The sequence below is a fragment of the Ipomoea nil genome, unplaced genomic scaffold (genome assembly GCF_001879475.1).
Source record: "Ipomoea nil cultivar Tokyo-kokei standard unplaced genomic scaffold, Asagao_1.1 scaffold0415, whole genome shotgun sequence".
Classification (NCBI taxonomy): domain Eukaryota; kingdom Viridiplantae; phylum Streptophyta; class Magnoliopsida; order Solanales; family Convolvulaceae; genus Ipomoea; species Ipomoea nil.
Genome location: NW_017616843.1, coordinates 3,324,625 through 3,396,713, shown reverse-complemented (window position 1 = coordinate 3,396,713; position 72,089 = coordinate 3,324,625). Strand labels below are relative to the sequence as shown.

The 72,089-nt window shown below is 37.3% G+C and overlaps 3 protein-coding genes and 1 long non-coding RNA gene across 10 annotated transcripts in view; all 4 read left to right on the top strand.

The window, feature by feature from the left end:
- The first annotated feature begins 25,382 nt into the window (after positions 1-25,382).
- On the top strand, positions 25,383-27,507 carry LOC109172223 (protein IWS1 homolog). The gene is made up of 2 exons (XM_019321371.1): positions 25,383-26,898; positions 26,951-27,507. The coding sequence occupies exons 1-2, from the start codon at positions 25,383-25,385 to the stop codon at positions 27,505-27,507; spliced, it is 2,073 nt and encodes a 690-aa protein (XP_019176916.1).
- A 1,497-nt stretch (positions 27,508-29,004) lies between these two features.
- LOC109172368 lies at positions 29,005-32,458 on the top strand. Its single transcript, XR_002052746.1, has 3 exons — positions 29,005-29,032; positions 29,464-29,497; positions 32,429-32,458. It is a non-coding gene; the product is annotated as an uncharacterized LOC109172368 (long non-coding RNA).
- A 1,579-nt stretch (positions 32,459-34,037) lies between these two features.
- On the top strand, positions 34,038-35,267 carry LOC109172222 (probable disease resistance protein At1g61180). Its single transcript, XM_019321370.1, has 2 exons — positions 34,038-34,232; positions 34,274-35,267. Exons 1-2 carry the CDS (start codon positions 34,038-34,040, stop codon positions 35,156-35,158), a joined length of 1,080 nt encoding a protein of 359 aa, XP_019176915.1. The 3' UTR covers positions 35,159-35,267.
- A 26,545-nt stretch (positions 35,268-61,812) lies between these two features.
- Positions 61,813-72,089, top strand: part of LOC109172312 (probable disease resistance protein At4g27220) — a 96,170-nt gene continuing 85,893 nt past the window's right edge. Inside the window, exons 1-8 of one of the 7 annotated variants that reach the window (XR_002052731.1) lie at positions 61,813-61,921; positions 63,865-63,898; positions 64,634-64,750; positions 65,207-65,282; positions 65,313-65,827; positions 65,927-66,043; positions 66,582-69,483; positions 70,721-70,794. Coding sequence is in view for 6 of the 7 variants with exons in the window: in XM_019321493.1 (XP_019177038.1) it covers positions 65,995-66,043; positions 66,582-69,483; positions 70,721-70,733 (2,964 nt within the window). In the remaining variant the exon portion in view is untranslated. The other 6 variants (XM_019321493.1, XM_019321488.1, XM_019321489.1 and 3 more) reach the window with 6 other exon arrangements.

Here is a 72,089-nt window from a genome sequence, read left to right as displayed (position 1 = left end):
CGTCGTTCTTGATTTCATACAACTTGTAAGGAGCCCTCTGATTTGCTTGAACGATATCCATGGTTTGAAGGGGTCTCGGTCCATCCTTAGCATTTTGCCTTTTAAGGCCTTTGTGAGTCCCTAGCACGAGTTCCCAACTCGCCTCCTTGGTTTGCACAATCCTTCACGCCAACCATCCCTAGTCGGTTGCATCGTAGAGTCCAACTTCAACTCCACGTGTAATGCAATTGGTTGTGCTTTTCCGATGGTGTCGCGCGTGTCAAGGTCTTTTACCGAGGACACCATATTTGGGCAACCCATGGTTCTTTACCCAAGTCTCACGTTCATCAATCGAGGCACACAAGTGCGCCATGAATCAATAAAACGAGGAGTTAAGAAATTAGTACATTGTACAAGTGGGCGCGAGGTGGGCGGTCGTCCGCCTGCTAAGCTCCTGTCAGGGACCCGTCAAGGTCCCGTCAAGGACCCGTTAGGGTCCCATCAAGGTCCCGTTGGGGACCCGCGGGAAGTTGGCTAGGAAAGGTGAATTCCTTCGGGAAAGATCCCAAGAATGCACAGATTCATGTCCCGACAAGTCCCATGCCTTTGTGCACAATAAAAGGGACTTGAATACATAGGATGACCCATCGCACAATGTTTATTGATCCTTAAGCACGAGTTCTAGCCGAGTCAAGACTCTCGTATGTTCTTTCCGCCCAGTAGGTCGGATCCGGTTTCCAATTAGCAACCTCGTCATCTTCACCGGGTAGTTGGTTATAAGCCAACTTCGTCTTTTCCTTGCTTGATTAATGATAAGCCTTCTTGGTTTTTCTTGGAGTTCGGCTTGTCGCTCGCTCTTTGTTCAATCCTTTGGTGACCAAGTGCTTGGCGATGCATTTCCCATCCTTGGAATGCATTTGATTGACTGCCGTCGACGTCGCGTGGTGTTTTGGTGATTTTGTGTGTCTCATGTACTTCTTACGGTGTCTTAAAACCATCGAGGTCTTTGTTCCAAGGCACGACCTTGATTGCTGGGGAGCTTTAGTTGTGTGGTACATTCCACGCGTCTGTCGCCTCTTCTTGCCATGTCGAGTCCTTTTCGACAATTCGCTTTAAAGGCTGAGGAAGGATGTTGTTTATGTGTTACTTTACATGTGACACCCCGTGTTACGGCCTTTAATCCTGGATTAATTATTTAATTAATTCCGCTAAAAATAATTAAATATGATTAATTATGCTAAGTTTCCCTTTAATTGATTAATAGGGTCCACCATGAACCGTGGACCCTTGCCTAAATTAGAGGCTTAAGCCTATTAGGAATAAAGATAGTAAACCTTTTACTATTCAGATTGTGATTAGGATCCGCTTTAATTAACATGGACCCTTATCCCTAAACCCAATCCTTAGTCCCAAAAGGAATAGAATTAGCAAGCCTATAATATTAGTTCCTAACCAGGACTCCTAAATATATAAATAGGGGACTTAAGAGGCACCTAGAACCCGACACGCCTAGACGCCCCACCACCCCAGGAGAGCTCCAAGAATTCCCTTAGAAGAAATCAAGAAAGCAAGAAAGCTTAAAGAAAGATCCTTCATAGCCAAGGAATTAATTAAGGCTAAGAGGTAACCCATGTCTCAACAAAACCTATTTTCATAGTTATGATTCCCCCTTAGGGTTTCCCCATATTATTGTGTATTAATGATTGGTGATGATTATTATTAATGATTGATATAATGATTCCATGAGGAATCTTGATAATCTTGATATTGAGAGATTCTTGATAATTATGATGTTCTTGATGATTAATTGGGATTTTGATGATTATGTGTTGTTCTTGATGATTATGATGTTCTTGATGATTAATTGACATCCTTGATGTTTGTGTGTTACTCTTACTGAATCTTGCAATTAGAAGATGAATCGTATTCTTGTTGATATAAAAGTGATTAGAACCCTAGGTTGTATCGTATGATCTTATTCTTGGATTATCGGGTGGGAATTCGCATGTTTGGGTGTTGATTATGTTTAGAAAAGCATGATAGGTTATGTGCCGTTCGTTTCTCGTATTTGATCCGTTAATTGTCTATGTGTTGTCGTAATTGCGTTGTAAAGTATCTAAGCATGGTTTCGGGTTCCACAAAGGTTCCCGGGACGTTATTGTGTGAAAAGAGTCAGTGGGGGGTAGGTGGGGGGGTAGGGGACCCGCCACCTACCCATAGCCGTAAACCACCGCCTGGCAGCGGGTGGCCGGCGGGCGGGCAGCTGCCCGCCGGCGACCCGTTGCCCGGAACAGTAGAAACTGGCGGGTGGCCGGCGGGTGGCCCACCACCCACCGGCTACCCGCTGGAATTTGTCCCCCCTCGGGACCCCGGCTTCCCGGTTTGATGTTTCCCCGATCCCCGAGGTGTCCCAACGGACCCCGTTTGTCGTGCCTATGTCTAGTTTGATATTTCGGGTACCGTTCGTAGGTTTATGAGTCTATTATATTGCATGCTAGTTGAATTGGTATCCCGTTGACCTAGGAGGAAGAAGTATGATCCCCTTAGGACTATTCTTAGTACGTGATGAATCACGCATAAGGTTGTTATACGCTTTATCCCCCTTCCCAATGTGTAATGTGGGTTGCATGTGCTTGCTATGTGTTATGTGTGCGTGTTGCCCCAATTCGGTTGCGATCGGATTGGTTATCCTGAGCTGCGGTTCAGAAGCCGGCTACAGTCAGATGGGAATTCCTGGCTGCAGTCGGATGACGGTATCCTGGGCTGCGGTCCAGAAGCTGGTTGTAGTCAGATGGGAATTCCTGGCTGCAATCAGATGACATTTTCCTGAGCTGCGGTTCAGAGGCTGGCTGTAGTCAGATGGGAATTCCTGGCTACAGTCAGATGACACACTCTCTTGGGCTGCGGTCCACTGTTTGGTTGCGATCAAACATTATGATGAGCTGCGGTTCATCGGTCGGTTGCGATCGACCTCCCCGTGTTGCGATACGGGGCATGGTGCTGCGGGGCAGTGTCAGAGCTATATGCGCTGACCCTCATGTATGGGCATGCGATCGGTCCTGTGGCGCCAACAATGTGCGTTATGTGTGTGATATGGGCGAGATTGTGATTATGTGTGTCTTGGGATGTGACTATGGGATTTATATTGGGGATTGTTTATGATGGGTGGTGATTATTGTTTATGCCTTGCCTTATCTGCCTTATCTATTGTGAACTGCATATGACTGTTATAACCATTGCTTGCATCTGACCTTATCTGTCGAGTCATTCCCGGTTTTAAAAGCTAGAGTTCGTAGGATATATCTTCATGCTCACAATGGTTTTCGTATATCTATATATATATCTCTATATGTATTGTATTTCAACGCGTTGGAGTGGGTTACCAGCATCTCTCGCTGAACAGATATATTTGGCTTTCAGGCACAGAGGATTAGAGCACTGGAGCGCGCTAGAACTGGAGCGTAGAAGTAATATAGTTTCCCTTTCGGCCTGCGTGCCATGTTATGCCTTTACATTTCAGAGGATAGTAGTTAGACAGCCTATGCACCTGGGTTCTCTAGCCCAGGTGTGGCATAGCACCCCGTACTCTTATGTTACGCTTTGGGATTTAATGAGATGTTACCTTTATTATTAAGTTTTAAATATCTTGAAAATCAGGGGTGTTACAGTTGGTATCAGAGCCTAAGTTTGACCATAGGAAAAGACTCTTAAGACCGGACTTTAGGACGTTAGGCTTGAACTCTAAGTACCTAGGAACATAGGACTCAGGAATCTTAGGACGCGCGGTGAGATTGTGAAACCTATACATAACTTCCCTACACGTTGCCCTTCCCCATTCTAAAACCCTCCCCCACTCATCACTTCACCAGAAGTGCGTCGAACTCTAACTTAACATTCTTATAAACACTGACCAGAAAGACGATAGCATGGCGCCGAACAGAAGACAATCAAGGACTCCGGAACCCGCCACCAGCGACCCTTTGACCCAAACCCTACAGCAACTAACACAAGTCGCGCAAGCGTTAAGCGACACGACCCTTCGCAACACCAGGCCCCCACCACCTTCGGTGAATACTAACTCTGACGTCGCTTGACAAGTCTCGAATCACCGACCACCCACGTTCTTCGGAGAAGAGGACCCCGCAGTCCTGGAGGAATGGATTCGGACCCTTGACAAGATTCTAGGGGTAGTGGAATGCCCAGAAGAGCGTCGTGTAGATATAGCCTCGTTCTACTTCGGACACGAAGCCGACCTCTGGTGGATCCACGAAGGACCCACTCACCGACAAGAACCAGGGTTCAACTGGGAAAGCCTCAAGGCACGATTACGTGAACGGTTCTACCCAACCCACATAAAAGCATCCATGTATGAAGAATTCCTCCATCTAAAGCAAGGAACGGCCACCGTCGTGGAGTACCATAAAAGATTCCTCGAACTGGCGCGCTTCGCACCCGAACTTGTCCCCACCGAGGTGACCAAGGTAGAAAGATTCGTATCGGGCCTCAACTTCGAAGCCCGGAAGGCGCTAGTAGTAAGTAGGCCCCGGACCCTCAACGAGGCTTACGTCAGTGCCGCGAACCTCTATCGGATCCAACTATTTTAACGCGGAGCTCAAGAACAAATGCGAAGAAGGAACACCGGAAGTGGGGCACCACCGGTGAAAAGAACAAGGAACGACATCGGCACGAGGTCAAACAACCCGACTAACCCAAGACCGCCCCCGGGAAGCAACGAAGCGAACCCAAGAAACTTCCCTTGCCCGAGATGCAACAAAAGTCACAGAGGCAAGGACTGCGCAGGCAACCCCTGGCGATGCTTCAACTGCGGGGAGGAAGGACACAAGGCCTTCCAATGCACTCGGCCCCAAAGACCGCGTCCCACCACCACGGGCCAACACGGGGGTACCGGTCACCAAGGGGGCTACGGCGCTCCCGGAAAAATATTCGTCATGAGCCGAACGCAAGCCGTCCTCGGAAACGAAGAAGACCTAGAAGGGGAAAACCCAATCCCTGAAGACGAGGACCATACGGACCCCGCCGAAGAAAATCCCGAAAGCGAATTCTGTCTAGGATAAACCATCACCCCCTTGTAACCGCCCCCTGTATCGTATAAACCACTTATTCAGTTTAATTACTTCGGGAGCAATATGTCTACTTAGCTTAGCTACTTAGAAAGTATTATGAATAAAGATTCCTTTTCGTTCAAATTCCGATTCCGCTACGAGAGTAAAACACATGTCATGTCATCAACCCAACCCTTTCCCCACAAAAAGACGAAATAAGGAAAAAGACAAAGGAAGACCACACCACCAAACAATGCCTAGTGTCACCACTAGGAATTGAACTCTAGACCTCCCATTTACAAGTCCAAACCCTTAACCACTAGCCCATGTGTGCTTCTTGAAACCACAAGGGAACACCCTCTTAATAAACCCTTCTAAATCCCTAAAACCCATAAAATCCCCAAATCATAAACCCTCCTCCTTCTTCCCCAAATCACCCAACCCCTCTCTTTCTCTCTCACGACCCCCCCCCCCCCTAAAAAAAAAAAAAAAACCTTGCCGGCCGACCACCTTAGACACACCACAACCCGCGACGCCGCCCCAGCCGCACGCCGCCGCCGGCCGACGCACGACCGCCAGTCCACGACGCCGCTACGCCGCCCAGAGCCGGTCGCCTCCCTCCGCCCGGTGGGTGCCCAGCTCCAACCCGCTGCCACCACCACTCGACGCCACCTTGGAGACTGCTACCGCCACCGGTACGTCGTCACCCCCTCCTCGCCGAATCTACGTCGGAACCACCACCCGCCGGCGCTCTCCGTGAAAACGAGCGAAAAACCACCGCCAGAGACTCGCCGGAAAAGCTCACCGGAAAACCGCCGTCGCCGCCGTACCGGAAAAACGCCACCAACACACGATCGTCATCATGCCAAAGAAGCCTCTCGGAATCCGCACCCCGGAGTGGAACAATGCCGATTACACCGTAATCGGAGGTAAAGCACTCGAACCCGACCAATTCTCTCCGGAATTGGTTGACATGCTTAAACATCAAGGGCTTTTAGATACGTACCTCACCATCAAAGGGGATACGTACCCCGAATTGGTGAAGGAGTTCTATCAACACCTTGTAGCCACCAAACGGGGTGACAAGGTAGAAATCACCACCAAAGTCCGCGGCAAGGAAATTGTGCTTTCCGACGGCCGCTTGGCCAAGCTTTTAAAATTGACCACCACAGGTGTGTCCGACTATGACCGAAAGGGGTGGATTAGCACCCAAACTACGGGGTACAAGGACTATCTCGGGTATTTACTCGGGAAAGAGGATGGGTTCACCTCGGCCACCCGACCAAACCGAAAATGGCTATCGGCGGAGCAAAAGATATTGGTTATGATTATAACCGATAGCCTCTTGCCCACCAATAACAAGAGCAAGGATGTGGGAAGCTTGGAGTGCACCTTTGCGTATCTCCTAAAACATAAAATCAAGTTCAACCTGCCGGCACTCATGCTAAAGCACATAGAGTTCTGCAAAACAAACAACCGGCTTAGCCTACCCTACGGGATGATCCTAAGTTGGATCATGGAGAAAAAGGGGGTGGACCTAAGCCACACCGAGGTCAAAACCGCCAACGGCATGGTTTTCAATGCCCAAAACCTCCGCCGCAACGACATCTACTACACCGAGGGAGGACACTATCTCACCCTCGAAGAAATTTGCCAAAAACCCGAGGAGGAACGTAGGGAGTTGGTTGATCGGTTGGACATCTCCAACAAAAAGCTCAAGCGGGCCATGCAAGATTGCGGAGGCACGGAAGAAAATGAGGAACAGGAGGAGGATGACGGGCCCGACCCGACAGTGCAACCACGATCCGGAAGGGACCCGAGGGATCAAAACGAGAACTCGGTCAATGAGCGCATTCTCGCACAGCTCAACCGGCAAAACCAAATCATGGAAGAAGGGTTCTCATCCTTGATTCGCACCACACGCGCACTCGATCAGAGGGTGGCAGCAATCGAGGCCGCCTTGGGCACTCGTGGGGCGCCCAGTTCCAGCGCAGGAAACCGAGGTACACTCATAACTTCTCTATCACAACGCCACCAAAAGTACAGCCTACCCCAAACTAAGACAAACGTAGGGCCACACTCCTACCCAGGAGGCCGAACTACGAGATGTCTAGGGGTGAAAGGGTGGACTATAACACCGGGCTTCGGGGACGAAGCCCCTGTAAGGGGGGGAGAGTGTGACACCCCGTGTTACGGCCTTTAATCCTGGATTAATTATTTAATTAATTCCGCTAAAAATAATTAAATATGATTAATTATGCTAAGTTTCCCTTTAATTGATTAATAGGGTCCACCATGAACCGTGGACCCTTGCCTAAATTAGAGGCTTAAGCCTATTAGGAATAAAGATAGTAAACCTTTTACTATTCAGATTGTGATTAGGATCCGCTTTAATTAACATGGACCCTTATCCCTAAACCCAATCCTTAGTCCCAAAAGGAATAGAATTAGCAAGCCTATAATATTAGTTCCTAACCAGGACTCCTAAATATATAAATAGGGGACTTAAGAGGCACCTAGAACCCGACACGCCTAGACGCCCCACCACCCCAGGAGAGCTCCAAGAATTCCCTTAGAAGAAATCAAGAAAGCAAGAAAGCTTAAAGAAAGATCCTTCATAGCCAAGGAATTAATTAAGGCTAAGAGGTAACCCATGTCTCAACAAAACCTATTTTCATAGTTATGATTCCCCCTTAGGGTTTCCCCATATTATTGTGTATTAATGATTGGTGATGATTATTATTAATGATTGGTATAATGATTCCATGAGGAATCGTGATAATCTTGATATTGAGAGATTCTTGATAATTATGATGTTCTTGATGATTAATTGGGATTTTGATGATTATGTGTTGTTCTTGATGATTATGATGTTCTTGATGATTAATTGACATCCTTGATGTTTGTGTGTTACTCTTACTGAATCTTGCAATTAGAAGATGAATCGTATTCTTGTTGATATAAAAGTGATTAGAACCCTAGGTTGTATCGTATGATCTTATTCTTGGATTATCGGGTGGGAATTCGCATGTTTGGGTGTTGATTATGTTTAGAAAAGCATGATAGGTTATGTGCCGTTCGTTTCTCGTATTTGATCCGTTAATTGTCTATGTGTTGTCGTAATTGCGTTGTAAAGTATCTAAGCATGGTTTCGGGGTTCCACAAAGGTTCCCGGGACGTTATTGTGTGAAAAGAGTCAGTGGGGGGTAGGTGGGGGGGTTGGGGACCCGCCACCTACCCATAGCCGTAAACCACCGCCTGGCAGCGGGTGGCCGGCGGGCGGGCAGCTGCCCGCCGGCGACCCGCTGCCCGGAACAGTAGAAACTGGCGGGTGGCCGGCGGGTGGCCCACCACCCACCGGCTACCCGCTGGAATTTGTCCCCCCTCGGGACCCCGGCTTCCCGGTTTGATGTTTCCCCGATCCCCGAGGTATCCCAACGGACCCCGTTTGTCGTGCCTATGTCTAGTTTGATATTTCGGGTACCGTTCGTAGGTTTATGAGTCTATTATATTGCATGCTAGCTGAATTGGTATCCCGTTGACCTAGGAGGAAGAAGTATGATCCCCTTAGGACTATTCTTAGTACGTGATGAATCACGCATAAGGTTGTTATACGCTTTATCCCCCTTCCCAATGTGTAATGTGGGTTGCATGTGCTTGCTATGTGTTATGTGTGCGTGTTGCCCCAATTCGGTTGCGATCGGATTGGTTATCCTGAGCTGCGGTTCAGAAGCCGGCTACAGTCAGATGGGAATTCCTGGCTGCAGTCGGATGACGGTATCCTGGGCTGCGGTCCAGAAGCTGGTTGTAGTCAGATGGGAATTCCTGGCTGCAATCAGATGACATTTTCCTGAGCTGCGGTTCAGAGGCTGGCTGTAGTCAGATGGGAATTCCTGGCTACAGTCAGATGACACACTCTCTTGGGCTGCGGTCCACTGTTTGGTTGCGATCAAACATTATGATGAGCTGCGGTTCATCGGTCGGTTGCGATCGACCTCCCCGTGTTGCGATACGGGGCATGGTGCTGCGGGGCAGTGTCAGAGCTATATGCGCTGACCCTCATGTATGGGCATGCGATCGGTCCTGTGGCGCCAACAATGTGCGTTATGTGTGTGATATGGGCGAGATTGTGATTATGTGTGTCTTGGGATGTGACTATGGGATTTATATTGGGGATTGTTTATGATGGGTGGTGATTATTGTTTATGCCTTGCCTTATCTGCCTTATCTATTGTGAACTGCATATGACTGTTATAACCATTGCTTGCATCTGACCTTATCTGTCGAGTCATTCCCGGTTTTAAAAGCTAGAGTTCGTAGGATATATCTTCATGCTCACAATGGTTTTCGTATATCTATATATATATCTCTATATGTATTGTATTTCAACGCGTTGGAGTGGGTTACCAGCATCTCTCGCTGAACAGATATATTTGGCTTTCAGGCACAGAGGATTAGAGCACTGGAGCGCGCTAGAACTGGAGCGTAGAAGTAGTATAGTTTCCCTTTCGGCCTGCGTGCCATGTTATGCCTTTACATTTCAGAGGATAGTAGTTAGACAGCCTATGCACCTGGGTTCTCTAGCCCAGGTGTGGCATAGTACCCCGTACTCTTATGTTACGCTTTGGGATTTAATGAGATGTTACCTTTATTATTAAGTTTTAAATATCTTGAAAATCAGGGGTGTTACATTACATCCTTGTATTTGATTGGCGTTTCCAGTCCCTTTTACAGGTGGTCCCCCACTTCTGTTACTCCTTCCCTTGGGTTTGTTCCTGAATTTCCCGTTGTAGAGGTTGAATTTGATAGAGGTCGGCAGCACTGGTGTAGGCTTTGTTAGTGGTTCGGGGTTTGCTTATGATTAGGGTCTTCTGGGTTTCGTAGTTTGCGGTCCATCGCAGACTTCTTTATCTTGGATTTCTTCCGCGGGGTTTGCGTGGTCCTCGTCTTCTGGGGTTTGGTTCCCTTCTTCGTGGTTGCTTTCGTTCCCGAGTTTGGCCTGGGTGCGGCTCATGACAAATATCTTTCTGGGGGTGCCGTAGTTTCCTTGGCGAGTGGTGCCCCCGTGTTGACCCGTGGTGGTGGTGCGTGGTCTTTGGGGTTGAGTGCACTGGAAGGCCTTGTGTCCTTCCTCTCCGCAGTTGAAGCAGCGCCAGGGATTGCCCATGCAGTCTTTACCTTTATGGCTTTTGTTGCATTTCGGGCAAGGGAAGCTCCTTGCGTTAGCTTCGTTGTTCCCTAGGGGTGACCTTTGGCTGGCTAGGTTACTCGGTCTTGTGTTGGTGTCGTTTCTCGTTCTTTTACAGGTGGTGCTCCACCTCTGGTGTTTCTCTTTCGTATCTGTTCCTGAACCCCACGTTGGAGTAGTTGGATTCGATAGAGATTTTCTGCACTGGAGTAAGCCTCGTTGAGGGTCCGAGGTATGCTTACCACTAGTGCTTTTCGGGCTTCGAAGTTGAGGCCCGATACGAATCTTTCCATTTTGGTTATCTCGGTGGGAACTAGTTCTGGCGTGAAGCGTGCTAGTTCGAGAAATCGTTTATAGTATTCCATGACGGTAGCTGTCCCTTGTTTCAAATGGGGGGAACTCTTCATATATGGATGCTTTTACGTGTGTTGGATAGAATCGTTCTCGTAGTCGCGTTTTGGGGCTTTCCCAGTCGAACCCTGGTTCTTGTTGGTAAGAGATCGGCCTCGTGTCTGAAGTAGAATGAGGCTATCTCGACGTGACGTTCTTCTGGGCATTCCACTAACCCGAGGATTTTCTCTAAGGTTTGGATCCATTCTTCGAGGGATGTGGGGTCCTTGACTAACTTCTTGGGCGCCGTGCTGCTGGTTCTCTGGGCCAATATTTAGTATAATGATGCGTTGATGTGTTGTACCCTTACCTTGGTGTGGTAAGCGAATGGGAGTTCTTTAAATTAGTGAGGGATAAAGTGAGGGGAGGTTATGTGTAGGTTTCACAATCTCACGGCGCGTCCTAAGATTCCTGAGTCCTATGTTCCTAAATACCTAGAGTTCAAGCCTAATGTCCTAAAGTCCGGTCTTAAGAGTTTTATCCTAGGGTCAAACTTAGGCTCTGATACCAACTGTAACACCCCAGATTTTAAGACTTTTAAAACTTATATAACAAGAATAGAATCTCATCAAATCCAAAATACGATACAAGGAGTACGGGGTGCGATGCCACACCTGAGCTAGAGAACTCGGGTGCACAGGCTAACTAACTAATGTCTCAATAATGTAAATGCGCAAACATGGCACGCAGGCCGAAAAGGGAAACTAGCTACTTCTATGCTCCAAGTTCTAGCGTGCTCCAGTTACTTATTCTTCTGTGCCTGAAAGCCAAATATATCTGTTCAGCGAGAGATGCTGGTAACCCACTCCAACGCGTTGAAATACAATACATATAGACATATATATAGATATACGAAAACCAATTTGAAGCATGAAGAGATATCCTACGAGACTCTAGCTTTTAAAGCAGGGATCGACTCAACAGATAGGGCTAAGCACAGACAGCAGTTATACCAAGCACATACAGTTTACAACAAGCAAGGCAGGTAAGATAAGCACAATTAATAATCATGATCCAACATATACGATTCCCAGTATAAATCCCATAGTCACATTCCCAAGGTACTCATAACAACAACTCATCCATATCTAATCACATAGCACACTTTGTTGGCGCCACAGGACCAATCGCATGCCCATACATGAGGGTCAGCGCATATAGCTCTGACACGGCCCCGCAGCACCCTGCCCCGTATCGCAACACGGAGGGGTCGATCGCAACCGACCGATGAACCGTAGCTCATCATAGTTTGATCGCAACCAAACAGTGGACCGCAGCCCAAGAGTATGTCATCTGACCGCAGCCAGGAAAATGAATCGCAGCTCATGTTGAAACGTTTGATCGCAACCAAACGGTGGACCGCAGCCCAAGAGTGTAAATCTGACCGCAGCCAGCTTCTGAACCGCAGCTCAGGAATAACCAATCCGATCGCAACCGGATTGGGGTATCATGCACACATAACACATAGCACGCACATGCAACCCACATTAACACATTGGGAAGGGGGAGAAAACGTATAACAAAACCTATGCGTGATCCTTCACATACTAAGAATAATCCTAAGGGGTTCATACTTCTTTCACCTAGGTCAACGGGATACCAATTCAACTAGCATGCAATATATAAGACTCATACAACCTACGAACGGTACCCGAAATATCAAACTAGACATAGGCACGATAGACGGAGTCCGTTGGGACACCACGGGGGTCGGGGGAACATCAAACGGGGAAGCCAAAGTCCCAATTTGGGTGCAAGCCAGCGGGTAGCCGGTGGGTGAGGGTTCACCCGCTGGCGGCAGCTATTCCGGGCAGCGGGTGCCCGGCGGGCAGCTGCCCGCCCGCCGGCTGCCCGCTGCCGGTGTTGCCCAAGAAGGCCGCGGGTAGGTGGCGGGTCCCCTACCCCCACCTACCCCCCACTGACTCTTTCATCACAAAAACGCCCCGGGAACCTTTGTGGAACCCGAAACCATGCTTAGACACTTTCAAACGCAATTGACAACACACGTAGACAATTAACGGATCAAAATCAAGAAACATACGGCACATAACCTATCATGCTTTTCTAAAACATAATCAACACCCAATCATGCGAATTCCCACCCCATATACCAAGAATGATATCATACGATACAACCTACGGTTCTAATCACTTTTAAATCAACAAGGGCACAATCCATCTTCTAATATCAAGATTCGGTAAGAATATCACATAAACATCAAGAACATCTTACAATTACCAAGAACATCATATAATCATCAAGTACGTCATATAATTATCAAGAACACCATAATTACCAAGAACCTCTCATCATCAAGATCACCCATGGAATCATCCCATCAATCATCAATAATAATATCACAATCATCAATACACAATAATATGGGGAAATCCTAAGAGGGGAATCATAGCTATGAAAATAGGTTTTGTTGAGACATGGGTTACCTCTTAGCCTTAATTAATTCCTTGGCTATGAAGGGTCTTTCTTTAAGCTTTCTTCTTTCTTGATTTCTCCTAAGGGGATTCTTGGAACTTCTTGTGTGGTGAGAGATTATTGTGGTGGGGGTTCTAGGTGCCTCCTATGTTCCTATATGTATATATATTCCTAAGAGTCATAATTGAGGTCTAAATACTATGGGCTTGCTAATTCCATTCCTTATAGGACTAAGGACTTGTTTTAGGGATAAGGGCCCATGGTCCATAGTGGACCATATTAATTAAAGAGAATCCTATTCATAATCTGGCTAGTAAAAGGCCTACTTCCTTTATTCCTAATAGATAACTAGGTCTAGGATTCCTTAATTAGAAAGGTTTACTTTCTTTATTCCTAATAGGCATAAGACTCTAATTTAGGCAAGGGTCCACGGTTCATGGTGGACCTTATTAATTAATTAAAGGGAAACCTAACCAAATTAAATCATATTTAATTATTATTAACGGGATTAATTAAATAATTAATCCAGGATTGAAGGCCGTAACACGGGGTGTTACACTCTCCCCCCCTTACGAGAAGCTTCGTCCCCGAAGCTTGGAAATCATTGCGGGGGTAACGAGTCGAAAGTAGTACGGTGGTCCTATAGAGAAAGTATTCTACGGGGAAACTGTATAATTGTATGTCTATGTGTGCGGGGTTCTTGGGAACGATTAGGTTTAAAGGGTTAAGAGAGTGTGTTTCAAACCCGAGGACGAGGTGAATTTAGGAATTAGGATCAAAGTTTTCAAGGTTGCAACTTAGGGTGTGAGGTTGCCACGTTGTATTGAATCGTTAAAATAGGGAATCAAGGATGTGGTTTGGAGGGTAGAAAGGGTTTTGAAATAAGGAGGGGCCGATTTTCCGAGGGAGGGAAAGGAATTCGGCTAGGATGGGTTAAGGGTTCTCGATCTTAAGTGACTATTTTGGTTCGATGCTTTGATCACGACGTATTGACGAACTGACGATCCTTCTTCCTTGATGTTGGTACCTGCTTGACTGTAAGATCCTTGTTAGACCTTGCTTCCCAGGCTAAAGTTTCATCCTTCTCTCCTATCTTGAGGGAATCTCCCGTGATGATTTAACACTTGCTTCTTTAATGCGTCCAAGGTCTTGACCAAGTTTGGTCAACCAAGCCAATCTCTTAAGGTGTATTCCCCAAATTCTTCCCCAAAGTCTCTTGGGAGTCGATAAACTTTGGATTGAATTTCATCTCCTCTTTAGTGAATGGAATTCTTAGTGAGACTTTATGTCTTCCTCGAGGTTCGGCTTGTCGTGCCCCTTTTGTGTTAATTTTAATGATGGGGGGTGCCCTTGCATGCTCTTTTTCTTCTTGAAGCGCGGTTGGTTACCTAATCTCGTTGTGGAATGACTCGGTGACTTTACGAGTCATCTCATTTCCTTGTGAGTCCTTAATAACCCTTGAGGCCTTGACACAATGTGCTCTTTTACTTTTTTCCTAGCACCACGGACTACGTCGTTCTTGATTTCATACAACTTGTAAGGAGCCATCTGATTTGCTTGAACGATATCCATGGTTTGAAGGGGTCTCGGTCCATCCTTAGCATTTTGCCTTTTAAGGCCTTTGTGAGTCCCTAGCACGAGTTCCCAACTCGCCTCCTTGGTTTGCACAATCCTTCACGCCAACCATCCCTAGTCGGTTGCATCGTAGAGTCCAACTTCATCTCCACGTGTAATGCAATTGGTTGTGCTTTTCCGATGGTGTCGCGCGTGTCAAGGTCTTTTACTGAGGACACCATGTTTGGGCAACCCATGGTTCTTTACCCAAGTCTCACGTTCATCAATCGAGGCACACAAGTGCGCCACGAATCAATAAAACGAGGAGTTAAGAAATTAGTACATTATACCAGTGGGCGCGAGGTGGGCGGTCGTCCGCCTGCCAAGCTCCTGTCAGGGACCCGTCAAGGTCCCGTCAAGGACCCGTTAGGGTCCCATCAAGGTCCCGTTGGGGACCCGCGGGAAGTTGGCTAGGAAAGGTGAATTCCTTCGGGAAAGATCCCAAGAATGCACAGATTCATGTCCCGACAAGTCCCATGCCTTTGTGCACAATAAAAGGGACTTGAATACATAGGATGACCCATCGCACAATGTTTATTGATCCTTAAGCACGAGTTCTAGCCGAGTCAAGACTCTCGTATGGTCTTTCCGCCCAGTAGGCCGGATCCGGTTTCCAATTAGCAACCTCGTCATCTTCACCGGGTAGTTGGTTATAAGCCAACTTCGTCTTTTCCTTGCTTGATTAATGATAAGCCTTCTTGGTTTTTCTTGGAGTTCGGCTTGTCGCTCGCTCTTTGTTCAATCCTTTGGTGACCAAGTGCTTGGTGATGCATTTCCCTTCCTTGGAATGCATTTGATTGACTGCCCTCGACGTCGCGTGGTGTTTTGGTGATTTTGTGTGTCTCATGTACTTCTTACGGTGTCTTAAAATGATCGAGGTCTTTGTTCCAAGGTACGACCTTGATTGCTGGGGAGAGATATAAAAGGAACGACAAGCCAGGATCGTCAAACTCCAGAAATGAAAGAAGAAGAAAGGCTATGGTAGTGAACGAACCTTCAGACACCATTGAGGCCGAAAGTAGTTCCTCCAGTTCTAGCTCAGAGAACGAAAGCACTGAAGAGGAAAAAGGACTATTGTGCCTACTTAGTCAAGAGTCAGAAGAATTGTGCCTCATGGCAGATGAAGACGAGGTAGACTCTCAATCATCCTCTTGTTATTCAGCTGAGTCTAGCTCTATCAGGAGTCAAACTTCCGATGAATCGGTCACAGAGATGATGAGGGAGTTTAAAATAATTAAAAACACATACTCTAAGCTAAAAGAGGAGAACTCTCGGCTGATGACTAGCTACAATGCGCTAAGGCAAGTTCGAATCGAGAACATTAAGCTAGCCATTGCTAAGAGGCAACTCGAGGAAAATGTTCTCGATCTAAAAGAGCAGTGTACAGAAAGAGAAAAGAGGGAGCAACAATTGCGTGAAGTCTTAGATAAATTCAACAATTCGTCCAATCTAATGGACCGAATGGTGAACGAATCTAGACTGCCCGGGGAAAGAACAGGAATTGGTTTTAACCCCAGCTCCTCTTCACAAGTCGGCATGAACAAATCTTCTAATGCTTACTCTCACGAGAGTTTTCAATCAGCATTTGTTCAAGGCCCCACCCAGGTGTCTGAGCCTGTGACGGTAGTTAACAATGTCGAAACACCACAATCAACAAGCCAACCGAAAGGAAGAGCTGTACAACGAATTGTGGAATCTGGAAAAGAAAAATCCTATAAAGGCAATCCTAGATAGATTTATGTCAAAAGGAATGGACCAAATGGCAATAGACGAGATCGAAACCATAAAAGAGGTCAGCCTAACTGAAATATTCAATCCAAGAAAAAGACGAATGTTAACCAGAGGCAATATCGTCCGAAACCAACACGAAAGAATCCTACTCAAGGAATTTCAAGGAACGGACAATTCAGACAAAATGAAAGATCTTTCACAAGATCTGGTTATGGCAATGGATGGACTGGGCCATCAGAGGAAGATTGGTTTGATTACCCAGAACCTCTCTCTAGAGTTGAATTTGAGAAGATTCATCTGCGTAAACAAACTAATCATCTTAAGCATTATGAAAATCCTCCTCACGAGTACTTTCGCAAAAGATATAATGCTAAAGTCTTTGCCAGCATTCATTATGATTATTGCACATCTAATGGGTATAGAGGACCAAGGATGAGTCGTGGACACTCTAGGTTGATGTGGGTTCCAAAGTTGACAGCTAACCCTCAAGGACCCGAAACTCAAGGGGTACCTAAAAACATATAATCTTTGTTGCAGGATAAACAAGTCATATGGTATGTTGATAGTGGATGCTAAAGACATATGACTGGTGACAAAAAAATGCTGAGCAACTTCATAGAAGTAGATGGACCCAAAGTCATTTTTGGAGGAGAAAACAGTGGCAAGACTCGTGGAAAAGGAGACATCATCAAAAAGGGAATAACCATTCAAGATGTATCTTATGTTGAAGGACTTAAGTTCAATCTCCTAAGAACAAGTCAATTTTGCGACAAAGGATACAAAGTTGAATTCTCCAAAAACGAGTGTAAAATCGTGAACGCGAAGGATGGCAAGACAGCATTAACCGGTCAACGAAAGAAGAACATGTATGTAATTTCTTGGAATTCCTCTAATGCTAATGTTTTCTTTGTAGCCAAGAGTAATGCAGATCTTAATCAAGAATGGCACAACAAACTAAGCCATCTGAACCTGAAGACAATCAACAAGCTTGCCAAAAGAAATCTTGTGAGAGGTTTACCTGAAGCATCATACACAAAAGACAAAATGTGTGAGGCGTGTCAAAAAGGAAAACAAATCAAGTCATCCTTTAAGTCGAAAGATGTGGATGCAAACTCTCTTTCTCTAAGCCTTCTACATATGGATCTCTTTGGACCAGTTGATCCAGCAAGTTTGAGTGGAAGGAAGTATACTCTTGTTATAGTAGATAACTACACGAGATATACTTGGGTGCTTTTCTTGAAAAAGAAGAATGAAACAGAAACAGTTCTTCCTAATCTCTTGAGACAACTTCAAACAGAAAAAGAGCTTAAAATCGTTCGGATAAGATCAGACCAGGGAACTGAATTTGTCAACAAAGTTATAAAAGAGTTTTGTGCGCAAAATAGAATCTTTCATCAACTCTCGGCAACACGAACTCCTCAGCAAAACGGAGTAGCCGAAAGCAGAAATAGGACCCTGAAAGAAGCAGCACGAACAATGATCTCGCATTTAGGCCTACCAAAGAGATTTTGGGCCGAAGCCATAAATACGGCATGCTATACACAAAACAGATCCCTGATCAACAAATCTTACAACAAAACACCATATGAACTATGGAAAGGTAAAATTCCTAGTAATGGTTATTTTCATGTTTTTGGTTGCAGGTGTTTCATACACAACAACAGAAAGAATCATTTAAGGGCTTTTGACGAAAGAGCAGACGAGGGATTGTTCATGGGTTATTCCTCGGTAAGCAAAGATAAAGAAATTTCAGACGAGGAAGACATACTATCGTCCTACACGAAATATCAGCAAAAGATTTCAGAACCCGAACCTACAATTCAAGAAAAGGTCGTAACTCAACAGAATGATCCTGTCGTTACCACAACATCCGAACCAATGATTTATAATGATCTACCATATATTCCTGAAATGGATGTTCAAAATCAGCAAGATGCATTTGAACCTGACCTTAGGTGGTTAAGAGATCACCCCCCAGATCAAGTAATTGGAAATGTCCAAGAAGGTGTAAGAACAAGAACCTCTCTGCACGAAAACATGATGGCATGCTTCCTATCTTAAATGGAACCTAAATCCATAGAAGAAGCCTTAAATGATCCCGACTGGGTAATAGCAATGCAGGAAGAACTTCATCAGTTTGAACGAAATGAAGTATGGGAACTTGTATCGAGACCAACCCATGAGAATGTCATAGGAACTAAATGGGTTTTCAGAAACAAAATGAGTGAAGATGGGCTCATTGTTAGGAACAAAGCTCGTCTTGTTGCTAAGGGGTATTGCCAAGAAGAAGGAATTGATTTTGATGAAACCTTCACCCCCGTAGCTAGACTGGAGGCCATACGAATATTTCTAGCCTTTGCAGCTCATAAAAACTTCAAAGTCTATCAAATGGATGTCAAAAGTGCATTATTAAATGGACTTCTTGAAGAAGAAGTATATGTTGAGCAACCACCTGGCTTCGCAATTAATAATGAGCATGAAAAAGTCTTTCATCTCAAAAAGGCTCTTTATGGACTAAAACAAGCTCCACGAGCTTGGTATGATACGCTCTCACATTTTCTCATCAATTGTGGTTTCACGAAAGGAGCTGTAGACAAAACACTCTTTCGTATAAAAGATGATGATCATATCCTATTAGTACAAATTTACGTTGGTGACATCATCTTCGGGAGAACGAATCCAAACTTATGCGAAAAATTCTCAAACCTTATGCAAGGTAAATTTGAAATGAGCATGATGAGAGAACTAAACTACTTTCTGGGATTGCAAGTCAAGTAATGCCCAGATGGAATTTTCATTAATCAAGCCAAATATACCAAAGACCTAATCCGAAAGTTTGGCATTGATGGAAAAAGTTCCGTTAAGATTCCTATGAGCACATCCCTTAGAATGGATATTGATAATGAAGGAAAAGATGTAGACCAGAAAAACTTTCGTGGTATTATCGGATCTCTTCTATACCTAACAGCAAGCTGACCTGACATCTCGTTTGCTGTTGGTGTATGTGCAAGATTTCAAGCTAAGCAGAAAGAAAGCCACTTGAGTGCAACTAAAAAGATCTTAAGATACCTTAAAGGGACACAAAGTGTTGGACTTTGGTACCCGAAAGAAGGATCATTCGATCTGATTGGCTATTCAGACGCAGATTTTGCTGGATGTTGAATTGATCGAAAAAGTACCTCAGGAAATTGCCAGTTCCTAGGGGGAAGACTTGTATCATGGTTCAGCAAGAAACAACATTCTATTGCTACAAGTACGGCTGGGGCCGAATACATAGCAGCTGGAAGCTGTTATGCTCAAATTTTATGGATGACACATCAACTGAAAGATTATGGCATAAATGCACGAGAAGTGAGCATCAAATGCGATAACACGAGTGCAATTGCTATTACACATAATCCTGTCTTACATTCACGAACTAAGCATATTGATATTAAATATCATTTTATTCGTGATCATGTTGAGAAGAAAGACATATCTCTTTAGTATGTTAACACTGATGATCAACTTGCGGACATACTCACGAAACCCTTAAGTGAGGCAAGATTTTCCTCTCTAAGGCATGAAATAGGAATGATTGAGATGACATAAAGGCTTGAGAATCAAATCTGCAAAGATTCTCATTCTTGATACTCTATCCAAAAGATTTGATCCATCCTCACACGCAAGGTCCCTATAAAAAGAGGTATACGGCGTAATTAAGCTTTCATAACTAACAAGAAATCTAGTGTTTGTCTTTGTGTGTGCAGATATGAGTACGGGAAGTGAGAGAACAATCACAGAGACAAGAGAGCAGGAAAGCAAAATTTTCAATGACCCACTAGTGACCGAGGAGGAGTTGAACAAATTTCTTGAACATTCTCAACACATACAGAGTCTTCTCCGAGACCCAACGGAGAACAAATCAAGAGACTCATTTCACTCTGTTGGCAATACCATATGATATGCAAAGGAGAACAGCGTGCTGGAACGAAGTGATAGCTTTGACTACTCACCCTCAATCACCCCTCCCAAGATGCCATCTCCTCTCAAATCCACATCAAGCAGCAAGAAGAAGAAGGCCTAAATAATTTTATTGGGCCATAAGGATAAGCTGTGCTTTTGTTATCTCTAATATGAAGTGCTTCTCTAATAAATCGGTTTCATTTCTCGTCTATCTTCTGATAACGTCTTTAACACGAAATGAGGTGTCAGTGTCTAAAATATTTTAACAAGATCTACACGCTAACTTTGTACCTATAAATTGGTATTCTTCCTCATAAGTTTTACTCACACTCAGTTCTTAGAAAAGAGAAGCTTGTAGGGATGAATAAAGGCAAAGGACAAATCGATGAGGCCGAGAGAATTGCCACTCACCTAGATCATCATCTCCAAGAAGCCAGCAGTCTACCAAATGCCACTATCATTAAGCTGGAAGAAGACGGCGAAAGGGTCAACGTAACATACTCCATGCCCAACACTGCAACCAGAAAAGAGAAAGAGATACTAGACAATATCGTCAATGAATCTCGGGTAAAGAAGGCATACCATTTGGAACAAGCCAAACGGCTTGCCAACGAAAGGATAATGGTGTTGAAAAGCGCCAACAAGCACTCAACAAACCCACCCACCTTTCATTGGTACACTATCTCTGAAGTTCCACAACCAAGTGAGGAATCTTATGAAGATTTCACTTTGGTTCACTCTCGGTCACCTATTCAATCACCTGTGCCCACCCTCTCTCTGGAGGAGCTGGATGAATATGCGCAGAAGGCAAATCTGCCTGATATGACCGAAGAGATGACTCGTCTGGAACTTCACGTGCCCTACCGTTTTCTCTAGTTGTTGCTTGTTGTACCTTTGTGGCTTGGAGCACTCTCTCTCTCTCTCTCTCTCTCTCTCTCTCTCTCTCTCTCTCTCTCTCTCTCTCTCTCTCTCTCTCTCTCTCTCTCTCTCTCTCTCGTAATTCAATAAAATTTCTTATTTTCGTGTTAATTCTAATTACTCTTTTTGACTATGTTTATATTTGTCAGAATAACCCTCCTCCGGTCAAAGATGAACTTATTACACATATATTATCTGGAAAACATTATAATAATTAGATATCACGTATCAAGCATTCAACACTGATTGGTTAAAGTGGAAGTAATTATCCTTGGTTGATTATCCTTTACTTGGTTTTCCTACATCTCTCGTGAGAATAATCAATAAAAAATCTTCTGGCAAGAACGTATGGATATTGAAGTGACATTACTGTTCTCGAAATCATGAATTCTTTGAATACAATCAGTCAAAGTCTTGCTTGGAATTGATTACTCCTTGAAGAAATATATGGGCATTGATTGCAGCATTAAAAGAGTTGTGTAACAGTCACATAAACGTTATGAGATTACGGCTATAAAAGGAAGTGAATCCTTCACAATTTCATCATCACCTTCCTCACCATGTATCCCAAAAAGCCTTTTACCAGAGGTGACTCTCAAAAATTGAGAGACATTGCTAGACAAGTTCGGGAGGAACAGGGAGACCTCTATCCTGGCAACAGTCTGCAAGCTCCGCTTGAGATATTTTCTGATACTGATTCATCTCATCAATATGATGAGATGGCTGCATACATAGTTGAGGAACCTGGGGAAGGACCTCAGGAAGAAGAAAACCCTCCAAGAGGAATTGCTCCTCCACAAACAACTCCTGAGGATCCTAGCAAATACTACAATTCGGACTACATGGATTTTCTGAAAGAAGAGCACGAAAGTGAGCCAAAGGCCAAGGAGGAAGAACCTGAATCGTCCTCGGGCTCCAACTATCTGCGTACCGAAAAATGGTACAAACGCATGTGGGCTGATCTGAAAAAGCCGAAAGCTGAGCCGTCTGGGGTCAAGGCAAACGAGATAAATAAAAACTAATCATTCGGATTATGTATCTTAACTTATGTAACTGTTTCTCTCGTTTTTATGCTTAATAAAATCATGGGTTTAATTCTGGATCTATTCAAGTGATGGGCGAAACTTTACTTGTTTCGTCTATGACCGTATCTCGAACCACGCATATTTTTCTTGGAAATGAACATATTCCCTTAAGCGTGCTTATGACAAGTCATTCGGGTCACAACTTTTGAGACGATTGATACTCTATTTAATGGACCCTCTCGAGGATAATGGACTCATTCTTCACATTTCATAACCTCATGGATAAAGGGAAAGAGATGGCTCTCACAACCAAGAGTCTGTCTGGGTCCGAAGATGACTCTCGTCATAAACCCAATAGTTCACTTGTAAAGGGTTCATCTTCTGGAAAGGCACCAGATGTTTCAGAATTTTACTCACTTGTACAACTTGCGCTACAACTGAAGCACGAAGAAAAATATCGAGCACTGTATGCTGGTGCTAAAGCCAAAGTCATGGCTGAACTAGATGACATGGAGAGACGAGGTCTCTCGAGAGATGCAATGGGGACGGATCATGAAACAATCATAGCAGAAGTATTGCTCATGAGATTCGAAAGAAGGAGTATTTGGAAAATGCTCGAAAGAAGAGGGTCGGCATTGAGCAGAGGTTCACGCGTCCAATTTCACATGAGAGATAGTGACAATTCTTATCATGTTTGTTTCGTGTAATAAATCTCTCGGACTATGAATCTCCCCTGTATGTTGTGTATGAGATTTGTTTGACTTTATTTGTCTTACAAATCTTCTATTATGAAAAGTTTATCTACTTTCGGTTTTGAATCGTGTTTAAGAAGCCTCATCCTTTGTCTCTCATCAAAACCGTTTAAATGATTCATCATGGGGATCGTGTGGCCGAGAAAAATGGTCCACTACCCCACTATGACTGACAGATGAATTGACGTGCATTTAATGCACGTACAGATACTTGAGTGGTTTTCTCTCTCCACATTAAATATGGAATGATCAAAATTGATCTGCGCATGATCTTATCACTCTCCCATAATCAGATCAGTTGCCATATGAAGAAGAGGAACCGGCTGAAATTTTAAATTAAAATCATCCATCTCAAAATGGGTTACCCGTATTCGAATACCCGGAAATATGTGAAACCCTACATAAACCTTATTCTTTCCATACTTCACCTTTTACATTCATCCTCTACCTCTAAACACGACTGCCAAACTTATACTCTCTCAAACACCTCACAATGGCGAACAAGTCACATGTTACATCTTCCGATACAGAATCAGAAACCCTAACTACTCTGGAAATTCCTACTTTTCCTACTGAAGACATACGCTTCATTGAATCAAGAGTTCCATTTATTGTCGGAGGAAGCATGTGGGATGCTCACGGGTTTCTTGAATACCTCTTGGATCGAGGGTTTGGCGAGAACATCATCCGTCTGCTCACAGAATCTGGGCTGTACAGGTTCATTACTGATCTCTATACCATATGGTGTCCTATTGATGTTGCTCAGTTTTACATGAACGTAACTGTATCTTCCGATTCTCTAACCATCACCTCCAGAGTTCACAACCATCAAGTAGTCATAACCTCCGAGGACATTCGAGCCACGTATGAATTTCCACAGAGGGATGAATCATACAAATCTAATCTTTCTTATTACCACTACGACCAAGATGATTTCTATGAATCCATCAAGAACAACAATGCACCCTTGAAGACTGAAATCACATGGCCTTTGAAGAAGAAGTGGTTTCGTCTCAACTATGAATTTACGGTGGACATCTTCAACAAGGTTGTTGATCACAAGACCTCTGGAACAGATGATGTGACAAAAGAGAAGCTTAAGATGTTGCATGCCTTTCTCTACGAACACAAGGTTGACTGGTCGAAGATCATCTTCAACAACCTTGTTCACACCATCACCTACAACAGGAAGAGTTCGGGTGATATCCCAAAGAAGCTAGGATATGATTTCGTGGTCAGCCATTTACTCGTCACCAAAGGTGTCCTCCTGCGACCTGGAATTCGGCCAGGACCAAAAGCTTGCCACATGAAGCAGAAGCCATTCGGTTATGAAAGACATAAAGCCTTGGAGTTGGTTAAAGCCAAACGAAAGTCAAGGATGCCAAAAGCATCAGAAGATGACCAACCCAAGCCGAAAAGACAAAAGAGAGAAAAACGCTCATCTCGGGTTAAAGCGAAAAGCAATGATGTTAGTCAACCCACACCAACCTCTCCAAAATCCCCTCAAGAAAAGAAAACTTCCACTCCACCTCCTCCACCGCCAAAAACAGTAATTGTCAAAGACTCATCTGAAGAAGACAACATGATTCTGTCTAATCTCGGCAAAAAGGGACGTTTTCGTTCTCCTGTCAAACCAAAGCCTGTCACACCTCCCTCCCCGAAAGCAGATACCACATCGAGAGAAGCAGAAACGAGAGAAGTACTCCCTCAAGGGGAAGAAAGAACGAAAGAGGCACCTTCTCAGGGGGAAGGTCAACCGAAGGAAGCTTCTCCAGAAAAATTTTCTAAACGACAAGAACCAGATATTGGTCACATTTCTCCTCCAGTCCTTCATCCACAAGAACCCACTTCAGCAGAGCGACATATTCAAGGATCGACACAAGAACCTGCTGCTGTGGAAATAGAGGCCAGTCGCTTAAGTCTTCCACAAGAACCTGGTTCGCCAACAAAGACGAAAGAAGTGACTGATGCATTGATTGAAGTTCTGTCTCTGCCACAAGAACCTACCAATGCAGAGCAGGTAATTCTGACACAAGAACCTACGTTGGTAGACGAGACAGCTGTTGTACCAGTAGAAACTCCTACCATCCCGAAAACATCAACACATGTTCCCGAAGCAACAGTTCGACCTCCAACGAGAGATCAAGTGCTTCGTGAATCCATAAAGAGTGATTATAATAGAGTTTTGCAGTGGCAAAAGTGGCGCACAACCCCCTTGAACACATTCATTGAAACCTTTGAAGCCATGCAAGAAGAAGAGAAGTTTGCCCAAAAGTGGATTGGCACAGAAGATGTCTATGAAGCACTTCACTTGAAAAAATAAGACGAGTGTTCTCTTACAAGATGACTAATCGCACTCTCGGAAAAGAGAAGGCTCCGATCTGCATTGAACTCAACAAGCCACCATTGGATCCAGCCTTTGAAGAAGAGATGAAGCAACTTCGATATGCCTTGTTGCTATCAAAAATCAAAACTACTCTTGAGAAGGAACACCAGAATGATCCGAACTGCAACGTAAGTGGCTCGAAAGATGAGCATGGCCGAGAGATTGACTCAGACAAAGAAGACGAAAGTGATGAAGAAGATGAAGACGATACTGATGTCGAAGATGCAGATGATGAGCATGACGATGATGATGATGATAATGATGACAATGATGACTTGGGCAATGATAGAGATAAACGGGCTGACCCGAATTATGATAGCAAATCTCCCCTCTTGATTGGTCCTGATTGTGACACCTTTCCTCAACGATCTCCTCTTGAAAAATTTCCCTCTGACAGTGATGACACGAAGGAAGCATCACAACAAGATAAAGAGATTTCAACTGCTCATCCCGAAGACTTGTCTCGAGCAATAATTCCACATATCCAACCCATGGACGAGACTCCAATCAAGCGTGAAGAAGCACTTGTGCGTGAGGGAAAAATGGACGCCTCACCAATTCTTCTCAGCTCAGCAAGTGGTGGCAAAAAGGAAGCACCACCTCAAGACGAACAGATGGACACATCGCCAACCAATGTTGAAGAAGATTCATCCCCGGAGTCCCCACGGATTATCATGAACCTCATGCGAGAAACTGTTCATGCAGCTGAAACCATTCATCAGCAATATCTAACTCTTCGGCAAAGGGACACGAAAGCATTGGAGGACTTATCCAAGAAGGTAGACCTCTTGATGGCTGCCCAAACTCAGTCTCAGCCTCCACCTCAAGAACAGCCTCAACCGCCTCCACAAGCTCAACCTGATCAACAGTTCAATGATAAAGTGGCAAAGAAGCTCTATGACTTTCATACCACCATCAACAAAGTTGCACGACAACAACACGAACTCAAACACTCACACTTTAGCCTCAAAGAGCGTGTTGATTTGGCTTGCACAAAGATAGATACTTCACAGGACAACACATACCAGCTGGGACAATATGCTCTTCAAATTCTCGGGTATATCCAAGACATCTTGATTGCAGTGAATAAATCTTCCAATGTTCCTCCTACCACTTGTGCCGATGATGCCAAAAAGGGGGAAAAGAGAAACAATGACGACAAGGATAAGGATGATGATCATCCGAGAGATAACATGAGAGAACGGTCTCCGAGGGAAACTCCAAAAGAACGACGTTCTCCTTCTCACACACCAAGAGACTCTGGCCAAAGAAACACAAAGTCGTCGCATCCCCCATCAAAGTCTCGTGGTCACCATTCCTCACAGTCAAGATACTATTCGAATCGTGGTCGATCCCAACCCAGATCACTCAAGCCTCGTCAATCTTATGATTCTGAAGCTCAATATATTTTCACTGGACTCTCCAAGAGAGAAAAAGACGAACCTGAGACAGAGACTCATGAAGAACAACAAAGTAACTATGGATGGCATAGGAAACTTTGTAGATTTTAAACCTTATGAAGAAGGTAGTGAAAAATGTTTTGAGGGTTACAACGTTCCTGTCTGGCTCAAGACAAAGGACAATCATACAAGGCAACATCATATAAGCACCCAAAACGAAAGGATCAAGAGAGAAAATAGAGAGCTATGGGCGAAACATGAAGAAGAGGTTAGAAGAAGAGAGCATGAATTAGAGGAAAGAGAGAGAGTAAAGAAGCTTATCGAAGATCTCTCAAATGTAACCAAAAACTCTCCGCAAGGTGTTATCTACAATGCAGCTTTCAAAGTGCATACTGAGTCCGAAAAAAGTTACAAAGCGGGAATGAATTATTTTGAACTCATCTCGTGGTGGAAGGCTGGAATAGTCGAAGGAAGAAATATTCGTGAAGCCGACAACAATTACACAAGTATGAACATCAAAGGAAAACACGAAGATCTTGTCAAGACAAATCCTATTAAGATCTTCAGAAAACGGATCAATGAGGAAATCGACTTCACCAGAATGCTCAAACAACAAAAGGAAAGGGACACTCGTGAACATGAGGAAGCCGAGCAACAGAAGTCAAAACTTCTAGAATTGTAAGATGTCTTTCCTTTTTGCTCCTCTTAAAAAGTTTTTGTAATATTCACTATCTTTATATGAAACTCTCATTGTTACACATCTCGTGTCACTTGTCTGAGTTATTTGTCCTTGTCTCACTTATTAACGCTTTTATCTAGAAAAGACTTGTAAACTCTCAAGTATGGCTGACTTTATAATAGAAAATTCCTTATGGAACCTTTTATCAGCTTTATAAGAAGAGTATAGGTTTTGGCATCATCAAAAGGGGGGAAATTGTTAGGAACCTTGTATTAGGATTTTGGTGATACCAATGTAACGTAGAAAGTAGACCCCTAACCATTAGTTTTTTCAATCACTGCTTTCGTCCTAGACGAGAGTTGCCATAACTCTTATATATGTAATTCGTGTTAAGCTAGACAAACACACGAAAACGAGTTATGCTTAGTTGTTAGGGTCTCCAAGACGAAAGAAGACACAAGGCATGAAGTACAGCAACGAGAATTCACCAGGAGTTGTCATCTACCTCGAAAGGACAGACTTATTAAAGACGATCTCACCAAGCATTCTTCCTCTTCAACAACGAGAAGAATGTTCCTTCTGTCTGATTTGACAACATCCTAGGAACAAAAGGACCTCAACTTGTGGGACACGATTACCAAGGAGCATTAAATGAAGATGTACTATCTCCTGAAGCTAAAGGACAAAACCCTAAGGCTCTCCATGCCATCAACGGCTACAAGGTACAACCTCATTAATGGAGCATTTAATGCGGAAAGCTCCCCGGTCCTTACCCACTGGACAATAGGTTTGAAAGTTCATCTCCCCCCCAACGGATGAATTTTTCATCACCTATATAAACTCACCTTCACCAACTAAGAAGGGGCTGGTTTTCTATCACTCGATCTATCTACAAACAAAAGCTCTTAAAAACGCTCTCAGCTCTCTCTAAGCTTTTGTGAACCAGTATTAAGGTGCAAAGATACTTGAAGAAGCTCATCAACCCTTATCTTTCACCTTAAAGGAGTCTTGAATCTTGTGTGAAGCATTCATCCATCATCAATCAAGACTTCATCACGTTGGAGAAATCAGAAATCATTTTCTACCAACCTCAACTCTGAAGAAGACGTTGATAGAGGCGGAGTAAACTCTCGGAGTTGAAAAACCTACAAAGACTGTCCGGCTTAGTGATCAAGGAAGTCTTTGTGTATTTGTACTAACGAGTGATAGTGCAAACCTTCCATAAGTTGTGGAAGAAGAGTGGAGTAGGCAAAGTTGGCCGAACCACTATAAAACTCTCGTCTCCCTATCTCTTTACTTATCTCATTTATTTTCTTATCGCATCATTCCTTTCGCCAATACCGAAAGTATTTTCCATAACGACTAAACGTGCAAAGCAAGTAAAACAAACTTAACATTTCCGCTGCATTAAAACACCGAAAGGTGACATTTTAGCAAATTAAACACGAAGAGAGTCTATTCACCCCGCCTCTAGACTCTCGCTTTATCACTACCGGGACTAACACAAACCATAGCTGCTGTGCTGCAGGTACGCATCTATTCTCTTGACTAAATAGATGAATTTTTTATAATTCCTCTGCAGCAAATGTTTGTTCGATCTGAAGTATTAACTTGCGAAAATTTCTTGATTTTCATTCAATAAAAAAAATAAAAATATACCTGCTCAAAAAACATTGGAATTTGCTGACTGTGACTCACACCTATTTAGTATAAATAATTTCAAATTTAAAATATATATGCTAAATTTTAAGACTTTTTATTCTTAATTATACTTAATTAAAAAAAGAGTTAATCGGCTATCTCTAGCTCTTTCTTCTAAATTTTTATTTGGTAAAATTATTTTTATTGAGTTTTAATTAATTCTTGCACAATCTATATCTTCTTCTTCTAAATTTATTTGTTAAAATTGTTTTTATTGAGTTTTAATTAATTCTTACATAATTTATATTTATTTTTCAGATTACTTTTAACTATTCGATCTGGACTCATAAAGGTATGCATAATTGTTATATTCTTCTTAATTATATTTGCTTAGGTGTTTGTAGACATCAGTAAAACTCCTACGCCTATTGAAAATGAATACATCCAACCCAGTTGCATTTTTAGGTTTTCTATACCAAAAATGTCAATCAGCATCATACTCTATTTTTAAACTGTATTTTACAAAATGTTTAAAACTACATTATTTGAGTATTGAAGTTACACCATATTGTATACTATCAAATAATGTATATTCTGTATATCTTTATTATATTAAATTTTATTTTTTTTAATTTATGGATCACAACAAAATTTCTTGACGTAGACAAGTCTTGGTCATCCACTAGATATGTGGCATTGGATTCGATCTTATCCTAATTTCTTTAGTACAATAATTGACTAGGAAACATTCTTGACCCACTGGTAGGTACCATGCATCTATTCCCTTGATTCGTTGAATAATTAGAAAATTAATTTTTTTATACTTACAAACGGAGCATGTTAGTGTAACTAGTACCATAAAGTCATAAACATGAAGTTATATGAGTATTTTGATCTGAAGCATTAAATTTCAATTTTTATTTTTGTTTTAATTTCACTGTAAAAATAAATTGGGTAACTGTAACTCACACCTCTATATATATATTACAGTGAAATTACAGTTACCAATTTATTTTTACAGTAAAATTAAAAAAATATATATTATATATATATAGAGGTGTGAGTTACAGTTACCCAATTTATTTTTACAGTGAAATTACAGTTACCCAATTTATTTTTACAGTGAAATTAAAACAAATATATATATATATATATATATATATATATATATATATATATATATATATATATCCCTACAATGTCTTTATTTAAAAAAAAATTATTCATTATCAATAAATTAAATAAGAGAAATAATTTTATCAGTTATATTGTCTTTATTTTTTTTCAATGTAAAAATTATTTACATTCAAATTCATTAATTGATTATATTTACTACATTGTCTATTATCTTTTTTGTGCACTATTTTTTAATTAAGTATCAAAGTTATAATACAAAATAATGTTATATATTTATTTACCAAGTATTTTATTACTACCATAAAAAATTTTAAAAAAAAAATTATAATTAATAAAGTCAATCATATTAACTACTTGAGGGATTTGTTAACAAAGAGAGTATTCAAATCACACAACAAATTGAAGTGGGAACTACCTAACAATGTCCTTGTTTGACAATCAGCAGTTAACAGTAGCGGATTATATTAGCGGATTTAACCAATGAATTTTATCAACGGTTGGTAAAAAGATATTTGAAAAAATTAGCTGTTTGGATTAACATGTAAAATGACTAGAGTTTAATAATAATAATAATAATAATAATAATAATAATAATAATAATAATAATAATAATAATAATAATAATAATAATAATAATAATAATAATAATAATAATAATAATAATAATAATAATAATAATAATAATAATAATAATAATAATAATAATAATAATAATAATAATAATAATAGTTTTTAAAAAATAAAAAATATATATAATTAAGCCAATCATATTAACTACTTGGGGGATTTATTGACAAAAAAAGTATTCAAATCACACAACAAATTGAAGTGGGAAACTACCTCGCAATGTCCTTGTTTTGGCAATCAGTAGTTAGCTCTTCAATATTAGCATATATTTAATATTTTATGTCCTAATTTTTATTTGCTCTCCATTATGTCCTGGTTTCAACCATACCTATACAATTATTTTATTGACAATTATAATCAATCTTGACTATATTATCTTGCATTTATAAACTTAGAATTACATATTTAAATATGTAAATTCATCATTCAATTATCTATGCATGAACAATTACAATATAATCTTGTATTGATATACTTTAAATTACTTATTTTATATATATAAAAAAACATTGGGCATTATCTCAATCGCGCAATGCACGTAAAATACTAGTACTTTTATTAAGAATTAATATTATCTGAGGTCAGTATAGTGGTTTTACGCAAATTATGCCGTGGAATCGTGTTCACCGAGAATGGTGAACACAAGTCAAAACGATGTCGTTTTTAGGCAAAAAAAAAAAAAAAATCGCGGATGTGGAGTTAACGGCGCGTTACTGATCAAATTATGAATTTTCTGTTATAAGATTATGAATTTTATGAAAATTCATAATCTCATAACAGAAAATTCATAATCGCATAACAGAAAATTCATAATCTCACAACTGAAAATTCATAATCTCATAACAGAAAATTCATAATCTTATAACAGAAAATTCATAATCTCATGGTTCCAAAGTGAATGTGTAGGCATGGTTCCAAAGTGAATGTGCAGGCATGGATTCATAATTTATGAATGTCCGTGATTTCGGACGGGAATATGTAGGCGTGGTTCCAAAGTGAATGTGCATGCATGAATTCATAATTTATGAATGTCCGAAACTCCGAAATTATGAATGTAATGAAAATTCATAATCTCATAACAGAAAATTCATAATCGCATAACAGAAAATTCATAATCTCATAACAGAAAATTCATAATCTCATGGTTCCAAAGTGAATGTGTAGGCATGGTTCCAAAGTGAATGTGTAGGCAGTCACGTAATTAATCAAAAAAAAAAAAAAAAAAAAGAAGAAGAAGATAACGGTGCACTAACACCGTTGAAACCGTGTTCACCATGAATGGTGAACACGATTCCATGGCATAACGTTTGGTGGTTTTACCATCATTAGTCATAAACTTTCAAATTGAACCCATGTGTCCTTCGAAGTGTAGCATAATTCTTTAGCAATCCGTTTAGACTTTAATCCACGGAAGCTCAAGACGATAACTATATTTAATTTCCCATTGGCCTCTTGTTTTGTTTTTTAATAATAATTCTTTTTCCATTTCCTTGACCTTTAGTTGGCAGTTTCCTTGAAGTTCCTTCGCTCCTTCCTTGGAATATCTTAGGGTCCGTTTGGAAAGTAGGAAAATGACTTCTGGGAAATGATTTCTGGAAAAGGAGTCATTTTTCGAAAAACATTTTCCTTTTCCAGTGTTTGGTTGCATTTGAAAAATTGCTTTGGTGTGTTTGGTTCATTTTCTGGAAAATGAGTAGAATGGTATAATTAAATATTTTATTTAGAATAAAAAATACATTTTAAAAATGTTTAAAACAAAAAATAAAAATAAAAATGGACCATAGCCATGGTTTCTGGCGGAAAAAAGTTCCGCCAGAAGCTAAAAAAAAAAAAAAAAAAAAAAAAGAAATAGCAAGGGCGGAAAATGACTTCCGCCAAATTGAGCACATTTTCCTTAGTCAACGGAAAATGTTTTCTGTTGACTAGATTTTTCAAGTGTAGTCAAACACCAAAAATTCGAAAAATGATTTCCAGAAATCATTTTCCGGGTTTCCAAACACAGCCTTAGAGTGAGTTTGGGTTTTGTAGCATAAGTTTGTAATTCTTTGCTTGTAAGCTGCAATAGATCACCCAAACTTTTACAGCTACGTTCCAATTTTCGAAGAACATCCACCACAAAGGTATGCAAATTCTATTGAGAAAGTTTATCAATTATTAAAACTATTTGCTATTACTGTTAGAACATTTAAAAATCATGCAATTAAATCAAAATTGACATGTTACTCTGGTTACAGTTGATGTGTCTATCAGTTTATTAAAAAATATTTTTTAAATTTTATTTTAATAATTTTAAATAAATTTAGAAAAAAAAAAACATTTTCGTCTCCCAACGTGTGATGAAGTTCATTCGTCGTCTACGTCCTAGAGACAAAAGTGGAGGCCAAGAAAACGCCTTCACCTCCAAATGTGTTTTTATTTTTTATTTTATTTAAATTTATTAAAATAAATTTTAAAAAATATTTTTAATAAAATGACTGACAGGCCAACGATAATCGGAGAAACATGTCAATTTTGATGGCATAATTTTAAAATATTCAGGACCTCAGTTACATTTTTTTTAATTGAATGACCCAATTAGATTTTCACGTATAGTTATATAGCCTATTTAAACATTATTCATTCTTTTTTTTTAGCAATAAAATGTTTTGCAATTTTGTAAAATAAAAATAAAATAAAAAAAAAAAAAAAAAAACATCATCAAGAAATTGCCGATGATGTGCCATTCTGAACGGTTATCGAAGTTTTCCTCGAAATACGTCTGTTTTTGTCATTTAACATTTCTTTATTTCCTAGTAATTTAATATATTTCAACTTTTAACTTTAGCTGTGAAAATGGCAATAACATTTTACTGAGTACTATTGACTCTGTTACAATGTAGCATAGGATATACATATTTTCTTATACCTATTGAAATATCGACCACTAGATCTTTGACAACAATTTAATTTACTAAAATATATAAAATTCTCTGTAGTTTTACAGTAGGAATAGCATGCATTAGCTCTCGTTGATTGGAAGATCGAAAGAGATAATTCCATAATAGTTTAGTCGTTGCATTAAAATTAGTGTTTTTCTCATTGTTCAATATACTCAATTTTTTTTTTAATTTTTTTTTTTTGAAGACAATATGGCCGAGCCATATGTCAGTGCAGCCTGGAATTCATATAACAAATTTAAGGATTTTGATAAAAATATGAAAGCTCTGAAAAGACAAGTAACTCAACTATCTAGTCAAGCAGAAGACATAGAAACAACGTTGATGAACTTGGAACAAGGAGGGAAAAAGAAGAGAAAATTGGAAGTCAAGGGTTGGCTTGAACAAGTAGAAGAGATGAAAAACGATTTTGAAGCATTCAATGAAAGAATAACAAATGGGGGATTAGTGGAGAAAGTAAAGAACTCAAAGATGATCTCAGAAATATTGGTGAACTTACAATAGTTGATGTGGATGAAAGCACAATACCTTCACTAGTCGTCTCTCAGTTATTTGGAAAGACATCTAATGATAATTTAGAGAAATTATATGGATGGTTAGAGGATGATAAAGTGTCGAGCATTGGTGTGTACGGGATGGGAGGTGTTGTGAAGACGGCATTGGTGAAACATATACATAACCGAATTCTCCAAAAAATGTCTGGTGTTAAAGTTTACTGGGTTACAGTTTCTCAAGATTTTAGCATAAAAAAGTTGCAGGATGACATTGCCAAAATTGCAAGTCTTCAATTTCTTGACGAGAATGAAGAGCACAGAGCTGCCATTTTACACCAACACTTAGTGGGGAAGAGAACTGTGCTCATATTGGATGATGTGTGGAAGTGCATTCGGTTGGAGAAATTGGGTAACCCTCATAGGATTGAAGGGTGCAAGTTCATTATAACTTCTCGCTCACTACAAGTGTGTCACCAGATTGAGTGCCAAGAATTGTTCAAAGTCAATACTTTTAATGAAAATGAAGCTTGGGATTTGTTCAAGGAGAATTTATTACTTCATGGTCATACTGTGCTCACCAATGCCATTGAAAAACATGCAAAAGAATTGGCCAAAAAGTGTGGCGGCTTACCATTGGCACTCAACACTGTAGCCGCAAGCATGCGAGGGGTGAATGATGATCACATCTGGAGGAATGCCATTAATAATTTCCAAAATGACTCTCTTCAATTGGAAGACTTGGAAAATAATGTGTTTGAAATACTCAAATTTAGCTACGACAGATTGAATAATCAAAGGTCAAAAATAAGTAATGTATAATTTTATTTTCATATACTTGTGTATCAATCATTGACACATTCGATGACGAGATGATGGACTCAGCCATTTAAGTCGCTGCCTAACGCATCTTCTCACTTTATTTTTCTTACTTTCCTTTTAATCCGTTTCAAAGTATTGTCAACTTTTTACAAATTACTTTTTTTTTTAAACACTACTAACTTTTTATCACTAGTACAAAATTAACCAATTTGCGTCAGAAGTAAAATCCAATATGTCTGAAGTACTTCATGCGCATATGCCAATTTGCATTAGAGGTGACATTAGACGTAGGTTGTTTTTTTTTAAATAAAAAAATTTGCCTTTACAACAGTGCGTCGATTTTTATAACAGAAACAAACGCAATTTAGCCTTCTTTTTTTAAAATTTGTACATTCTGCGTCAGCTCCTGAATAGAAACAAATGCAGATGGTCCTTTTTTAAAAAACAACTTATTTATTTGATAAAAATAGCAATTTTTACCTATACATTCCAACTATATAATCAATATTCTACAATGTCAACACATCAATATCTATAACATCTTACTACAAATGTTTTCAACACATCACAGACATCATAAATTCCTTAATAATTAAATATGATGCCAAGATGCACATATATTAATTCCTTCATGTTGGGAAAAATCTCACCACCTATGACAAATAAAATCACAGGACCGACAAGAGCACAAATACGAGATGGTACAAAACAGTCAAAATAAATAATAGACACAAGGGACACAAGATTTACGTGGAAAACCCCAAAACCACGGACCACCACCAACACACTATTCCACTATAACAAATCTTGGGTACAAAGTTGCTGGCTACCATCCGAGCCAAACACCCTAAAAATCATCAAATACAACAACTCTAGGCCAAATACATTCTATCACGTTCACAGGCCTAAAAGGGATACCAAACTCGTACTCCAAATATTCAACCACCACGAACAAGGTAAAAAGAATACAAATATTACGAGCTTACTCAAAACGATGATGCAAGGAACAAACACTGACCTCTACAAATATTTGATGAAGAAAAGTACCACAAAGATCTTCGGCAAACCTCACGACAAATCCATCAGACGTGCGATAAAACCTGCTGACACACGACGCCGCCGTGCCACCAAAGAAGCTAGGCAAACCCACAACAAAGTAGAACAAAAAGAAGAAGAAATAGATGTTGTTCCTTCAACTGCTGCATACGGCCGTGAAAAGAGAAAGAAAGAAAACTGAATTTTTCTTTCTTTTTGGCCTAGTGCTTCTGCCAAAAAATATAAATGGAATATGTGTAGTATGTAGAAGTGTCTGGTGTAGTGGTGATTAGAGTTGTCGGGTTGGGCCCGTTTAACCCGTATTTTACACGGGCTGGGTTGGAGGATTTCCAGCCCGTCCCGTGTAACCCGTTGGGGGATACGAGTTATACGGGTTGGGCCGTGGGTTACACGGCCCGGCCCGGCCCGGCCCATATAACCCGTATCCCCACCCACCCCACTCCTAAATGTGTTGTATAATGGGGTATTTTATTAATATTTAAAAACATTGTTGCTAACAAAACTTGAACCTTTGACCTTTTACTTAAGGTATCAAATTATTACTATTAAAACCAATTATGCTAAGAACACATGTTGAACATTTGAATATAATTATATATCTATTTACATCATTCACAAGAATTATTAAATATATAACTGATTGATTTATATTACATTTATTACAAGTATTAATTAATACAATTAATTGTATCTGTATATAAATATTAATATTAATTTAAAGTTTATTTATTATATAAACTACATAAAGTAATAAATTATATATTTTATAAACTTTATAACTTAATAGTGTATATTATAATTATAAAATAAAAAAATATTACATGTAAAATATATTAGTATTAAATATAAATTAAATAAATTATAATTACATTTTTTTGAATGCTACTAGCTCTATTACATTGTAGTATTTGTTCATATACTTTCTCAACCTACTGAAACACAAAGAGCCAATAACGCCTCCACACTGAGGCTCGAACTCATAACCTTCCAAATGGAAGTCCAACCCGGATACCATTAGACCACATAGTCCTGGTAAATTATAATTACATATTACATATTAAAAATTAAAATCTAATTTTATATGTGTATATGTTATATGTGTATATACATATTTGTATATATATAAATATACATATTTGTTCATTATGGTTAATGTGGTTGATTGGAAATAGTCTTGGCTACTAACTTAAGTCATGGGTTCAATTCCTAAGCAATACAACAATAAATATTTTAATCATGTAAAAAAAAAAAAAAAAAAAAAAAAAAAAAAAAAAAGAATAAACGGGCCCGTCAGCCCGTCCTACACGGGTTGGGTTGGGAAAATCCCAACCCGTGGGAAAACGGGTCGGCCCGTCCCGTTTCCAGTTGAACCCAAGACGGGCCAGCCCATTTTTGGGCCGGGCTGGCCCGTTTTGACACCTCTAGTGGTGATGAAACAATGAATTTTCCCTCCTTTTATAGATGCAGGCAGCCACCTTGGGAAATGAAGAAAGCTAATTAATTCCTTAGGAAACCTCTTCTCATAATCCTTAGGAAATCTCCTCCAATAAACCTTTGGAAACCTCTTCTCAAGTTCCTTTAGGAAATCTCTTCCCAAGTTCATCCCAAGCAAACTTCTGCCCTACAACTTCATCCCAACATCCACTCTTTAACTTCTACAGTTCTACCCAATAACCCATTCTCCAACCCAAATAATTGTCAGCAAACTTTTCCATCAAGCTAACAAATATTGCAGTGGAATAGGCTTGGTCCAAAGTGAGCTATTTACCACCTAGGAGGGAAGCCCCGAATAGTTATGCTGTGCATCTGTATGCACCATGCATGGTGCATACAGATGCAAAAACGACGTCGTTTTATTAAAAACGCGCGTATTCCCTTTAAAAAAAAAATTCAGGTTCGATTCCTAGTAACAACATTATTTTGTTCATTCATTATGGAATTTTAGTTCATGGATTATGGAATTATAGTTCATCGATTATGGAACTATAGTTCATCGATTCTGGAATTATAGTTTATCGATTCTGAAATTTTAGTTCATAGATTCTGGAATTTTAGTTCATTCATTCTGAAAATTTTAGTTCATAGATTAGATTATGGAATTATAGTTAATCAATTATGGAATTATAGTTCATCGATTATGGAATTATAGTTCATCGATTATGGAATTATAGTTTCGAACCTAATTTTTTTTTTTTTAAGGGGAGATGCGCGTTTTATAAAAACGACGTCGTTTTTGCATCCGTATGCACCATGCTTGGTGCATACGGATGCACAGCATAATTTGCCGGAAGCCCCAACCCAACACTTCAACACATAACAAACATTTGGCCATGAGTTTCTGACCTGCAAATTAAACTCAAAACTCATGATTCAATCTGATAAAGCCCCTTCGTAACATGCATGCTCAGAATACTAATAATAATAAATTAATTTGATAAATGGTAGAGCTTTGTGATCTCAATATCAGAATAATAATATCTACCAGATGCACTTCAGACTGGACAAAGGCACAATAATTTTATTAACATGCAATAACAACATTAAATGGCTATCAGAATATTTTTCAGCACATGGAAAAGGGAAACGATACATACATCTCAGATTTCAATTACACTAGCAAAGCTCAATGTTACTATTTAAGTATTAAAATTCCTTGGCATTGCCAATGAAGTTAGCAAAAGAAGTATATTCTTAAAACCATTAAATTAATCTACATGTATAGCAGCTTAAATTACCTTGCCAAGTTCAGTAAGGATAGGAGGAACAACTTCATAAAGCTTTTAGCTTTGAAACCTGCAAAAGAAAAATAAAGGAGTCCTCATATGTTGGTCCCCAGAGCCTAAAAAATAAACTACGTGTAAGTGCTTTAAAAAATTGGACAAAATTCTGTAATCAGAACATTGGGAATTGAAAACTCACTTCGACTTGTGAATCCCTTTTTCATATGCCTTCTGAAATTCACTGTTACCTTGCAGTAACTGTTAAGTTAGTTCTTAGCATCTCCAATTGGGAGTCACTGACATGCAATTACTCATATTTTAAGGTCTATCAACAAGTCTCCAAATACAGAGGTTATGGAAACACAGAGATTGTGTAGCCAGAGGCACATTTGCATATGATGTAACCAAAACCCTATGCAACAAGATTTTACTTGTATTATCTTTGAAGTTTTTTAAAGTATATACACTTGCTATATGAAATTGTAATTAATTCTTAAGTGTATACTATAATAATACTCTGACGTGTATATGCACCGTTCGACAAAAGTTATAATTAATTTCCCACTTTTTGATTATAAAAATATAAGATAACACAACTTGTATAGGATAACCATTTGACTTCGTTTTAGCTCGTGGAATTGGAGTTTCCTTGAAGTTTGTCTTAGCTTGCCACATTGTCTTAGTATGGCAAATATGAAGTTAAACAAGTCTTGGTTTTCCTCTACAACAATTGTTTTGTTCTTCGTTTTCATTCAACAAAAATAAATTGAAGTAAACATGGCAACAACTCACCTCCATGATCTCCTTGTATAGTTGAGTCATGACATTATCCCAATTGCAATTCAATCACTCAATTGAATTGAACTTGCCCCATATCATGGATAAGGATCTGTGTTTATCTGTAGCATTTAAAGCCTTTGTTTTTTTTAGTACTACAAACTCTGTTACAACTGTAATATCTGTTCATAACAATTTTCTCAACCTACTATAGGACAAAGAGCACAAAAGAGTCAATATTCTCAACCTACTAAAACACAAAAAGCACGAAAGAGTCAATACTACTCCCAGTGAACCTATGATCTCTTATTTAGAAATGTTGAGATATTTGGTGATATTAATTATCTATATTAATAATCATGTGTCTCTTGGGTTTTCCATGTGTCTCTTGGGTTTCCCATGTGTCTTCTGGGTTTCCCATGTGTCTCTTTGTTTTCTTTGTATTCATTCTTCATCATCTTCTTGGCACTATAAATAGAGTGCTTGTATTGAGGTTTAGACACAAGACACAATATATAATCAATTCTCCATTTTTTTCTTATTTGTTTATATTCTACATGGTATCAGACGCTAAGGTTTATACCTGCATATAAACTCATCCATGGCCGACGACAACCAGCCGTTGGCGCAGCCTCCCTAACCTCAACCCAAAATTGAACCAAACTCTTCCTTTTACCTTGGTCCTCAAGATCGACCGGGTGATTTCATAACCCCGACACGTTTGACCGGAAACAACTATGATGATTGGGCTGCTGACATACAAACGGCGTTGGAGGCACGACGAAAATTTGATTTCCTTAATGAAACGATCACTGGACCGACTCCACCTTGTTCTCAGTCGGATTGGACCACAATCAACGCTATGCTTATTTCTTGGCTAATGAACACCATTAGTCCTGAGGTAAAACGCTCTCTTGCTAAATACAGGGATGCCAAAAAGTTATGGGATACTCTCGAGAAAAGATTTGCAGTGTCTAATGGGCTACACATTCAACAATTAAAATCATCTATTGTTAAATGTGAGCAGTCTAAGAATATGTCTGTGTCTACATATTTTGGCCAGTTGTCAACACTATGGGAAGAATTACATACCCTTGAGCCTATAATTCAATGTTCCTGTTGTGTCTCTTGTACCTCCGGCAGTGAACATGAGGCACGGCGAGAAAATAGCAAGCTACATCATTTTTTAATGGGTCTTTGTTCAGAGTATTATGCACAAGTTCGCATTAATATTTTGTCCATAGATCCATTACCATCTCTTGACCATGCTTATCAAATGGTCCTTCAAGAAGAGACAATTCGCTCAACTACAGTCTCAGAAGCCAAGTCACCAGAAGTTATGAGTTTTGCTGTCAATACCGGTTCTGGCAAGGGTCATGGTCGCTTTGATAAACCAGACAAATCTCATCTCTCTTGTACCCACTGCAAGAAATCTGGCCATGACGTATCTCAATGTTTTGAAATACATGGTTATCCAGATTGGTATGAGAATCGTGGCAACAATGCGCTTGGAGGACGCGGTGGACGAGGTAGAGGTGTTCCCCGTGCCAATGCCACTTTAACCAAAAAGCCCACTGACAGCTGTGGAGTTCCCTCATCTCATTTATTCTCACCGGACCATGGAAGGCATTAACAGGGCTAATTAGTGGTACAAAGGTTTCTGATGATCAATTGACTGGTAAGTTTGATGCACGATTGTGGATAATTGACACAGGGGCCTCTCGTCACGTTACTGGTGATTCCACTCGAATGACTTATGCAAAAGATATATTTCACTGCCCTGTTGGTTTACCTAACGGAAAAACAGTGGTTGCAACTCAAGAAGGCTCGGTTCGATTAACAGACAAAATTATTCTTCATCATGTTCTTTATGTTCCGTCTTTAAGTTGCAATCTTATTTCTGTTTCTCAGTTAAATGATGATATGCAGAGCAGTGTCCTCTTTAACTCTCATATGTGTGCTATACAGGACCAATCGAGGGAGCTGATTGGAACGGGTGTTAGACGAGATGGACTTTACTACTTCAAGGGAATCGAATCAGTGCAACATCTTACAGTAAATGGTGTGACAACTTCAATCAATCTTTGGCATCAACGAATGGGTCATCCATCTGAAAAAGTGGTAAAGCTACTTCCCGCTGTTGGAACTGTGGGAAGTTTTAATAATGCTTGTGAGGTTTGCTTTCGTGCTAAGCAACCTAGAGAAAAGTTTCCTTTGAGTAAATAGCAGAGCATCTCAAATATTTGAGAAAATACATTGTGATTTGTGGGGTCCTTACAAACATCAATCTTCTTGTGGTGCGCGTTATTTCTTGACTATAATAGATGATTTTTCGTGAGCAGTTAGGATTTATTTGATGGTTGATAAAACTGAGGTTCTCAAAATGTTTTTGTCTTTTATCGCTATGATTGATAGACAATTCTCTCAATCAATCAAAGTCTTTCAGAGTGACAACGCTACTGAATTCCACTGCTTGCGTGATTTTTTTTCTGCCACTGGAATTATATTTCAAACTTCTTGTGTGGGAACTCCTCAATAAAATGGTAGGGTTGAACGGAAACATAAACATATTCTCAATGTAGCGAGAGCTTTGCGATTTCAAGCTAGTTTGCCAATTTATTTTTGGGGAGAATGTGTACTTGCGGTCGCACATCTGATCAATCGGACACCAACACTGTTGCTTGATAACAAAAGTTCCTATGAACTTCTCTTTGGTAGTCCTCCATCTTACAACACAATTCGTGTTTTTGGGTGTCTATGCTTTGCTCACAATCAAAAAGCAAAAGGCAATAAATTTGCTAATAAGAGTCAAAAGTGCATCTTTGTGGGATATCCGTTTGGGAAAAAGGGTTGGAAGCTGTATGATCTTGAAACCAAAGAATCTTTTGTTTCGTGTGATGTGAAATTTTTTGAGGATGTTTTTCCCTTTCCCCTCACGGATACGACTACCATTCCTCATGAAGAATTTGTTCATGAAGATTTTTCTGCAATCATTGATGAAGAGGAACCCAGCTCAACAAACGAGCCAAACCCTCCAACTGAGCCAAGCTTTACACTCGAGCCAACCTCTCAACCTGAATCAGACTCCATACCAGAGTTCAGCTCACAACCTGAACAACACACTAGTAATCTTGTTCCGAATAACCAAGATCAGAATGTTGAGATGGGTTGGGGTATGAGAAATAAAGTTCCTTCAGTGTGGATGCGCGACTATGTTATTAATTCTACTGTTGTTAAAAGTCCATCATCCGTCACACCGTCTCCACAGTCTCCCTCAGGTACTCCTTATCCTTTACCACATTACATTAATTGTGACAATTTTTCTGTGCCATACAGAACTTTTATGGAAGCAATTCTTTCTGAAAAAGAACCAAAATCCTTTAAAGAGGCGATGACACATAGCGGCTGGAAAGAATCTATGACAAATGAAATTCGGGCCCTCGAAGACAATCAAACTTGGACTCTTGAACATCTCCCACCTGGGAAAAGGGCTCTTGGGAGTCGTTGGGTGTATCAAATCAAATATAACTCAAATGGGTCGATTGAAAGACTCAAATCAAGATTAGTGGCTCTTGGTAATCATCAGGAAGAAGGCATCGATTACACTGAAACTTTTGCTCCTGTTGCCAAAATGACTATTGTTCGTGCGCTTCTTGCCATTGCAACCTCTAAAAATTGGGAACTACATCAGATGGATGTGCATAATGCTTTTCTGCACGGTAATCTCGATGAAGAGGTGTATATGAAGCTTCCCCCAGGCTTTGAGGCATCCGATCCTAAATTAGTGTGTCGATTGCGCAAGTCCTTGTATGGATTAAAGCAGGCACCGAGATGCTGGTTCGCAAAACTTGTTACGGCCTTGAAAGGGTATGGTTTCTTACAATCCTATTCCTACTACTCCTTATTCACCTTTACCCGGGGTGGAATTCAGATAAATGTACTTGTTTATGTCGATGATCTCATCATTTATGGGAATGATTCTGTTGCTCTAAAGACATTTAAGGCGTATCTTAGCGATTGTTTTCATATGAAAGATCTCGGCACTCTAAAGTACTTTCTTGGTATTGAGGTTGCTCGTAGCGCTTCTGGACTGTTTTTGTGTCAAAGAAAATATACCCTTGATATTATTTCTGAAGCAGGATTGTTGGGGGCCAAGCCGGTTAATGTTCCTATTGAGCAAAACCACAAACTCGGCCTAGCTAGTGGCCCAATTTTCTCTAATCCGACAGCTTATCGGCGTCTAGTTGGAAGACTTATCTACTTGGCCGTAACTCGACCGGATCTCGCATACTCTGTTCATGTGTTGTCTCAATTCATGCAAGAACCACATGATGAGCACTGGGAGGCAGCTTTGAGAGTTGTCCGTTATTTGAAAGGTACACCGGGTCAAGGGATTCTCCTACGAGCAGACAGTGATATAACGCTACAGGGATGGTGTGATTCGGATTGGGCCGCATGTCCTACTACTCGGTGATCGCTTACGGGTTGGTTGGTTTTTTTTGGCCATTCTCCAATCTCGTGGAAAACAAAGAAACAAACTACTATTTCTCGTTCTTCCGTAGAAGTATAATACAGATCCATGGTAGCCATTACTTGTGAACTCAAATGGTTAAAGGGCTTGTTGTTAAGTCTGGGGGTTCATCATCCCAAAACCATAAAGTTATTTTGTGACAGTCAATCGGCTCTTCATATTGCAAAGAATCCAGTCTTTCATGAACGCACAAAACACATTGAAGTGGATTGTCATTTTGTTCGCGATGCAATTAAAGATGGTTTGATCTTCCCTTCCTACATTCCTACCAATTCGCAATTAGCTGATATCTTCACAAAGGCTCTGGGGCAAAGGCAATTTGAATTTCTTCTTCACAAGTTGGGCATTTCAGATCCGCATGCTCCAACTTGAGGGGGGGTATTGAGATATTTGATGATATTAATTATCTATATTAATAATCTTGTGTCTCTTGGGTTTTCCATATGTCTCTTGGGTTTCCCATGTGTCTTTTGGGTTTTCCATGTGTCTCTTTGTTTTCTTTGTATTCATTCTTCATCATCTTCTTGGCACTATAAATAGAGTGTTTGTATTGAGGTTTAGACACAAGACACAATATATAATCAATTCTCCATTTTCTTCTTATTTGTTTATATTCTACAAGAAAAGTCATTTTATGCCACTAGACCACAAGGTCATTGGCATTTAAAATTAAACATTAATTATTTGTACAAATATCGCCAACAAATAAATTCATATCCAGTTCATATCCAGTCCATAGGGCTTTCTTGTGAGTTTTGATACACTCACAATATTTTATGCGTTATAACATTATATTATACTATAATATATTTCAAATAATTTTTAAATTTATAGATGACCTATTTTTCTTTTTACTAGATGTTCTAGTCGTGCCAATTTGTTGACGAATCAAAACTTGTTAATACTAAATACTAACATATTATTTGTGTGTTAAGAAATTATGTTGAAAATTATCAAGTTTAACATTAGTCATTTACGTACTCAATCACAACAACCATGTTAGGTAAACATTTTAAAGCTATAGCAATTATAGTACAGAGCAGTATCATTCAATAATTTTTCACCCACTGACTTGTTGGCTCAAATGTGCATAGTTTTCCAAAAGTTGGCCCATAGTTTCAATTATTTGCTCAAGTTGTGCTCCTAGATATTTCTTAAATGTCTAATTTAATTAATATGGTGACAAATTACATCTACTTTTACTTTATACTTTATTTTCTACTCTCTGTGGTATCATGCAATGATTGAATTTTTTTTTTTTTTTTAAAAGACCACTATTTTTATTCATTCACTTTTTTGTACTCAATAAAATATATACACGTAACGCGAAAAGTAATTGACAGTGACGGAGCCACATGATAGAATAGGGGGCCTGTCCTGATTGTAATTGACCTCATGCACCAATAAATTCGGGCTCCGCCCCTGCTCATTGAGAATGGGAGTACATATAACATTTTCCCTTCTTATATACTCCGTATCTTATAAACCGTTTTCACATTGGCTTAATTAATTGTTTCATGTATGATTGAAAATTTAACCTAATTTATAGATTTATAATGTTAAATAATTGTAATATATTTGAAATGATTTATAAATTTTAAAGTAATATTGTAGTACTTTTTGCCATCTTATATATCTCATTTATTTATTTTCTTTTCTTTTCTTTTTTACTGCATTCTTAATTTGGTGACGATTCGCAACATGAAATTGTTAAACACTAGCATATTATTTCCATACGATATTAGTAAATTATGTTAAGAGTTATGAAGACGAGCATTAGCCATTTAGTCAACCACAGCAACTAAGATAGGCGTAAATTTTAAAGCTCAATAGATTATAGCACAAAGTATTACTCAATAACTGTACTTTTCAATAGTGACTAGTTGGCCCACATGTCCCTATTGGCCTAATTTGTCTAATGAAAAAAACGATGGTGATTAATGATTATTGTGTGAATCATATTTTGTATACTGTAAAATAATGTACATTCAGTTTAAAAAGAATGTATTTTTAGTATATTAAAATTGTACATTATATTTAGGAGATGTACATTATTTTTGTACTAAGTATACATTATATTGTATAATGTATATTCAGTATAAAATAATGTACATTTGGTATATTAAAAATGTACTTTTTGTTATGGTCCACACAACACTCTGTGGACCATAATTTGCTGATGATAATACTATACATTCCTCTCTTATATTTGCCATATAGTCTGTAACATTTTGTTGGTCCCGGTAAGGTCGAAAGAGAGTCTAGAGAGAGGGGGGGGGGGGGGGGGAGGTGAATAGACTCTAATCGATTTTTCATATTAACTCCTTTTGGAGTTATGCACAACGGAAATTGTATGTTCGTTTTAAGATGAACTTTGCACGGTTTCGTTATGAAAGCTTATGGTCTGGTCAGTATGACATGTGATGCAAATAAGATAAACAACTGTAAGTAAGGAGAGGTAGAGAGAGAAATTTTTATAGTGGTTCGCCTATTAACAAAGCCTACTCCACTCTTCTTTCACAACTAGTGAAATGGTTTCCTTATTCACTAAGCCGGACAACTACTTGGAAGGTTTTTCAACTTGTTGAGTTTACTCCGCCTCTATCAACTTCTTCTTCAGAGTTGAGTGTTGGATGGAAATGACGTGTTTCTCCAACAGCTTGAGGTCTTGGCTCGATGAATAGATGAATCTTCACGTGATAAGCAGCAAGACTTCTTCAAGGTTGTGAAGTATGAAATATGGATGAGCTTCTTTGAAAACTTCACAACCACACACTAGTTTTGAAAAGCTTTTAGATGAACTTGTTTGAAGAGCTTTTTCTAAAGATAAAATCAGTTGAACAACCAACCCTTTCTTCAGTGGTGAAGAGATGTATTTATAGGTGATGAAAAATTCATCCGTTGGAGGGAGATGAAATTTCAACCCTATTAACCAGCGTGTATTATCCACTGGGCATGGAGCATTTAATGCAGCTGTATTGTGTAGCCGTTGGTGTCAAAAAGCAGCATGGCTTTTTGTCCTTTCTTGTTAACAAGAAGTACTAATCATTTAATGCTCCTTAGTGTTGGTGAATATCATTCCTAGGACTCCTTTTGTCTAGGATAATTGCCCAGTGTTGGGACCTAGATAACATTCTACTTGTTTCATTTATAAGAATTGTCTTTTTAAGTCTGACTTAGACTTATGGTCTCAGGAAAGTCACACGAAAGATTGTCCTCATCTTTCAATTCGTTTTCCCTCTCAGTCAAATGATCTTCCTTATCATTTGCTGGTTATACGAGAGTTAGGCCCTTCTAACTTTTGGTCTAAATTGTTCTCTCGTTCTTCTCTTGGTCTTCACTTCTTGAAGTAGACTTAACACTCTAAATGCAACTCAGATTCGTATAAGTGTATTACATAGTCCGAATCACATGGTGAGTTGCTTCAGCTTTCGTCTAACATCAAAAGATCCAATAAAAAGAGGGGTCTACAATCCTAGCAAGATTGGTATCATCAATGTTGGTCCCAGTAGGGTCAAAGAGAGTCTAGAGGGGGGTGGGGGGTGAATAGACTCTAATTGATTCTTTCGAATTTTCTCCTTTCGGAAAAATGCACAGCGGAATGTTGGTTTCGTTTTAGGGTTCTTCTTTGCATACTTTCGTTGGAAAATTATTAATGTTAGGTCCGAATGCAAATGCACGAAAGATAAATGACAGAATTAAAAGAGATATAGAGAGAGAGATTTTTATAATGGTTCGGATGTTAACGAAGCCTACTCCACTCTTCTTTCACAACTCGTGAAAGGGTTTGCACGATCACTCCTAGTACAAACTACTCCAAGCTGGCTTCCTTGATCACTAAGTTGGACAACCACTTGTTAGGTTTTTCAACTCCTAGAGTTTACTCCACCTCTATCAACTTCTTCCTAAGAGCTAAGATGTTGGGAAGATGTCGTTGTGTTTCTCCAACTTGTGGAAGCCTTGACTGATGTCTGAATGAGTCTTCTCTTTAAAGGATGCAAGGCTTCTATGAGTTTGTGAAGATTGACTAATAATAGATACTCTTTTAAAAACTTCACAAAGTATTACACTGGTTGCAGAAAAGCTGAAAAGGAATGAAACTTGTTAAAGAGCTTTTCTTTTTGGATAGCAAGAGTGAAATTAACCAGCACTTTCTTCAATGGTTGATTATATTTTAATTAAATTTCTATAAATGATAAATCATATATGTGTGTATAAAATAGTAAAATACATATATTATTTTAATATTGGGCATGAATTTTCGCGCATCGCGCGTACAAAATGCTAGTAGAAATGATATATATTTTAAAAGACATAAATACCCTTATAAAAATATGTGGTGGTGGTGGTGGTGGCGGCGGTGGTGGTGGTGGTGGCGGTGGCGGGGCGCGATGGTGGTGGTGGTGGTGGTAGCGGTGGCGGTGGCTGTGGTGGTAGCGGTGGCGGCAGTGGCGGTGGCAGTGGTAGCGATGGTGGCGGTGGGTGGCGGTGGCGGCGACGGTGATGGTGGTGGCAGTGGTCACACACACACACACACACACACACACACACACACACACACACACATATATATATATATATATATATATATATATATATATATATATATATGCAAAAATGATATTTTCGGTATTAGAGTACCAAAAGTTATTCCCAAATACTTGGTATATTTAGAGGTGACCACGGTTCGGTTCGTTTGAACTGAACCGTGCACTGTACTAACCAGAACCATCCGTACGGTTTAGGTTCCGGTTAAGGTTATGAAAAAATTGGAACCAGAACCGCCGGTTTCGGTTCCAAACCGTAAATAAAAAAATGAAAAAAAAAAAAAAAAGCTGCTGGCTGCAGGACTAACTCACTGCCCCACTGCCACACGGCAGTGGGGCAGGAGTACGGGAGTCACGGGTTATCCCGTGACTCCCGCATAAAGCAAACGCCAAGGGCCAAGTGGCCACTTGGCCCTTTTGGCTTCTTAGGGCAACCTCAATAGTGAGGCATTTTTAAGGGATTTTGTCATAGTCATGTAGGAAATAGAGGGTAGAGGGAAGAGAAAAAGGGAAGAAGAAAAAAAGCAAAAAAAAAAAAAAAAAAAAAAAAGCCTGACATGAAAAGTTAAAAAAAAAATTAAAAACAGCTCATTCATGCGCCCAGGCGCCCAGGCGCGCATGCACTTTCTCCTTCTTCCTTTTATCTCTGCAAGTGGGCCCCCTAAGAACCCCATTTTGCAGGAGTAAAATCTCCTCAAAAAACTTATCTTCCCATTTGTGAAAATTCATTTTACTGTTCCAAAATCTCCTTTTGGGGATGCCCTTATTAAAGATAGCCAACGGCTATCTTAGTCCTTAGAGCTCCAATTTCAAAGCTGAGTCTTTGTCACTCATGTTCCGAAATTTTCGACTTTAAAGCCGAAAATTTTGGAAATTTTGAAAATGATCGTTGGGAAATTGTCATTTAAAAAAAATAAAAAATTGAAGTTTCACCATTCAGGCATTCAGCCATTCACTCTTCACTTCATTAGACTTCACCTTCTATAAATGCGTGAGTTCAACAAGTATTTCTTCTCCCAAAATTTCAGTATCTCTTTGACTCTCTCTCAAACTCTCAATACTCTGAATTCTTATTCTCTTACTTTCTCATTCTACGAAATTTGAATACTTGCAAATTGCCTACATTTTCTACAATTTTCAATACTTTCTTTCACTGAACTCTCATTATTTATTTATACATTTTTTATATCTTTCAATTTCTAATTCTACCATGGATAGTTCAAGCAGAGCATCTTTTTTCTCAAGAGGGTCAAGCTAGTGGGAGTGGGAGTCATGAAAATCGTGGCAAATCTACTTCTACTTTTGAACCTCCACGACATTCCGTTCATGGATTTTCAAGAGAATCTCCTTCTCTTGAACCTCCACGGCATTCATTTCAGGGATTTCAAAGCGAATATCAATACCACCAATTTTTACAATAATAATCATACTACCAAGACTTAAACCCAAACCCTCAACTAGCTATAAATGACCCTCAACATGCCTCTTTTGGATCTCATCCCTTTATTTCTTCTTTTGAATCTAACAATCCTACTATTGAAGAATTTTCGCAGGGCCAGGACAATGAAGGCGAAGAAGTTCAACATTCCATTCCTTCCAAACTAAAATCTGATCTTTTCAGGGTACACATGACGAAAATTGAAAGACCTGATGGAACAACTGTAGTAAAATGTAATTATTGCGATAAGGTGTACAATTGGACGAAATCCGGTGGCTACGGGACATACCGAAAGCATATAAGCACAAAACATCCGGACAGAGAGGTAAATACCCAAACACAACAACAAATTGGCAGGTACACATCTAAATCTAATGCTGTATTTCGTTACACAGATGACAACTGTAGAAGTAAGTTTGCTGAAATGGTTGTAATAGATGGTCTACCTTTTAGTTTTGGTCAAAAGGTGGGTTTTAAAGAATTTTTTCGGAGTGCATTAAATCCCCAAATGTATGATTTATCGCGTACAACTGTTACTCGTAATATTTATAAATTATATAAAACTGAAAAAAAAAAAAAAGAAATTGATTTCTCTTCTAGAAACACATTTTGGGCGGTTGACTATTTGTGTTGATATTTGGAGTGATCATTGGAGAGAACATTCATATTTAGGTGTTACATGTCATTGGGTAGATCATGAATGGGTGCTACAAAAACGAATTCTTGCTTTTCGTTGTTTTGATGAATCACACACTGCACACAATATTTATAGTAAGTTGCAAGGTATTTTTGATGAATACAAAATTACCAACAAAGTTTTTGCGGTTAGTTTTGATAATGCTTCTAATAATACTGCTGCAATCCCTGAACTTAAGGAGTTATGTGATCCATATTTTGGAGATAAATTTTTCCATCAAAGATGTGTTTGTCATGTTTTAAATTTATGTGTTCAAGCTGGTTTACAATCACTTCATAATAGTATTAAACACATTAAAGATGCGATTCTTTATATGTGGAGACATCCAAATGCACAAAAAGAATTTAATGCATTTTATATATCAAAAAAATTTCCAAAAAAATGATTTTCTCAAGATGTACCAAATCGTTGGAATTCTATGTTTCTTTTGCTCAGTAGTACTATTTCTTATAAAGAGTTGTGATGTTCTTTTTTTCTTTTTTCTTTTTTTTTTTTTTGCAAATAATAGTAATATTAATTTATTTCCACAACATTGGGATGCATGCACTAAAGTTTGTGAATTATTAAAAGAATTTTATGATGCTACCAATGCTTTGTCTAGCGTGTATTATCCAACTACACATTTATTTTTAATTTATGCTGTAAATATTGTTGGCAAGCTCTTTGAATTTCGTGATGATCCTATATTGAATGGTGCTATTTTATGCATGAAATCAAAATTTTTAGAATATTATAGAAACATTCCTTTAATTTATTTAATTGCAATGTGTTTTGATCCTCGTTGTAAATTAGTAGGTTTAAATACATTTTTACAACATTATTATGAACATTTACAATTAAATGATATGATCCTACAAGCCCACAATATGTTAATGCTAATATTGTTTATAGTGAAATAACAAATTTGTTTTATAGTATGTGTGAAGAATATTTGCATGCTTATGGTCCTTCGTTGACCATTAGTACATCTTCTCGAATTAGTTCACAAAGCTCGCAATCAACTCAACGAAGTAGAGACTTTAACCTGCTATCTAGAGTGGGTAAAAATCGTCGGACCAGTGAGACAACAAGTTCATCATCATCTCCAGCATTATCCGAGGCGGAAATATATTTAAATACTGATTTTGTATTTTTGGATAATGATATCTTAATGTTTTGCAGTGGTGGAAAGACCATGAAAGAAATTTTCCTATTTTATCTATTATCGTAAAACAAATTTTTGGAACTCTTGCTTCTACTGTGGCAGTAGAATAGGAATTTAGTGTAGGCGGAAACATGTTGGATGATACTCGTTCAAGGATGAACCCCCAATCAATTGAAGTTCAAGTTTGCACATCAGATTGGGGATTGGCAAAGCTTCGACAACAAGAAAGTGAAAGATCAACCATCATTAACGATTTCTTTTCCGATGATGCAACCACTACTGCAACCGAAGGAGAGCAGGACTCTTAAAAAATGTAAGAGAACTACGTGCGCTTTGATTCTTATTGAAGTTTCAATAAGATACGTAGGCAACTTAGTCTTGGTAAAATTAAGTGCAAGCCCAAAATTATTATTATTATCTTTAGTTTAAGTGAAATAGATTACTTAATTTTTCTATCTTTTAGGAAAATAAATTAATATAAAGACATTATGAGAGTGATTATTAGAGAGTATTGTAATTGGTCAAGGTAATTCTTAGGCCATTAATGGTTGAAAGAACAAAGGAAACAAAGGACAATGAAAAACTTATTGTCCTTTGTTCTTCTAACCATCAATGGCCTAAGAATTGCCTTGATCAATTTCAAAGCTCACTGATCACCATTCTTACAAGGTCTTTGTATTAAAATATAGCAAAGTTAAATAATTTGTTACACTTAAACTTACAAATTACAACTACAAAATTAATACTACTTCTCAAGTTGTCATTTAAAAAAAGAAAAAAACAAAAATTTTACTCAACTTATGGCCTCACACTTAACACTTACTCAATTTATTCCAATTACAAAAAAAAAAAAAAAAAAAAAAAAAAATCTGGTTAGTACCCAAAAACCGAAACTGTGGTCATGTCTAAAGTTGGTAGACTAGACTCAATAACTTTTATGCACTAACCAAGAAATTAATAAATATTATGTACACATACAATGCATTATAAAATGGTAAAAAAAAAAAATTAGTTTGAATGCAATATTTTTTATGAGTGAAAAATATTATATTTTAACTAAAGAGTATTACATATTTTATATGAAACAATTTCATCCCACAATTACTCCTAAAAAAATTAGTTATATTGTACACTTATTATGTATTACTCTTAATATCTATTAATAAATAAATATTTAGAGATGATTATTTATATGTTTCCAAAAAAGAGATGATTATTTATATTATTGAACATAATTCTTTTCCTATATTATTTTTTTGTTTAATGCATAAAGCGCGTATTGATACTAGTACGACAAGTCTTGGTCGATCTTTCTCTGCACTTTTGCAGCATTAATTATTTGTGCAGATATAGCCAACAAATATCTGTGCCATAGATTCCTATCTAATCTCTAAGGCTCTTTTGTGATACAGTGACAATATTTAACACATGATAAAATTATACTACTCTATTGGTTTCATTTTATTTTTCTGGTTCAATTAATGAGATTTAATTAAAATTATTTTTAATTTAATTTTACATAATATTAATTTTAGTATTAATATATAAAATTTATATATTTAAAAATTATATTAAATAGAAAATTTAAATTTAAAAATAATTAAAAACTTTTAAAGAAAATAAGCAATAAAGAAAGAACTATTTGACCAATAAATAATATATTATACAGATAAAATAAGACAAAGAAAGTACAATATATTTAAAATAATTTTTAAGTTTATATGTATTATTCTTTCCGTTCTATCTTATTTATTCTATTTTACTTTATACTAGATATCCTAGAGTATTCCGTTAATATTAACATCCTTTTTTTTTTTTTTTTTTTGGTGTCAACCACGGCTCTTTCTCAATCCGTTCAATGGTCCACGTCCACCCGGTTCGTTCCGGGAGACATAGGAGCTGGTCCAAAGGAAATCGTCACTTGTGGGAATCGAATTCGGTTATCCCGAAATCCTGCCCACAAAAGAGAGCTCATTTGTGTGTTAACAAATTATGATGAAAATTATAAATTTAAATATCAGTCATTTACTCAACCACATCAATTATGTTAGGTGAACATTTTAAAGCTATATTAATTATAGTATGGAGTATCACTTAATAATTTCTCATTTATGACTTGTTGGCTCACATGTGCATAGATTTCCAAAAGTTGACCCATTATCTCAATTATTTGCTCAAGTTGTACTTCTCTCAACATTTTTTTTTTAAAATCTAATTTAATTAATATGATGATTTCTTATATATCTTTTTATTATTGACTTACTTAATTGATTTATATTTAATCAAGAATTTAACGTAACTTAAATATACATAACCTTCGTAATATATTCACTGTAATGAAATATATTTCAAATCATTTAGAATTTTTTTTTGAAATACTCACAATTCTTTACAATGTCGTATATGTTCTATACTTTCTCAAACATTTTCATACCAAAGAATTCGAATCTATGACCACCTATTTAGAATAGTAACCAGGATACAATCACATTATATGGTAATTTGAAAATCATTTATAAATTTATATGTAGTACTTTAGTATTTTTTTTTCCATCTTATCTCATTTGTTTTATTTTCCTTTTTACTGGATTTTCAACACTAGCTCAATTTGGTGACAAATGAAAATATGGTAATACTAAAGACTAGCATATTACTTTCATAAGATGTTAGTAAATTATGAAGTCTAACAATTAGTCATTTAATCCATCACAACTACCAACTTAGGTGAAAAATTTAAAGGACAAAAAAAAAAAAAAAAAAAAAAACACATAATAGGCAGCTAAGGCTCTGTTTGGCAACGCTAAGTTAGGAGCTTATAGCTTATTTTAAGCTACTAATAAGCTATAAGCTCTGTTTGGTAATGTTCCCAAAATAAGCTCATAGCTTAGCTATAAGTTCTGTTTGGAGATAAAGGAGATTCGCAACAATATTGCTACTTCATTATGGGATGCTAGATCATGATCATGCTAACAGTTTTATTTTAAAAAGTGTTTACTTTTTTTTTGGAAGACGAAATGTTAAATTTTAATATGTAAACAAACTAATTTAAATTTTATGAAGATGTCATTTTTAGTCTTTTTACATTTATCAGCTTATCAAAAAGCTAATTTTACCAAACACTTTCAATCATAACAGCTAGCTTAACAGCTCTTCAATTTTCAGTTCCGAGCTTATAGCTTTTCAGCTTTCAGCTCCTTTTCAGCTATCAGCTCCTAGCTTATAACTTTTCAACTAGGTTTGCCAAACAGAGCCTAACTGTGCAACACAAATTACAAATGTATGTCATTGACCAAAACAACTACGTATTATAATTAATACAGTGAGTACAAAGGTATCACTCACAACTTGTTGGGTCACATGTGCATAGTCGGTCCCTTGTATCAATTATTTACTCAAGTTGTGCTCCTTATCTTCTTGCTGGATATATTTCTTTAATGTCTAATTTAATTAATATGATAATCTCCTATAAATCTTTTAAAACTTCTTTTGTTATTAGCTTAATTACTTATATTTCATATATGATTGAGAATTTAGTCTAACTTATGGAATTATAATGTTAGACTGCAGTCACTAGTACAAAAAAGAACAAAGAAGACTAACTTATAGGTATATTTGAAATAATTTATAAATTTAGAGTTAATTTCATTTGTGGTCCTAGATTTTTATAAGTAATAATCCACTTTTAATCATTTTTTATTAGAACATCCCCATTTGATCCTATTATTATTGGGGCATGACCATTTTTAGTAATCTATCAACAAAATCGTTGAAATATCGTTAAATACAAAAACATTATAATCTTTTTTATACAAAGTAAGTTGAACAGTTATATTTTTTATGTTTTTTTTTTTTTGAAAATATCAATAATTGAAGATCAAAATGTCATTGTATTTAACGTATTTAAATTGTTTTGTTGAAAAATGACAAAAAATTATCATGCCAGGATAATATATACTAAGACCAAAAGTGAGTGTTCTAATAAAAAAAAATGTCTAAAAGTGAACAGTCATCTATAAATCTAGCTAGGACCAAAAATGGAATTAACTTTATAAATTTATATGTAGTATTTTTAATTGTAATTTTCCATTTCATCTCATTTGTCTTATTTTATTTCTTTTTACTGGATTTTCAATAGTTAATTTGGTGAAGAATCGAAACATGATAATGCTAAACAATGTCATATTTTTATTTTCATATGATGTTAGTAAATTATATATATATGTTCAAAATTATGAAGTGTAACATTAGAAAATTGGTTATAACACAAAATAATTTTCCAGCTATAACTAGTTGCCCCACATGTCCATAATTTGTGTATTGAAACAAACAAATTAAATGGTGATGATGGTACACATTCCTCTTTTAAATTTATCATATAATAATTACTTTTTTAATTTGGCATGCAGTTTTGAATAGCTTCTTTTTTAATGATACATTATGTCACACCACGATGAAGACCACGTGCGTTCACCTTTAATCATCAGCAAGAGACAAAATTTGAAATTCAAATAATCTAATGCAATAGTTAAATGGAAAGATAATCACCGCCATATTTGACCAATGCGGCCACCACCCATGGTGCGTTCAGGGACGGAGCCAAAGGCCAGGGGCAGCTGTCCCCACACCCCACCTCACTTCGTATATAAATTTTGTATGTATATATGTATATATGAAAATACTTGACGTACTCTCATATTATATTCTCAACTTGTATTCTCTCTCACATGTTTTTGATTTAGACATTTTTCTGTAGACTCACATGCTGAAAATAACCAATCCTGGTTTGCCACCTCAAGGAGTACAAATGAGGGAGTACAATTTAGGAGTCTATGTAGTAGAACTCATGTATATATAGTTCATGTCTTACTATTAGTAAAATAAAACTATTAAATGTTAATAAGAATTGATTTAGATGAGTTGGTTGAGTACATATTGAGTTATTTTAAGAGATAGGAGTTCAAATCTTCTCCCGTTAGAGTGTAAAATTTTTGAATTTGTCCTACCTCAACCAAATTTCTGACTCCATCTCTGACTGCGTTCATCTTCAAATAACAACTTTAGTAAAAGGGAAAGATTCCCATGCACTTGTTCATCTTCAAATAACAACTTTAGTAAAGGGGAAAGATTCCCAGGCACTTGTTCATCTTCAAATAACACCTTTAGTAAAAGGGAAAGATTCCCATTCACTTATTAATTGCACCGGCCCACGCGTCATTCATCAGCTTTGAAATTCGAAAAATATTGAAGACAAAAAAAACCAAAAGGAATTATTGACAGACCACCAAGTTCTCCACCTTTGAGCCCACCCACAAGTGGCTAACAAAGGTCAAATTTAGAATCCCAAAAAAAAAAAAAAAAAACCAATTTCTAATTATAAATAGTTGTACTTGATTTCTAACGTTTAAAAAGGGTATTGCTATTTGCACCACCCTTTGATCAAAATTAGGTATAAAGTACGTTGAAAGTATAAAAAGTTAAAAATTTATAATAAATACATAGGTGGTGCAAATAGCCTAATGAATGGTCAAAATGCTATTTACACCACCTTAATTAAATCACATTTATTAGATTTAAATAATAATTAAGTAATTTAAAATTTAATTCATTAAAATTATTTTAAACAAAAAAAAAAAAAAATCCCGCCTTCTCCGGTGAGCTGCCTTCTCCGGTGAGAAGGCAGCCTATCCAGTGGGTTGCCTTCTCACTGGAGATTTTTTTTTATTTTTTTTTTTTAATTAGTAATTTGATGAAAGTAAGCTCCTTTTCTTGTGGCTATCTTTGCAGTGCCGGAGAGACTTCAACTGGTTTTTTCACTGATCGGAATCAATGGCGCCGGATAGTGGAATAAGTTCTGATGAAGCAAAAAGGCTTTTCTTGAATTCTGTCGTCCAAGAAGTGTTCATTTGCCGATAAACAGTGTTCTTTAGCAATGTCATTGCCGATGCAGAAATCAAAGCCAGAATCAGAATCTGAGCAGCAAATGCAATGAGAAACCCAGGTTGTTGGACGTTTTGAGAAGCCCACCATTTCTGAGATCAAATCAAAATCTGAACTACAGGAGTAGTAATCAAGGGAAGAAACCGAGTAAATATAATGTTGCAAACATGGAATTTTCAAAAACAAAATCGATGTCAGAACCGAAACCAAGCAACAAAGAATCAAACTGGTAATCTTCAAGGGATCCCAGATAGTATAATCTGATTTAATTATTCCATCAATCATTTCTGATTTTCTGCATTGCTAGGCTTCTTCCTCATCGGCTCTTTACTGGATCTAACAAATTAATTAACCATCAAAACCGACCACCAAAAGTCTAGAGGAATTACTAATTTGATTATTAAATAAAAATTAAATAATAATATTAATGATGGACTATATTTAATGAGGTGGTGCAAATAGCACTTTTGTGTTTGCATCACCTATAAAGCTACTGCACCTATTAAATAGGTGGTGCAAATAGAATTTTCCTTTAGAAATGAATTATAATACATTTTATACTTCTTTCCATTTTTAGTTCAAAGAATTTTTTGTAGTATTTTTTTATTAGATAAATAATATACAGAGTACAACAAAGAGAGCACATATAAAGCTATATAAAGCAAAGATCGATATTGTAAATGCATGACTAAAGCAAAGAGAGCACATATGAAACTTTGCAGTACTATAAAATTTTATATAAATCAAAAAATTGTAAATGCAATAATTTAGGGCAAAATAAAAATTGGATTTAGGGATAAATAGAATTAGGAATTTAGAAATCTATGAAATCAAGAATTTGGTGATTAGGGTTTAACATTTAGAGTAATAGAACTAACCAGCTTGGAAAGATGAATGAAGCAGCGAAAATCGTTGCAACAGTTGGCGACTGCACAGTCGGCCAGTCGGGGACGACCACCCACGCGGCGACATGGAAGCAACAAAAAGGAGAGGAAGCAGTTGGCGAGGAAGTGATGACCACAAGAGGAAGCACGCAGCGATGACCGAAGCAATGATAGACCTGGCGTCGACGTTTATGTCGAAGACAATGGGCAAAAGTTGTTAGTGGTTGTGGCAAAGGAAGTGACGATTAAAGACGGTGGTAAGGGACGATGGAGAAGGTGGAGGAGATTTTGATGGAGAGGGTTGCTCTATCTGCCGTTCTGTGAAAAAGTGGAGGAGATAACCGTCAAAATTTATGTATTTCCCGCTCCTCAAGTTGTTCAATGGTGCTGAAATACTTTAAGTATCAATCCAACATTTTATTGGATGAAAATTAAAATACCTAATATTTTTACTTTTTACTTATTAGTCAATTCAGGTTTACGGACCAACATTATAGGTTTGACGGAATTTCCATCCAACAATGGATGTTGGACGAAAATTCTGACCAACTTCTCATCCAATCATCTTTAGAGATGGAAAGTTGAGATTTTTAATAAATTACCGGCCAACATTATAATTGGACGAAAATGTTAGTCGAAATGGCGAGAATTCCAGCAATGAAACTTGTCTAACTTAATATATGTATGTGTTAAAATAAATAATCTTCTTGTTCAAAATTTTCTCATTTGTACAAAGATATATATATCTAAAAATTAAATATGATATGTATAGTATCGTCTCATCATGAGATATATATAACGTTTTTTAAAGTGTCAAATCGGCCCTCTAAGTTAAGTGGATATTGCAATTGCGTCCCCTAAGTGAAAAAGCTCCATTCAAGCCTCCTAAATCGGTAAAATTGTTCAATTAAGTCCAATACGACTTGTTTATTAGGTTAAATCGATATGGTGTTAACACGTGTCCTTCTTATTTTATTTTTTAAAACAAATGTTTTCTATTTATTAAAAATTTAAAATATTATTTATTATAAATTAATTAATTAAAATAATAATAATAATTAAAAAAAAAAAAAAAAAAAAAACAGCCACCGGCTGTCTGCACTGGACAGCTAGTGGCTATCTTCCTTCTTCACGGTCGTCTAAGGAAGGCGGTCATGGACATCTAGTCGTCTTCCTTAGACGGCTGTGGCCGGACGGCCACGGTTGTCCGTGAAGAAAGAAGACAACCACCCACTGTCTGGCGCGGACAGCCGGTGGTTGTTTTTTTGTTTTTTGTTTTTTTTTTTAAAATAATTTTTAAAGTATTATTATTATTTTAATTAATTAATAAAAAATAATATTTTTAATAAATAAAAAGTATTTATTTTAAAAAATAAAATAAGAAAGACACGTGTCAACATCATATCGATTTAACCTGTTAAACAAGTCATATTGGACTTAATTGAACAATTTTACAGGTTTAGAGGACTTGAATGGAGCTTTTTTCACTTAGGGGACCCAATTGCACTATCCACTTGACTTAGGGGGCCAATTTGACACTTTTCCCATTCAACTTTAATACTTTTTGTGAGTGTAATGTATTACATTTTAACTAAAATGTATTATACATTTTATGTGAGGTAGTTTTATATAAGACTTATAAAAAATTATTTATGTTATACGCTTATTCTGTATTTCTTGTTCTATTAATAAAAAAAAAAACATTTAGAGATGATTTTTTATTTGAATGGACATAATTCCGTTCTTATATTAAATATTTGTTTAATGAATAAAGCGCGTATAACGACTAGCACGACAAGTCTTGGTCTTCTTCCGCACTATAATATATTATTTGAAATAATTTTGAAATTTATACGTAGTACTACTCTTTCTATTCCGCACTTACAATATTACATCGATTTTCATTACATACTTTGTTTTTTACTCTCTATGTGGTGTTCAATAAAGGGACCACTATTTCTATAACTTTTTTATATATTTGTTTGAATACTACTGATTCTATTACAATGTAATAAGAGAACCAATAACGCCTCCACTGAGACTCAAACTCATAATCTTCCAAATGAAAGTCTAACTCGGGTACCATTAGACCACATAGTCCTAATCTATTCATTTACTTTTGTTTTTGAAAGGTATTCATCATTTACTTTTGTGTATTCAATAATATATGTACATATACTAAGAGTTATATTCACTTGGAGTACATTTTACATTTTCCTTTCTTATATATCTTTTAAAGCCTTTTCATTATTGGATTACCTAATTGTTTCATATATGATTGAGAATTTAACTCAATCTAAAGATTTATGACGTTAGATTGTAATATATTTGAAATGATTTATAATTTTATAATTAGTATTATAGTATTTTTAATTTCCATCTTATATATATCTCATTTAATTAAATTTATTTTTTATTGGATTTTTAATTTCCATCTTAAGACTACCAATAGGCAATTAGTCAACACAACAACCATGTTAGGTGTAAATTTTAATGCTCAGTTGGTTATAGCACAAAGTATTAGAACAACCTCATTTTTTTTTGGTAGGAATTAGAAAAACCTCATTAGTATGCATTTACTTGATTTTTTTCGAATCAATGTAGGAGAGAGATGGATCGGAAAGAGAAAAGAAGAAAAAGGATAACAAATAAAAAAGATGTTACCAGGACTATGTGGTCTAATGGTACTTGACTTCCATTTTCATTTAGAAGATTATGAGTTCAAGACTCAGTGGAGACGTTATTGATTCTTTGTGTTTCAGTAGACAGATACTACAATGTAATAGAGAAAAAAAAAAAAAAAAAAGATGTTTCCTTGAAATTTCATGACTCCTTCCATTCAATTTCCTTCTCCTCTTCTTCCATTGAATTTCTCTCCTGACTTTGGTGACTCTCTCTCTCTGTTCTCTATCTGCATCTAGGCTACTCTCCTGACTTTGGTGACTCTCTCTCTCTCTGTTCTCTATCTGCATCTAGGCTACTGCTAACTGAATTCTAGTTTCAAAACACAAACCATAGTTGCTGTGCTGCAGGTATGCATATATTCTCTTGACTAAATAGATGAATTTTTTTATATTTCCTCTGCAGCAAATGTTTGTTCGATCTGAAGCATTAACTTTCGAAAAATTCTTGATTTTCATTCAATAAAAAATTTATATATATACCTGCTCAAAAAACATTGGAATTTGCTGACTGTGACTCACACCTATTTAGTATAAATAATTTCAAATTTAAAATATATATGCTAAATTTTAAAACTTTTTATTCTTAATTATACATAAGTTAACGAGTAAAAGACATTTTTAGTCCTAAATTTATAGTGGCTTGGACAATTTTAGTCCTTTATAAAAAAAATTTGCCATTTTATGGACGGAGTTATTGTGGCGAGGACATTTTTGGTCCTCCGTCTATATTTCTGTTAGATAACCATCTGAGAGAGGGGTAATTACGTCAATTTAGGCTATCCCCTTCTATCTATTATATCTATGTGTGTTTTGTTTTCTTCTCGGTCATAATTCGAAGGAGTTGGAGAGTCCAAGTTGCAGTTGTACGAAGAAATTGCCGGAGAATCGAAGCCGCCAAACAGGTTACTAATCAAATAGATAGAAGGAAAATCGAAGCCGCCAAACACACATTGATATAATATATAGAAGGAGATAGCCTAAATTGACGTAATTGCCCCTCTCTCATACGGTTATCTAACAGAAATATAGACGGAGGACCAAAAATGTCCTCGAAATATAGACGGAGGACCAAATATGTCCTCGCCACAATAACTCTGTCCATAAAATGGCAAATTTTTTTTTATAAAGGACTAAAATTGTCCAAGCCACTATAAGTCTAGGACCAAAAATGTCTTTTACTCTAAATTAACAAAAAAAAAGAGTTAATATGCTCTCTCTAGCTCTTTCTTCTAAGGGTCCGTTTGGAAAGTAGGAAAATGACTTTTGGAAAATGAGTCATTTTCCGAAAAATATTTTTCTTCCCAGTGTTTGGTTGCATTCTGGAAAAATATTTTTGTGTGTTTGGTTCATTTTCTGTAAAATGAGTAGAATTGTATAATTAAATATTTTAATTATTTTATTTAGAGTATTACAACATGTATAATAATATAATAATAAAATAAAAAATAACTAATAATATATCAAAAATATTATGGTGGTATGGTATAGTGGTGGTAATGTGGTGGTGGTGGTGGTGGTGGTGTAGTGGTAGTGGTGTTATTTGTTATATAATAATAATAATAATAATAATAATAATAATAATAATAACTGGTGGTGGTGGTGGCGGCGGCGACGGTGGTTGCTGTGGTATTGTGGTGGTGGTAGCGGGGGCGATGGTTGTGGTGGTATGGTCGTGGGGGTGGCGGCGGTGGTGGTAGTTGTGGTGGTGTGATGGCGGTGGTATGGTGGTTGCGGTGGTATGGTGGTGGTGGTGGCGACGGTGGTTGCGGTGGTAGCGGCGACGGTGGTAGTGGTGGTTGCGGTGGTATGGTGTTGATGGTGGTGGTGGTGGTGTTGATGATGTTGGTGGTGGTGGTGTGGTGGCGATGGTTGTGGTGGTATAGTGGTGGTGGCGGCGGCAGTAGTGGTGGTGATGGTAATAGTGAGGTGGTGGTGGTATGGTGTTGATGATGGTGGTGGTATGGTGTTGATGATGTTGGTGGTGGTGTGATGTTGGTGTAAAAGTTGGAAAATGACTTCCCCAAAACAAGTCTATTTTTCAAAGTCAACGGAAAATGATTTTCGTTGACTTAATTTTCCAGACACATCCAAACAATGGAAACTTGAAAAATGATTTCCAGAACTCATTTTCCAGGTTTCCAAACACACCCTAAATTTATTTGGTAAAATTATTTTTATTGAGTTTTAATTAATTCTTGCACAATCTATATCTTCTTCTTCTAAATTTATTTGTTAAAATCATTTTTATTGAGTTTTAATTAATTCTTACATAATTTATATTTATTTTTCAGATTACTTTTAACTATTCGATCTGGACTCATAAAGGTATGCATAATTGTTATATTCTTCTTAATTATATTTGCTTAGGTGTTTGTAGACATCAGTAAAACTCCTACGCCTATTGAAAATGAATACATCCAGCCCAGTTGCCTTTTTAGGTTTTCTGTACCAAAAAGGTCAATCAGCATCATACTCTATTTTTAAACTTTATTTTACAAAATATTTAAAACTACGTTATTTGAGTATTGAAGATACACCATTTTGTATATTATTAAATAATGTATATTTAGTACATCTTTATTATATTAAATTTTTTTTTTTTTAAATTTATGGATCACAACAAAATTTCTTGACGTAGACAAGTCTCGGTCATCCAACTAGATATGTGGCATAGGATTCGATCTTATAGTAATTTCTTTAGTACAGTAATTGACTTGGAAACATTCTTGACCCACTGGTAGAGTGGTAGGTACCATCCATACACATAATTTGTTTGTCAAAAGAAAAAATGCCATTATTATTTCTCATTGTGCACATATAAGACAATAGAAATTGTACAGTACCTACAGAAACAGCAAATAAGTACTCTAGCTTGGGGGTTTCTTTGAAGTTTCTTTGTTCCTTTCAATGAATTTCTCAGGTCACTTTTTTTTTTTTTTTTTTTTTTTTTTTTTTTTTTTTTTTTTTTTTTTTTTTTTGAAGAGCCCTGGTGACTTTGTTGTTAATTAATTTATTTTAAGCTAAGAAAATTTTAAGTATATCTCTCTCTCTGTGTGTTAGGTTTTTGGTCTCTTCATTGCTGTTAAGCTACCGTTAAGTTAAATCCTTTCAGTTTCTAAAGGCAAATTATGGCTGTTGCGCTGCGGGCCGGTATAGATCTATTCTGGACTCTTAAAGGTATGTAGACAATCATGTTGCATCATACTTATTAATTTATTTTATTTTAGAAGGCCAGTGAGTATTTGTATATTTGTATGCATTTTATTTTGAATATGAATTGAACATTTTAGTTATTTAAATGATATTCTTTTTCAATTCCATGATCTAACCAAACATAAAAATATGATTCCTTATATAATCTCATGTTTATTACCATTTCCGTTTTTCTTGGATTTATAATCTATTTCTTTTTATTTTTATTCTTTTGAACCAAACATCACATTATATTTTTCAAAGTCAACGGAAAATGATTTTCGTTGACTTGATTTTCCAGACACATCCAAACAATGGAAACTTGAAAAATGATTTCCAGAACTCATTTTCCAGGTTTCCAAACACACCCTAAATTTATTTGGTAAAATTATTTTTATTGAGTTTTAATTAATTCTTACATAATTTATATTTATTTTTCAGATTACTTTTAACTATTCGATCTGGACTCATAAAGGTATGCATAATTGTTATATTCTTCTTAATTATATTTGCTTAGGTGTACTTTCAAAAAAAAATATTTGCTTAGGTGTTTGTAGACATCAGTAAAACTCCTACGCCTATTGAAAATGAATACATCCAGCCCAGTTGCATTTTTAGGTTTTCTATACCAAAAAGGTCAATCAGCATCATACTCTATTTTTAAACTTTATTTTACAAAATGTTTAAAACTACGTTATTTAAGTATTGAAAGTACACTATTTTGTATATTATCAAATAATGTATATTCAGTACATCTTTATTATATTAAAAATATTTTTTTTTATTTATGGATCACAACAAAATTTCTTGACGTAGACAAGTCTTGGTCATCCAACTAGATATGTGGCATTGGATTCGATCTTATCCTAATTTCTTTAGTACAATAATTCACTGGTAGGTACCATCCATACACATAATTTGTCAAAAGAAACAATGCCATTATTATTTCTCATTGTGCACATATAAGACAATAGAAATTGTACAGTACCTACAGAAACAGCAAATAACTCTAGCTTGGGGGTTTCTTTGAAGTTTCTTTGTTCCTTCCAATGAATTTCTCAGGTGACCATTTTTTTTTTTTGAAGAGCTCTGGTGACTTTGTTGTTAATTAATTTATTTCAAGCTAAGAAAATTTTAAGTATATCCCTCTCTGTGTGTTAGGTTTTTGGCTTCTTCATTGCTGTTAAGCTACCGTTAAGTTAAATCCTTCCAGTTTCTAAAGGCAAATTATGGCTGTTGCACTGCGGGCCGGTATAGATCTATTCTGGTCTCTTAAAGGTATGTAGATGATCATGTTGCATCATAATTATTATTTTATTTTATTTTAGAAGGCCAGTGAGTATTTGTATATTTGTATGCATTTTATTTTGAATATGAATTGAACATTTTAGTTATTTAAATGATATTCTTTTTCTATTCCATGATCTAACCAAACACAAAAATATGATTCCTTATATAATCTCATGTTTATTACCCTTTTATTCCTATTTTATTCCTTTGTTATTCCATTCTTGTTGGAATTACATTCTATTCCTTTTCATTTTATTCTTTTGAACCAAACGTCACGTTATGAGTTAATACCTCCGATGGTCCTCCGAGTATTAGCGATTTACCAGCTGTGGTCATCCGACTTTTTGTGTTTTAATATTTCTCAGTTTCCTACTAATTTAACATATATATTTCAGGCTTCTAGCTGTTAAATTTCCAGTTTTCAATTAGGCATGCAAAATAGTGGTCTGTTATCCAATTTAACTCTTCAGTGCTTTCTTGTTTGTTCAAATTACTCATTTTGTTGGCCATTGCTTTTTCTTGGTAGACGCAATGGAGCAGATACTCTCATTACGTAGTAAATTTGAAGGATATATGGATTTTGATGAAAATCTGGAAACTCTAAAAGCTGAAGTAGATCAACTTCATATGGAGGCGAATGACATGGAAGCAAAGTTGAAGAACTTAGAAAGAGGAGGGCAAAGGAAGAGGAAACAAGGAGTCGAGGGTTGGCTTCAGCAAGTAAATAAGTTGGAAACAAACTTTGAAACATTCAAGGAAAGCATACAAGGTGCGGGATTCATAATGAAGAATGCTCGGAAGTTAATAAAAGCACAAGAACTCGAAGGGATGACAGAAAGAGTTAAAAAGCTTAGAGAAGAGGGCAGAAGTAATACTGTTGAACCTACACTGGATGTGAGTACATCATATGAACTCAATGTTGATCAGTTATTTGGGACAGCATCTAAAATTAATTTAGTAGAAATATATAGATGGGTAGAGGATGCAAATGTGACTAGTATCGGGGTGTATGGAATGGGAGGTGTTGGAAAGACAACTTTGGCACAACATCTATATAACAAAATCTGCAAAGAAAACCCTCGTGCTAATGTTTACTGGGTTACAGTTTCTCAAGATTTTAACATCAGAAAATTACAAGATAACATTGCGAGAAGTGCTGGTATTGGATTTTCGGATGTGGACAATGAAGTGCAAAGAGCTGCTATTTTATGCAGTCATCTAGGGAGGAATAATGTTGTACTCATATTGGATGATGTGTGGGACAAAATTGACTTGGTGAAATTGGGTGTCCCTCATAAGGATAAGGGTTGCAAGCTCATTTTAACAACTCGATTACAAGATGTGTGCCATTGGATTGGATGCGACAAGCTGTTCAAAGTTGATGTTTTTAATGAGGAGGGAGCTTGGAATTTGTTCAAGGAGGTTTTAGTACAAGATAAGGATATTGTGCTCACTGATGCTATTGAAAAACATGCCAAAGAATTGGCCAAAAAGTGTGGCGGCTTACCATTGGCACTCAAAACTTTAGCTGCAAGCATGCGAGGGGTGAATGATAACCACAGTTGGAGGAATGCCATTAAGAATTTCCGAAATGGTTGTCCTCAAATGGGAGATCAGCTGGAAAAAGGTGTGTTTGATATACTCCAATTTAGCTACAACAAATTGGATCGTGAAAAGTGGAAAAAGTGTTTCCTTTATTGTTGTTTGTATCCTGAAGATGATAAGATTCCGAAGGATGAAATAATAATAAAGTTGATTGCAGAAGGATTATGTGAAGATAGAGATGAAGGTCATTCCATATTGAATCATCTAGAAAAGGTTTTCTTATTGGAAGGGGGGGAATGGTATAACGGAATAGGGTATGTTAAGATGCATGATTTAATGAGAGAAATGGCTTTAACGATCTCAAAGTTCATGGTTAAATCTGAGCTCACTGAAATTCCGGAGGAGAAACATTGGATCGCTGAATTGGAGAGAGTTTCTTTTATGAGAAGTGAAATAAAAGAAATTCCAGATGACTTTTCCCCCAGATGCCCTAGCCTTTCAACCTTGATTTTGCAAGGGCCTTATTACATGGGTTTCTGGCAGTTTCAAAGAATCCCAGAATCTTTCTTGTTGTACATGAGGACACAGCTTCGTGTCCTAGATTTAAGTTATATCAGTGGGCTGGAGTGTCTTCCCAATTCTATCTCAGATTTGGAGAATCTTTATGGATTATATCTTGTAGGTTGTGAAAGGATTAGTTGTTTGCCAGGAATGAAGAAGCTGAAGAAATTGATGGTGTTAAATATTGATGGTTGTTATGGAATTAGGGAATTGCCTCAAGACATGGGATGTTTAGTGAATCTCCAATATCTATATATGAGGCACACAAGCAAATACTTGGAGATTCCGAAAGGGGTAATAGCCAAACTAAGAAATCTTAGATGCTTCCATTTGCACTCTTGTCCGAACTTGCAGAGTGAGGAAGTTAATTGCTTGACACGTCTTCAAGAATTTGCAAACAGCTATGATGATTTGCACAGCTTCAACAACACTACATTGGTTAAAAAACTTGAGCAACTGAAATACTACCGGATATCCGTAGGCTGCCATTATACAGAGCTAGAAAGTGAAGAGAGGAGTGTGTGTTTCCGTGCAATCAATTTTGAAGGGAAAAGAGGTCAAGAAGTTAAAGTATTGCTTCCTGCAAACATTTGTTGTTTACGAATTGAGGACTGTGACGGGTTGGATGGGTGCATATTAGACAATTTCCAATCATTGAGCAATAATCTGAGCAAACTAAGTGTATATAATTCCATCGAAGCAGAGTGGATTTGGGATAGCGAACAAATAATAGAAAATGCAGCCACCCCATTTAAGTGTCTTGAGAAGTTGCATCTCAAAAACCTGCAAAGATTAGTAAGTTTGTTTAAGGGAGAAGATGTAATTATTCTTCCAGATTGCACCTTCTCATCCCTTAAACATCTGTATGTCAGTGGATGTAACAGTATGACGAAGTTGTTGTCACAGGCGTTATTGCAAAATTTCCAAAATCTTGAGATACTTGAAGTACAATTCTGTGAGAACCTAGAAGTGGTAATAGGAGTTGGGGATGAAGAAGGCAGCAGTAATACCCGACAGTCATCATCCTCAAATATATCATGTCTACCCAAGCTTAAACACTTACAACTAGAGATGCTGCCAAAATTGAAAAGCATATGCAATGGTAGAGAAATGGTTTGCCCTTCCATTGAAGTAATAAGAATTTTCCGTTGTCAAAATATTAAGAGGATGCCTTCATTTCTTCCTATTGATGAGGCTCAACAACCATACCTTCCTTCATCCTTTCAAAATATCAGCTTACTTAAAGATGAGAAAGAATGGTGGGAATCATTGGAGTGGCACAATCCAAATGAAAAAGACATCCTGGAATCTCACATCGAATGGTAATTTCTTATTTATCTTTGCTCTATAAAACAATATATATTTCACTAAATATTTAATTTAGTGCATTTCTTATCAATTTCTTGCAAATGAGTATGCATCTATAAAACCAAATGAATATGTATAAAAGTATTATACTAAATATTAAATTTATCAATCGACAAAAATAGAGCCACATAATTTGTTTTTAAAAAAGCAGAGTAGCTAATCATTCAATCCTGCAACTATATATAACTTGTCATCAATTTTTTCATTTATACTAAATTAGATGTTAAAAGTAAATAAATGATTATTGGGTCAAGAGAAGATCAAAACTAAAAGATGACAATGATTATTGTTATGATTTAAATAGTTTTATTTATGGGATTTTGTTTTACAACTTCTCATTTTTTAAGTAAATAAATATGTATACAATAAAAACCACATTTAATAAAATGTAGAAAATTAAATTTTATTATATTACATCTTTTTTTGAGAAATTATATTACATCTTTTCTTAATTAAGTTAGCAAATACTCGGTTCTTCCAATTTAATTATTTGTCTTACTTTTCTTTTTATTCTATTTAAAATAATGTATATTTTTAAAATTTAAACACTTCTAACCTTTTACTTTTTTTAAAATTTATCCTTTGTTCCTTTTAACTTTTAAGGTGGTTCTAACTCACTACTTTTTAAAAAGGTAAATTTCAAAATAATATTAGTGACTTATTTATTATTTAGAAAATGATATTCACTTGGTTCTTTATATATAGAGAGCACCATTTGAACTCAATTTTCTCTGTAAAATAATAATATACTGAATAACATAATCATAAAATGAAAGATAAAATATAGTTTACTTAAAATGATAAACATGTCAATTTTTAATTTCTTTATATGGATTTTTTGAGTTAATCTTCCGAGCATTTCTTGTATATTCACAAATGAGTTAATCTTTTGAGCATTATTTGGCTCATATTTGCCTCAGAACCCTAGATGGTGTATTGGTGTCTACTGAGTAGTATGAGTGTCGTAACTGAATGTGTTATATCATCAATTATCCTGTATCCCATCAATTCAGGATTATATTAGGCATAGAGTTTTATGGACTAACAACTTCTAGTTATTCAGTCCAACCAGATCACTTAATAAGCATAGTCAACTTGTACCACTTAATTAAGGACCTAATATATAATATATAATATATATTATTGGGGAAAATCTTACACATTGTTGATTGTTGAATGAAATTAATGCAGGAGGCAATGGTGATTAGGGATGATTATTGTACCCGAAAGTTGTTACTGTTCAATTTGGAGTAGATACTTTGGAGGTAGTCTCTCATGTTGTTTGTTAATGTTACTCTATATTTGTTTTTCATTGAGTTTTCTAGCCATCACAATTTTTATCTACTTTGAGTTTCAATAATTCAAAAGACCAAACTCTTCTAATACTTATTTCTGCGTACCTTTTATTAGTGAACTATTTTATTGTGTATTGGTATCAATATAGTACTCATTGCTTCAAGAAAAAAAAATGAATAAAATATGTTTCAAATCTTTTATAGAATGTTGATTTCTTACTTCTACCTCTTAAATTTCTAAAGAATTATTCATTGCATTTTTGCTCAATCTATTAAATCCTGTACAATTATTTTCCTACGAACTATATTCTATTTTTGGTTTTTTTTTTTCTTAAAAATGCTCTTAAGAATTGTTTTTACCATAAATTATTGATATATATATATATATATATATATATATATATATATATATATATATATATATATATATATATATATATATATATATATATATATATATATATATATATAGAAAAACGCTCATATGTGGTCATGTCATTAGGTGTGGTCGTGTGGTCGTATCTGTGTCGTTGAATCAGTTTAATCTAAAGGCTGTGGTAATTCTGAGGATTTTCGCGCGTTTTAGTAAGTGGGGGTGTTATGGTAATTACAGTGACCATTTATAGCGGGCGGGTTCTAGAATACACCAACAGTGTTGACAACATGCACCAATAGTGTAATAAAACACACCACAGTGAAACACACCAATGGTGTATTCCCGTGTTATGGTAATTACAGTGGCCATTTATAGCCGTCGAGTTCCAGAATACACCAACAGTGTTGACAACATGCACCAATAGTGTAATAAAACACACAACAATGTGATTTTCCTTATTCCGGTGTTTTATGACAAGTTTACCCTTACAGTTTGCTGGGTAGAAGAATGTGCGCGAAAATACTGAAAAAATCTTGATTAATATGATCCATTAGATCTATCTAATCTAATGGTCTATAATTGACCATATGACCACACCTAACAACATGGCCACATGTGATCACTCCTCTCTCTCTATATATATATATATATATATATATATATATATATATATATATATATATATATATATATAGATTTTGAATCCGGTGCACACCCCCTAGTCAGCCGAGCCTGTGAGCACGCTCTCTGATCGTTGATTTTGATTTTTTAACGCTTTAGATGGTGTTGTAATTAGACCCATTCTGATATATTATTGGGGGTAAGGCTGTAATTTTTGATATGTATTTATTTTCTTTCCGTTTAAAATGAGAAAATTTCAATTTTGGTC

What these genes read in the sequence shown, in the direction of transcription:
- LOC109172222 (XM_019321370.1), top strand. Translation starts at nt 34,038, where the DNA reads ATGGCCGAGCCATATGTCAGTGCAGCCTGGAATTCATATAACAAATTT. An exon ending in TCAAGGGTTGGCTTGAACAA is followed by an intron (nt 34,233 to 34,273) that starts GTAGAAGAGATG and finishes ATTCAATGAAAG; the next exon opens with AATAACAAATGGGGGATTAG.
- LOC109172223 (XM_019321371.1), top strand. Translation starts at nt 25,383, where the DNA reads ATGACTAATCGCACTCTCGGAAAAGAGAAGGCTCCGATCTGCATTGAA. An exon ending in GACTCATGAAGAACAACAAA is followed by an intron (nt 26,899 to 26,950) that starts GTAACTATGGAT and finishes CTTATGAAGAAG; the next exon opens with GTAGTGAAAAATGTTTTGAG.